This window comes from Archocentrus centrarchus, chromosome 12 (assembly GCF_007364275.1).
Source record: "Archocentrus centrarchus isolate MPI-CPG fArcCen1 chromosome 12, fArcCen1, whole genome shotgun sequence".
Taxonomy (NCBI): Eukaryota; Metazoa; Chordata; class Actinopteri; order Cichliformes; family Cichlidae; genus Archocentrus; species Archocentrus centrarchus.
This window is the reverse complement of record NC_044357.1, coordinates 10,498,921-10,568,663: the sequence shown is the minus strand read 5'-3', so window position 1 is coordinate 10,568,663 and position 69,743 is coordinate 10,498,921. Positions and strand designations below refer to the sequence as shown.

The following is a 69,743-nucleotide window of genomic DNA, read 5'->3' as shown; positions in this document are numbered from 1 at the left end:
TAATGCCTCTGAGCATTTGTTTGGACAGTTATTTTGAAGTCTGTATGTAAATAAATGGGGAGAAAAATGTAACTTTTATTTCAGTGGTCACTGTCACACAAATTATCGTCAAAATCCAATGCAACTAAACTAAACTAAAATGTCTCTCTCTCACCAATACTAAAAAAATTTCAAGGACTTTGAAGATGTACTTCAATAACCTTTATGTCATTCAAGGAGTAACTTTCAGAGTCTTAGCGGTGGCTGTGGTGGTAACTTGTACCTCTTTGCAATGAATCTAGCATCTGCAAATAGATTTAAACACTTCTCACAAATGCTGCCTTTCAATTCGATTTCAATTGTTTTGTGAGTGCATTTTGGGGACCTACTTCAAACTTTGAATGACCGTGTTCAGCAGCCTGGCATCTCATCGGCTTTCTTTTGTTTTAGGATAAATCATACGCCACCATGAGACTCAACAGGGAAATACCATTCTCAGCAGCAGCATTGATTAAAGTTTGTGCAGCAAACAGCATACTTCAGCTACCAGTTATACAGTTATAAAGAATGAATGTAAGAAGACATAACTGATACTAGCATTAGTACCTGATAGTTTAAGGCTCCACTCTCTTTCAGTTCTAAGATTTAATTTAGCACATACCAGGTCCTAAATTAGGTCAAACAACACACGACATATTGCACTGTCATTTTCTTATTTAACAAAAATTACGCCAAAACGCATAAACAGTGTGTGGAAAAACTGAGCATCCCTTACTGCTTCCATAGGAATGAAAAGCGTTAGTAGCAGCCAGTTACTGTTAATCAAATGCACTAGACTAATTGATCATTAGAAAGTGTGCGCCCCTCTATAAAAGCACAGCAGAAATTTTTAGTTTGCTAGTCTGGAGCATTCAGATGTGTTTTAATGCAATGACAGGGAGGAAAGACAGTTTATAAACAAACCTTATAGAGAACAACTGTTGATCATCAATCTGCAAAGGGTCATAAGGCCATTTACAAACTATTTCCAAACTGAGAAAGATTATTCACCGGTGGAAAAGACTGAAGACAGGTGCCAATCTTCCCAGCAGTGGACGTCCCAGCAAATTCACCCCAAGGTCAGACTCTGCAACGCTCAGAGAAACTGCAAAAAAACCCAAGAGCTACATCTCAGACTCTGCAGGCCTCAGTTAGCATTTCACTATAAAACTTCATGACAGTACAATTAGAAAAAGACTGAACAAGTTTGGCTTGTTTGGAAGGGTTGCCAGAAGAAACCCTCTTCTCTCTAATAAGCATGTGGCAGCACAGCTCAGGTGTGCAAAGTTTCAGCTGAACAAACCACCAGACTTCTGGAGAAATGTCCTTTGGAGTGGAGATGTTTGGCCATAATGAACTTTCTTATTCAAATGACTGCAGGTGTATAATCTAATACATGTACATTAAATGGGACACAGAAACGCAGAAACCTTTTTTCATGCCTTTTTCTATTTATAACAAAAACTGACACCACTTGATATGAATAATTTGGAAGACATGCAAGCCTTAATGGAAACACACTTCCCCTCATTTCAGATGGAGCCATTTGTTGATATTCTCTATTCCATACCCACATTTTTCTCTTTCCATAACCATGGGTTACCTTGGTCTTGACATCAGTAGCTGATCCTTTAGTTAATTAATAAGCAGAGAGGAGGCAAACAAGGAGGAAAATGACTGTAATTAGTTGCATTTCTTTAATGTTTTTCCTATGCGGGTTTTTCTTCTTTTGATACAGACAGGATGACTATCTCAGTGGAAACCATATGATCCATTTAAATGCAGTAGCTATGCAGAAAGAATATCCAGCATTTTTGTTGGTGTTCAGATAATTTCATTTTACCTGAGGTCAATCCCATCCAGCATAAAATAATTTACTTTGCCCAACACAGCATTTCTAATTCTGATGACAAAGAAGTTTCTTATTTTTCTCCCTTTAGTGCTTTATCTAAAAGTATTCCTCACCTAAAGAAAAATGACAAATTATTCATAAAACACATTAAATATGCCAAAATAAAAAAGACCCTTCTTCTTTATCCAGCGGGGGCCTTTAATCCAGATTGAAACCTGATGTATAAAAAGCACCCGCTGTGCCTCTACACACACACACACACACACACACACACACACACACACACACACACACACACACACACACTGTGGATTCTCCTCCTGTATCATTGAAGGGCCATCCTTGAAGCTTTGCTTAGAAAACTAAATGCAGGATGACACAGTCAGGAGAACACTCCTGTCACTGTACAGAAAATCCTTCTCTGTCACCTGTTTGACTGAACAGTAAACACTGCAGAACAACATATCTAATAAATAACCCACCACCCGTGATTTCCCTTTATTTACTCTGCTTTGATGTGACGCAGAATCGCAGGGATCAAACTTTCAAGCTGTTGCCCGTAGATAACAGGCATTAGGTTGAGGGGTGTGCTGTGCATTTGTGTGATCTTTTGCAGCTGTATATCATAAACTGTGTGTAAACAAAGCTTCTCAACCAGTGACAAAGTACTTGTGCATAACAAGTCTCGGGTGATGCATAACCTGACATAATGCTCAGGTTTTCTGTAAATGTTAGTAAAATGATTGTTGTTCCTTCATAGAGATGGCCAACACCATTCTTTCTCCTCATCTCTTCTCAGTGTCTTCATTCACTATAAGGAAGTGTATGTACAGTGTACGATAAGAGCTGTGTAAACAATGGAAACTTTAAGAATAAATCTGGACACCACTGAGATTATTATCCTCATCTGGTAGTCATCTTTTATTTTCTGTCTCATGAAACAGTTAAATCTTGCTCAGGGACTGTTTGTGTTTCCCTATATAAATTGCATCATGGGGTATTTTCAGCCCATTGTTTGGAAAACACAGCAAAATGTTAAAAACACTATACAGCTGGATAAGATAATGAATAGTGAAGGACTTCAGAGGTAAGTCTGTCTATGTGTGTGGAGTATGGACCATAACCCATGGGGGACAAAAGTCAGTCTTAATGAGACAAAATGTAATTTCTGGGGTCCTTGTTAAGGGTTAGGGGTAAGGTGTGAATTGAAGTTAGGTTAAGATTGGGGTTATGTGCAAGCAATAGTGCCTCAAAGAGCTTAGGGAGGGCTATTGTTTAGCAGAGAAGAGCTGCACGAAAGAATTGCATACAGTCTCAGAGATAATTGAGAGAGAACGAAAACGCAGCACATTCCTATTTTAACCTGCCAAGGGGTGTACAATCAGCATCAGGTTTTTTTATTAAATGGGGGCAAACACTTTGTATGGTAATTCTGAAAATTTCATAGAACATATGGGAGAGAGATCCTAAATTAAACATGGAACCAAATAAATGGAATCAGATGGTGGCAGATGTTGGACTGTCAGTAACTTTAGACACCATAAAAATCATCCACAGGTACTAATATATATCAGTTAAACTTTAAAAGATGGATTAGTGTAAAAAACATTCAATATGTACATTTTTGTATTGCTTATGGAGGAGTTTTATTGTTTCTCCTTTTTGGAAATAAGTAATTAATGACTTGCTGGGCAAGCTGCTACCAGAATCTCCCCAGCTGTGCTCAGGAGGAGACCGGTCTCTTCTACCATCAAATGTATCAAAACAAAAATGTGGACTTGCACTAGCAGGAACGGCTATGTTTGTGGAATAGTTAATAATTATCGCAGAAAGGTGGGACTTCCTGATGTACATAATGGTACAGTCACACTGGGGAAAACAGCAGCACAATCAAAATTATTTGAAATGGGTGCTTTGATATCAGTGACTGGGTCTGTGACCACTCACAGCTGTCTTCAGAGCAACTTTGGTGCACCAAGACAGTGATAAAATGGCAATAAGATGGCATCAGTCTGCTGTCACTTGAATAGGGTCAAGCTGTCAATTACATGCAATCTGTTTGTGATAATATGAAGATTAACCATGATGAATTGGCAAAAATCACTAATTGTTTCCATTTACATACACAGAAATTCACATTAACTACTCACACCCAGCCAGAACCTCATAGATTTAAACAGAAAGTCAGAAATTCCTAAACAAATAGTGACATAGTTGCTGCAGGGCAGTGATTTAACTGACATTGGAGCTCAGCAACCTTGTTTTTATATAGAAATATAACCATAATACAGCCAATTGGCAACCAGAGTCAAGCCCAGGTGAGCTCATCGGTGCAGACTTAGATTAATTGCAATGTGTTTGCAATCCTTCTGCATTTATAAATTAGACAATTATTTGCAAACCATTGCCAATCAATCTGAGGGTGATCGCAGCCCATCTGGAGACAGGTTTTTGACAGATTTCTAAATTCAAATGTCACCTGGATTTCTATAATATAATTGACAGTGTAATTAAAATAGGCTGGCAGCGAGTGAACATGAAGTGAATAATCAATAAACTTACTGACTGTAAGAGTTGTATTATTCAGAGTGCTTTCTGTTTGCTGTTTGCTATGAGATGAGAAACAATCAAGAGGACAAGTGACGGTAAAACCAACACCTTTTGTGAATACAAGAAATAGGACATGAAAACAACACGTGGACGTCAATTCAGACCAATTTGCATTATGTTCATATTTACATATTCTGATCAAGTAAGTCTTTGTTTTTTTATGGGCACAGTTGCAGAACATTTTTATTGTGCTTCAAATACAAGTGAAGTCGTTTGATTGCAAAAGGAAAAAAAAAAAACAGTAGAATTATGTAAAAAATTTGATCCAAAGTCTCTTTCTTTAGTCTCTGTGTTGAGTTTTGTGATTGAGAAAAGTTTGGCTCTGGAATGATGCAAAGATGTAGAGGAAGACTGTGGCATGCTTTTTTTTTCTATTGATATACATGATGGACATCAAAAGGAAAGTGAGCGAGCGTGGCCATCAGTCCTGCCTTATCATGACAGAGAAATCTTCCACTGTAGTCTCTTGTTCTGAAACTCATCAAAGCATAGATAGGAAGTAAGTAAATGTACTCAAGATACTTTTATTGTATGCCAAGATACAAATCCTAGGTGCTTCTCACCAAATGCCCCCCCCCACAGGTCTCTTTTAACACTACCAGTTGTAGATGCTGAGACAGTGACACATGTAACAGGCTTACAAGATGCAATTACAAGCAACATGTCAACAAAGTTTGGACAGAGTCCACTGTGAAATAATCTTAAAATTTGCAGACATGATCCTCCAAAAAGTCGAGGGCAAGATTTCACATCAACAAGAGTCAACTTAGCCGTGTGGTGCTCAATTTAGAAATAAGCCTCAGTCAGAGTACTGGTATGTGGCACCAATTAAGTATTTTCTGCAAGGAAGGAAAGTAAAACAGGAACATGTGATAGTGAATTTGCACTGTGGGAAGACTTACATTACCTGGAACATATTAAATAATCTCATTGTAGATACAGGTGAACAACAGGCTTAGCCCATGGCCTTCACCAATAAATCATAAAAAAGAGAAAGAAACAGATTTACACTCTAGATCACTTTAGGGAGATCCTTAAAAATCATGAGGGGAGACACATCAAGCTGTTGTTCTTTGGATCAGCTGCATGTATCTGCTGCTCAGATCTGATTGGCCAGATGTAATGCCATATGCAGAGAGGGCTGGGAGTTCACTGTAATTTTCTCCTTGAAGCCTCTTCCTGAAACTAATTTGGAAAAGCTTCTAAGCAGCTCAGAGCAATATATGCTGCTATCACGTTTTGGATTTTAGATGTCATGTGTCAAGTGCTGCTGCTCGACACACTTTGATTGATTACCCTACCGCCACTTTAATATGGTTCTAGCATCACAGACTGTGACTGAATAATAATGACCCTGATAAACAATTAAAATCTGCATTTGCAGCAAGAAGAGAACAAGAAAACTACAGATGTCAGCAATGACAGTAAAGGTTACCCCTGGTCTATCAGCACACTCTATGAACAGTTGACCTTTTCTTTCTGTTTCTACTCCATCTTTTAACAAAGTAAAATTTGGTCATCCATAATCACTCAACCAAGACTTATAAAATATGTAGCCTCCAATTTAACTCAGAAATGTTTGCTCACCGGAGCTGACCTATGGGTTTAAGCACAATATCGACAATCACACCTGCCAAGAGGACACACGGGAGCTGATCATCATTGTAGCAACACTTACTTCCTGTCAAGCCTGACTGATGGTCACTCTGCAGCAGAATTGCTCAAAACCATCACTAAATCCCCATCTGTCTCAGTCTACAGTTCTGAAAGGTGTTGGGTGAAATTGCAGACAAAAGCTGATCTCTGGAAAATAAACATTCAACACCTCCTCACCTCACACAGATCTCTCTTGATGCTCATGAATTGGGCTACAGCCACCATAATCCACTGACCTTGACTGCAATGCAGCAGGTAAATATACAGCTGATCACCTCGGTGCCACAGCACAGCATGACACAAGCCGGTATCTCAACACAACAGGTCTTTTCAGAGTGCTAAGCAGGGACCTGGGGAGAGACTGAGCCGAAGATAACATAATACAGCTGCTCAAGAGCCCATCCTTCCTGCTGAAGCACTGAATGTCGAGCCTTTCACACAGCGCAGGAAAGTGAATAAGGAGGAGACACAGGTCACAAACAGAAATGAAGTGATGCACAGAGCGGCACAGAAAGGATGGAGGGTGGGGGTGGGGTGTTCAAATGAGAGTCAGCATCTTTCAGCTGAACCAATTCTCTGACTGAAGCCAGTCCAGGAATTACAAAACCACATCTGTTCTGCAAAGATGCATTAAATGGACACACATCTAAGGATGGCCCTCTTATACCACACCAATGGCCAGAGTAAGGACCTTCTACTGGAGCCAGAAACACTGCTCTTTCACACAGCTTCTGAAATTCTAAAGGTAGGTTATATTTAGTGCCCAAGCTAACAGGACATACGCCAGTCAGACAAAATATTAAAACCACCGTTAGATGAAGTGAATAACATCAATCGGCTTGTTATAAAATGCAGTGTTCTGCTGGGGAATCTCAGGAACAGACATTCATGTGAATGCTAATTTAACATGCACCAATCCCCAAGGACACCAAGCCCAAGGCCTGGCCTCCAAACTCCCTAGATCCCAGTCCAATCAGGCATCTACGGGATGCATCGAAACAGGTCATGATCAATGCCCCCACAACCTTAAGGACCCAAAGGGCCCAAAGACCCTGGTGCCAGACACCACGGCATACTGCGGAGGTTCTGTGCCTCTGGCCCGACAGCTCAGAGCTGTTTCGGGGACACGAGGTAACATCAGCAGAATATAAGGCAGGTTGTTTTAATGTTGCGGCTATTTTAATATTAAGGGAAAAAATATGTATCTCCTGCTTAACCAGCATCCCTTAAAACTAAAAAGCTTCTCTCCCTGTGGAGTGTATCTTTTCCCCTGTGCAACAAAAACTGAGCAACAGGAAGACAAACATGAAACCAGCTGAAACTCCCCTGATGGCCAAAGCTCTTTTGAAGCTCCTCCTGACTGCCCTGAGGAAGTCCCACAAGCTGGAATTCTGCAGGATGAAGACAGACAATAAACCTCGGTCAAATCCGCCTTAGTAACCGCAAAGAATAAATTACACCAATGACTCATGATCAGAAAAGGGTTCACTACTTATTTTACTCATGTATAAATAGATTTACTGTATATTTTTCCTTCTCTGGTGAAGCATTTTGATTTTTGATTTTTTTTTGTTCACTGAAAACCTTTTTGCTGTGTAAATAGTGTCTAGTCAGTGACAGGTATGGCTAAGGAACTGTAAGTGTTTACTAACAGCGTGCTGACCTTGGTTTATGATGATGCATTTTGATGTAGACTTACATAAGTATGTTGTTGCTGAGGTCAAATAAAAAGATAGCAAGGAGAGGGTGAAACTGGATGTTGCATTGCTTAAACTGATGTTATCTTAACCTCACTAGTTCTGAAGTTCATTTAACTTAATTCAAAGACACAATTACCTTTGTATACTGTGGTGTTTAGAAAATTAACAAAGGATTCTTCTGCTGGGGATTAACAATAATCACAGCATATGTCATGGACCAACTACAAAAAAAAGCATGGACAAAAACAGGACTTTATAATTGTTGAAATCAATCATAGCAACTATAACACCTAAGAGCAGTTCTCAATCGTGAGCATAAGATGCCAGAGGCTTTGTTTTCCATGCAACTAATGATACTGGCAGCGTCGGGGGCGGGGGGGGGGGGGGGGGGGGGGGGGGGGGTGGTATGAGGTGAATAATGGTGTGATGGTCTATTTATTACAATACAATATTCTGCTGTGTCCTGGTATGTTGTCATTTGACACATAGCCTAGCACCCACCTTGCTTGCAGACCAAGAAACCCCCTCGGGCAACTTAATGTCCCAAAGGCAGTTGGCCAAAGGGAACAGTGTACCCAACTACACTGCAGACACTGGCCTCTGGAAGCACAGGACACCCCAAGAGGTCCTGTGTCCATCCATAATGATTTGTAGTTTTTGGCTTGTTTGTTTGTTTTCTGACATGAACAATATCAGGCAGGTGGTTTAAAAAAAAAAAAAAAAAATAAGCATCAACTACAGCAGTCCATGCGTATTCAAATAAGGGCTATTTTCCAATAATGAACGGAAAACTCGAACAAAATCTTCAGTAAGAAGATGGTGCTGTGTGTGTCTCGCTGTTACATGTGAGGAGTGTGTGCCTTTGTTATAATTCATACATTGCTATTTCTTCTGTGTGTGTGTGTGTGTGTGTGTGTGTGTGTGTGTGTGTGTGTGTGTGTGTGTGTGTGTGTGTGTGTGTGTGTGTGTGTGTGTGTGTGTGTGTGTGTGTGTGTTTAGACCTAGGGTAGGTGGACGGACTTTAGAAAAAATATTGGAGAAAAGGTAACTCACACTCAAAGAGAAGCACCTCCTAACTCCTCCCTGCTGTGGACTACAGTAAAGACTAACTTTACAGCTTTACATTTTTTGACAATCTATTCAAAGAAGCATTTTATTACTACCCAGATAAATGGGATGGTCGCACTAGGAGGAGGATCTGGCATAAAATTTGTGTCAAATCAAACATGTGGTGATACCTTGGGGGGAAAAGGGAGCAGCTGAAAATAATACCTACACACTTTTTTATTTACATTTATGGGCCCAGAGGAAGAATCCCACTGACTTTGGTGATCCCTTCACTTTTCCTCTGTCACCATGTTGGTGTCAGACATATTGAATCTTATCCTAAATCAAACAGTTTAATGTGCCATATAAGAAGTGTGGTTTTATGACACAGACACGCCAAACTTAAAGTGCTGCTTGATTTTTCTTTAAGGAAACTGCTTTTAAAAGTTTCATTTTCAGCCTGCTTATAGAATTTATTCAAATCAAACTAGAAGAACATTAAAATAAACAAAGTCACAACAATGTTGTCTCTTTTAAAATCGGCATTCAGATGAGGACACTCAGGGCAGAACCTGGTCCAGATGAGTTGACAGTAATTTATAATTACAGGTTTCTGTGCTCCATCCAATCATCACATATTTATCTGCAGTATACAGTCTGCCACCTCTGTGACAGCCCACATCTACTCAGTATTCTCTCTTTTAGAGCTTGAACAGCTGTCCTTGCTTTTGATATCAAAATATATGCATATCACATACTGCATATACTGAGAGAAATATTGAAATCTAAGATGCTGCTTTTTTCACCATTCATTCACATGGATACAGATTTTATTTTGTTGTAATTTAGGAAATGTTTTGCATTACTGCCATTTGAGATTATGGATTTTTTGCTATTTAGGTTTAAAAGACTAGTGTAAGATGTATTGTTTGAACCCATGAAGGGTCTGTGATGTTAAACATGTCAAATCATGACAAAGTCCTAAATTAATTTCAAGGCAAACCAGCTAATATGTTGACATTAAAAGCACAGAGGTTATGCAGCCTTGCGCTTTAGAATTGAATCCTTAAAATCTCAATATTCTTAATGAAACAATATGGATGCTGTAATCTCACATATAGGATGAAAAGGGTCTCACTTTATGTGGGACTGCAAATAATTTTTATCCCTAGTCAAACATATGCTGTATGCATTGCCCCACATGTTGGCTCTGCAGGCCACTTTTCTAAAGTCTGACTTTCACACAGTGGTTGTGAAAAAAGCAGGAAAGCTGTCATCATGAGTCATCTGCAGATTAATCTGTCACTGTCTTTTTCTGCCAATATTACATCCAAAATCACAAGCCGTGCAGATTTGCGATGGAAACTAACACAAGGTAAAGCTAATGCAGCTACAGAAAGGCTGTGGAAGCTCCATATAATTCAGTTATCCAAGAGAGTTTTTTAGAAGCTTATTTTTCATTTTTGCAACTGGAAGAATATGGCGTGAAGTGGCGTGGTACACATGAGTCTTTGAATCTTTGGATTTGAATCTTGAGGCTCACAAGAAATGTGTGGCTCAAAAAAGAGGGATGCAAAAGCAGCTGAAGATGCAATTAACAACGTTTACCAGTTATTGGCATGAAGATGATTTGCTCATCACTTCTTAAATGCCAAACCTGGAATATAATTAATATATTAATATATTGAGTGCAAGCTGGATATATCCAAATTTAAGATCTCCCATCTTTACCTTTCAGTTTAAAAAAAAAAGGCTTAAAATTTATCACCACTTATAGGGCAGTAAATATCATTCGCTGAACTTTGTATTTATTAAACTGACAAATAAGACATTACCCTATAGAGGTTAAAGCCCTGAACATAATTCTTACACACCGGCCATGAGCTGTCAACTTTACAACGAGGCCAACATTTCTATTGCCAATAAACATTTTAGGAGGGAAATAGCGGCCAATAAGGTGATCCATCATTTAGCATACTGTAATCACATTACCTCAGGAGACCAAAATACTTTCGAAACAGTGACCCAGAAATAATAAGTGCAAATAAATAGCACTTTACACAATTAGTATCAGAATAAACACAGCTCTCTTGTTTCTTGCTGCTACTTTAAGGAAACTCTGGAGATTTTTGAATGCAAAATCTTTCCATTCAGGCATGTTTTGGCTGTTTTATCTTTATGTTTAATAGTGTGCATGCCTGCTAATAGTGATACCTTTATAGAATGCTTTCTTTCTCATCTTTCTACAACCACAATAAAAGAACTGAAATATTTTCCTTACAATAATAGGACCACATCTCTCCTTTGTAAATAACAATGCTGTATCTTTCTCTCTTTCTCGCTGTGTGACGTGGATTGTAGATGCTGAAGATCTGATTAGGTTTAAATGGGGAAGACCAGTGTCATTGTTTTTATCTAATGTAGCTAACGCATGATAAAAATCAGACAGCGGTCTCTTCATTCCACAAAACCAACCTTTGAGGAGTAAATCTGTGACTGTAGACTGCATATGGGACAAAGCCTGAGAGACACAGGGCTGCAAATGTTTTACTTTACAGTAGGTAGGAAACAAAGCTTTAATCAGAAGATTTAAAAAACTTCTTTAAAAAGTGCTAACAAATGCAAATTCAATGTAAATGTAGGACACCTGGCATTTGTTGACACTGTAATTGCATTTCTACTTTTGCAGATGATGCTTTCTTTTTTTTTTCTTCATGAAGTGACAGAGAGATATGAAGCTGAATGTGATAAAGGAAAGATTTCTTTCTCATTCTAAACAAGAAAGGAGCAGTTGCCACAAGTGAAGGAGCTCAGGTGAAGTATTGTAGAGTTATGGTACAAAGGATTGTGAGATTGATGATCAGTTAGGGGGCACTGCTGCCAGGCTTTGTATGAGAACGAGGGGGTTAGGCGAGCGCCGAGCTGTAAATTTAATATATGTAATTTATTAGTCGGCCTTCATTCAAATCCTCACCTGTGTTCACAAGCTTTGAAAAGTGACAGAAAGACTGTGATTGCAGATACAAGCCATCGTAATGAGTTTTCTCCACCGGGTGACTGGCTCTCCTCAAAGAGATCTCAGTGATTCTGCAAAACCTTAGTGCCAACCCACTCCTGCTTTGCACTGTGAGGAGCTGCACACTAAGGTGGTTCAGGGAACAAATGAAAATGCCAAGTTCGCTTTGGAGGTGTCCTCGGGCATGACCAATGGGGAAGACACCCCAGAACGGACACTTAAGGTTTTGCATCCTCTCTCTGATATGGATAAGAAAAATGACAATCTGTGTTCACTTAAGAAGATACTTTTACATTTTCTTTTTCAAGTTCCCAATTTACTGCAACCCTAAGAGGGATGAGCAGATAGGAAAACAAATGGATGGAGAAAAAAAATCCTAATTTGAGTCTTTTTGATCAAGATGTGATGGCTGAAACTTTACTGCCACATTTTCTGAAACATTTCTGCAACCTTACTCTTGGACAAGTGTGACTTACTGTCATCTTCGCCTGTCTCTGAACGGCTTGTACTCTGAAATTGATTTCTTTCTGTCTGGAGATCAGAGCATGCCCTGTCCACACCTCTGCAATCCCTGCTCCTTTTCTTTATTGACAAACCAAGGGCAAAAAAAGGGGGAAAAAATAAGAAAGAAAGGAAAAAGGCTCATTTCTCTGTCCTTTTACGTGCCATCAATTCAAAAATAACATGAAAAAATAGCTGTGAAATTACTTTCCAGATTTACTGGAAGGAGTAATAAAGCAGAAGGAGAAGCACTGTCATTCCTGCTGGACACAGACTCTTGATAAAAGAAATATGACGAATGGTTTCTGCCACAGAGACAGGAGGGTTTTCTGTTAGTATCCTTCTCATGAGACACATTAATTATTCCTTATTCAATTCACAGCGCCCCACCCACCCAGCCAGCCCGTTTTGATTTTAGAACTGGGTCACCTCCAAAGATATGAAAGTAATTAAAAGGTACCCAAAGAAAAAAAATGCATATGGACTCTTATTTCACATCCATTTGTATTAATGTGCAGCTGGCTTCACATACATATAAAAATATCTTGCACTCATTTGCACTCAATTACCTGAAATTAATTTCTTAGGTTGAAAGCAACCACAGATGAACACTTTATCACAAGTGAGTTTTTGTCTGCACAAGAAAAACAAAATCAATCTTATTTCATTGTAAGATATGAAAAGGGACCACCATCCCAATTTGGTGACAACAGAAATCAGAGCGTTTTGCTGTGTGTAAAATTACTCTGCAGGAATTGGTTTTCCATTTTTTGCTGTTGGGAAATGATCAAAAGCTGTCAAGTAACCAAATAAGAGAAATGCAAATAATAAAAAATTGGTTTTGATGCTCATTCAAAAACTTGTCATGTTGAATATCTGCCATCAGCCATTTGGCAATCGTCTGAGGAGGACGGTTTAATTTTCATTAAAGAGCTGATGATTATTCTTCATAAACACCTGTCCAAGTGAGAAGAACAAATAACATATTCCATCAAAACTCATCTGTACCTGGTTTATTTTGAGCGTCTTGTTTGTGCATAGGCAGCCTGCCAATTCCTTATGAATCTCACAGCCCGTACGTGCGTGTAACCGTGAACGACGTGTTTGTGTGAGTGTCGGGAAGACAGTGTGTCGCACATGTGTCTAGCGCATGTCTGTTTGGTGAAAGGAAGAGGCAGACAGGTGAAAAGAGAGATGGAGAAAGAGCGAGACATGTCGCCTCACCCTCAGGACGTCTCCTCTTTCTGAGCAGCTGTTGTCTGAGAGCTGGAAGCAGCACTGCGGCGCCCTGTCAACTCCTTCTCCCACAGAAGCCCCCGTGCATGCAAAACAGGAGCAGCCTGCCCTCTCTCCTTGGCCACGCTTTTCCACCCCTTTTTGTCTCCATATATAACAGACACCTCCTTATTTTCTCCCCCCTCTTCTTCCCCTTAGGTTTTATTCAAATCAATTTCAAGCTATCAAACGTAGTGTGCTCGGTAATAGTTACAAGACACAGAAACACAGCAGACAGCAAGTGAGACAATTTTATGGGAAAGAACATTTCAAGGGCAGAGACTGATAAAGAAAATGTATTGTTTTTTTTTTTTCAAACCTGATTGATTGTGTGCTATGAGATGCATCAGCTCCCCTGCACAGGGAGAATAAATGAACATGTTCATTTATTCTCTTGGTAAACCACAAACATCCTATTTAACTCTTAGCTGTCAAAGGCCACTGATGAGTAGAGAATTAAGCTTTTTCTTTTAAACTTACGATTCATTGACAATAATAGACTATAACTAAGTCAACAAACTTAAAAAAAAAACTATAGAAATAGCTACTTGTGGACACCTAACTTCTAAACAGCCTGGGAGTTTCAAAAAGCCTATAGCTTAAATTTAAGTTTCAAATGTGAAGGAATCTGCATCACCAAAGTACATTATTAATAAAGTCTGTCCTGGGTTGGGGCAAGTTTGACAGTTGACCTTGTAGCGTTTTTCACACTCTCATTAAAAACAATGTTTAAACGGCTTCGTCAAAAAGCACTCATAAAACATGGAGTCACAGTGTTCTATCCTATAAATATAAGCTGCATATAATAATTAGAAATAATGATGAACCTTATGTCTACAACACCTTTCTAATTCACACTTGGGAAAACAGTGGTTGGAGACTGAGGCAGTGAGAAATACAGATTTAGACCAGTCTGAATAATTAATCCAGAATCACTTCCAATTTCACTGTCAGAAAACAAGTGGAAGACCAATGGAGCCTAGCAGGATAAAATATCAGAATATGGAAATTTTTGTCAAGTAGTTTGGTTGAGTGACTCTTGTCCGTATGATGCCCATTGAGTCACCATTAGCAGTGACTTCTTTTGTTCCTTGAATGGAGGACACAACAATTCAGGGCGAGGCAATGAAGCTTGACAGCTTTGGAAACAGCTGTAAGACAAGACAGGTTCAACTGACTGACACATTCCTGAAAACCAATGAGCAGCCTGTGATTAACAAAGCAGTCAACATATTTAATGTAGAGGGAATGACAAGATATGAAACCCTGTGAGAGAGAAAACCATCAAATTTATCCAAAGAGTAGACACTACATGACATAAATGAACTTAATGCAGAAATACACAATATGTATTTAAAATTAATGCTGAAATACAGTGATGAAAACAGAACACACTCACATACAGGATAGGTGGCGCCTCAGACTCAAGATTTCAGCCCATTGTTAGCAAAATGCTGCCACCATGCGGTGCATATTAGCACTGCATGTTTTAAATTCATAACTGTTTTTATATGTAACTTGTCATGATGTGTACACGAATAAGTTTCTATGAAAGTGGATATCTAATAAATTATTCAATCTCTCCAGAAACCAGATGTTTAAGTGCATTTTTCATCTGTACTGTAACATTTTCACAATGCAGTTCCACGAAACAAAACAATTTCTCATTCTTTAAAATTATTGCCCAAGCTCTTCAAGATCATATGAATTACTGAAAGATAGTGACTTGAATTGAACTGGAATTCCTTCCAGTTTCTCATGAAGGATGTAAAGACAAGACTCCCTACATGCCTGAGTATGTGTTCAAACATTTTCCACTGACTCACACAGGGCAGGAACTCATTGCAGATTGCTGAATGGTCTGTGGTTCGCAACATTCAAACATGACCACAGACAGGAAGATCTCACAGCAGCTGTTTTGCCAGATAGGAGTGGCCTGAAGTGCAATATTCTGGTGTAGCACGCTCTAAACAGTAACATTAACGGCCATGTTTCTTTCTGTGTCAGGTGTTGTTCAAATAAGCTATTAGAAGTGTTGGGGGAGTTATTCGGATCTGACAGTAGATGCAGATTATCAGGGCTTTTACTTTTTATCAAAATTAAATCATCCCATATGATGATCACCATTTACTTTGGAGTTCAAACTGAAACAAATAGATGTGTAAAGGTCTTTTCAAATCAATATGACTATGCAATTACAACAAATTGCGGTTAAACTAGTTTGGCAGTAGTTTGCTGGCAGATAAAAGATATTTATATCTGTGTTTCAAATAGTTCAGTTACTTTACAAAAAAATTACCATAAAAGGAAAACATGGAACCAGGCCTGGGGAGGGTGCTCGATGGAGAGTGCCTGGTGGCTGGGCCTTAGCCTGTGGGGCCACACCAGCTGCAGCCTGAAGTGGGTGCATGGGCCCACCACCCACAGGGGGCACCTTAGGGATGTGTCAGGTGGCAGCCAAGGGTGGAGACCCTGGCAGAGCGATCAAGGTTATCAGGGCTGGCGATTGTGATATGGAACATCACCACTCTGGTGAGAAAGGAGATACTAGCTAGATATAGTTGGACTCACCTCAACCCATGGCCTGGGCTCTGGAACGTCTATTGGAGCCGGGTTGGACTCCAGTCTGGAGTTGCCCTCAGTGAGAAGTGGCGGGCTGGGGTGGGTATCCTTGTATCCTCTTGGCTTGCTGTCTGTATTTTAGTGTTTTTAACCAGTGGATGAGAGGGTTGTTTCCCTGCTCCTTTGGGCCAGGAAACAAGTCCTGAATGTCATTTGTGCAAAGTCTGGGGCCGAGGGGGACGATTTGTTCAAAAACTCTAGGATACAGTTTTTAATGTTGTGAATATCAATTTGTAAAACTAAACTTGAATATATAAGGAGTCAGGAAGTCATGAATAAGGAGGATGGAAACCTGTGCAAGGAAGGAAAGATTCTTCAGATTAAGTAACGAGTCGTTTACCTGAGTGAGCATTCTGCCTTTGAGATGATTTTAGAAGGCGTGCCTTATTAAGTAACAGGCCGCTTACCTGAGCTGAATATTCTGCTTCTGAAGAAATCCCTGAAGTCGTACCTGCTTTAGTGACTGAAATTTTGCCCCGTGCTGAACATTTAGCTTAGAAGAAGATTCTTTGTTTATTTCTGTTGTGAGATCATGAGTTGCTCATTAAAGCCTTGTGAAACTGTGTTTGGCATTTCAAGCCCTTGGTTCCTTTTTGTGAACTGTGACAGACATTATGTGTTCAGAGAAGTTGCTATTTTAGAAGCTGAGCAATCCAGCCATACTCCTGCCTTGACTCTGACATTCCTCCCACCATCCCTTTGAATAGTTAAGAGGGGAATTCCTGTAGAAAAATCACCTGATTTTAAATTTTCTTAACTACTTCCCCAAGTCGGGAACTGGGGCTGCAGCTAATCCCAGCTGTCACAAGAGGAAAGGTGGGATACACCCTGGACAGGTCAGCAGTCTACAGCAGAGAAAACTATTTACTCCCTGTTCAAGTGAGCTATTTTAAACAATTTTCTAATAAACATAAAATATATTTCTTTCTAGAGTATCTCTAACACTATTCTCTGGGGCTTGAACAAAGGCAACTGGACTTCTTTAAGTTTGTTGAAAATGTCTCACCTCTCATCCAAAAGACTTCTTCAGTACTAAACCAAACGGTGGAGATTCCCAGGTATTAGAAGAAGTCCAGTCGCCTTTTTTCAAGCTCCAGGGACCACTATGACCTGGGTGACTGATAACCTACATGGAAATATTCCCTAACACAATATTTTACACTAAATTTTAGAACTATTTAAAAATTAGACTACGTGAGTATCCAGATTCTGAGGGTTGCACTGTTAACAACAGGTGGGTTCATACATGTAGGTCCACCTGTGGAACTGGCAGCCTTAAATGGCAGGTATACTGTATTCCATAGTGAGGTAAGCCTATCTGAATAGATTAAAAAATGACGCAGGCCACTTCAGCCGTCTTTACCCCATGTGAAGACTACTTGTGCATCTTCTTACTCTGCACTTCCTTGCAAACAAACAGGTCGCGGCGTCTGAATATAAAATCGGTCATTTAAGCTGCACCCTGTAGCTGCTAAGTGAGTGTCGTCATCGGGACGGTCGTTGCGGAAGTGGCGTTCGCTGTTTGCGGAGGATGAAACCTGCTCGGTGAGCACGCAGGGGACAAGAGCACTGAGATGAAAAGGATCTGCCGTAGAAACAAACAGGTGGATGTGGATTATCTGGAAGCATGAAATCTGTTTGAGTTCATTTGAGACCCCTCTGCGCTCCCTTTAAAATCGGGCTGGCCAGGAAAGATCTCTTTGGAGCCATGGGTGCATTACAGTCCTTACCTGGACAGGCAGAATATTGTGATCTGACGGCAAAGACGGGCTGTGAGTAGTCATCATCATCGGGCTGTTGTTTGCATCACTTTAAAAAGCTTTCATTTCAGACATGCAGCATCAGCCTGCGAAAAAAACAGGAACTCACTGCGACGGAAAGATAATTTTAATGAATCCTTGCTTAAAGCAGTCTTAAAGAGGAAATACGGCCATGTCAACATAATGATCAACATTTGGTTTAGTATTCAATTACGTGTTAGCCATCACTGTATATAAGATAAACTAGTCTTTGTGGTGCATTAGCGATGAATAATTTAAAGTGCAAGTGAATGGAAGTGAAACTTTACCCAGTTTGCAGCGAGAGGTGTAGTTAATAATAGATCAGACTCTATTGAAAGCGTTGTCAACAACCATTTAAAACAAACATCCGAAAGCTGAACCCACATGTTATACATTTCCATATGACCTTATGGTTTCACCTGTAGATTCTACTAAACAGTCTGAGAGACAAGAGAGGGCAAAGTGCTTTACATAAAATGTGAATATCCAAATTAGCTGCCTTTAAAGCTTCCAGTAATAAATAAAGATCAGGCAGCTAATCTTAGCCTGCAGTTTTCAAAGGTAATTTGTTCTAAACTTTCTGCTTCTCTATTTTCAGTTTCATTTGAACAGATCGGCGTTCTTCGTAAAAGGTTTAAACAGCTGAGCCACAATGAAGAAACTCTACGGTAAGCTGACATTTATTCTTTTAAAGTTGGGCGTGTTTCTGTTTGTTCTTTCATTTATTCATGAAAATCTGTTTTATGCCCTCAGGAGAGATCACTTCAATGAAATCCACGACCTAACATTCAATCCCATCCGTGCACAGATCATAGAGGCTTTCTTTGACAGGAGGTGCAGTAAGGGATCATTGCTTTTAATCATTTCACTCCTGTTTCTTTTCTAAATCAGAAACAGTTCTTAAATGTAAGAAATTAAATAAAATGATAGAAGAAGTTACAGGTACAAGTCATCAGTTCTTGTTCTTAAAAACATCTGATTTGCTTTTTTCTTCAGAAACTTTCATCAGGATGGCCAGGGGAAGGTTCGGGAGATTGGCTTTGAAGAGTTTGTGGTGGTCATGTCACATTTCAGGCCGCCGTCACTGCACATGACAGAAGAGCAGCGTGAAAAGATCAGGAAGGAGAAACTGAGATGTGCGTCTTAGAAGAAATCGCATGATCACGTGCTTGATTTTTATCTGACCATGACATAAAGTCAAACCTGTGTTTGTTTTTCTGCAGTTTTATTCAACATGCATGATACAGACAACAATGGGACGATAACGCTCGAGGAATACAGACATGTAAGATCAAACAAGAAAAAACAAAAAAGAAGTTTTTGAATGAAGTACAAACAGCATTTATTCGTAGTCTGGGGAAATGATCACAATGGTACATGCACAGTCATATTAGGTTTATTATTTATAAAGTTATCACTATTATCTGATCATTCTCAGCTGAGATTTGAAGCCATCTAAATATACCAAGTTGTAAAAGTAAATTATCACTTTGTTTCACATGTAAGTCTAGGAGTTGGGTATTAGTTATTGCTGCTGTTCACATCTGTTCAGGTGGTGGAGGAGCTGTTATCTCGGAGTGGGACACTGGAGAAGGAAACAGCCAAATCCATTGCTGACGCAGCCATGTTGGAGGTGGCCAGTATTTCAGTGGGTCACATGGTATGTCAGCTGTAGCACCTCAAGATAACATTAAGTTGTCTGGATAAAGTGAACAACTTCACTTTCTGACACACAGGAGCCTGATGAATTCTATGAGGGGATCACATTTGAGCACTTTCTCAAGGTTGGTACACATAATGCACACTTATAATATAATACAATATAATATACACTCATCAGTCACTTTGTTAGGTACACCTTGCTGGTATCTGGTTGGTTTGAACTTCCTTAATTCTTCGTACTGTAGCATAGCTTCAGCAAGGTGCTGGAAACATTCCTCGGAGATGGAGGCCATTTGTGTGCAGTGAACTCAAGGCCATGTTCAAGATACCAATTTGAGATGATGTCAGCTCTGTGACACGGTGTGTTATCCTGCTGGAGGAAGCCATCAGAAGATGGGTACACTGTGGACATAAAGGGATGGACATAGTCAGCAGCAATGCTTAGGCAGGCTGTGGTGTTTAAATGATGCTCAGTTGGTAGAAAGGGCCCAAAGTGTGCCAAGAAAACCTCACATTAGATCACCAGAAGTGTGACCTGTTGATACCCTACCATCCAAATGTGACAGCCAGAATTGAGACTCATCAAACCAGGCAACATTTTTCCAGTCTTCTTTAGTCCACTTTGGTGAGCCCATGAGAGCTGTAGCCTGAGTTTCCCATTTTAGCTGACAGGCACCTGGTGTGGTCTTCTGCAACTGTAGCACATGTGCTTCAAGGTTTAACCCGTTGTGCATTCAGGGGTGCTCTTACCTCTTACCTTGGCTGTAACCAGTGGTTATTTGAAATACTGTTACTGTCATATTAGCTCAAAGCATTCTGGCCATTCTCCTCTGACATCAACAAGGCCCTTTCACCCAGATAGCTGACACTCACTGGATATTTTCTCTTTTTTGGATGATTCACTGTAAATCCTCAAAGATGCCTGTGTGGGGAAAATCCCAGTAGATCAGCAGTTTCTGAAATACTTAAATCACCTTTCTTCCAAATTCTGATGTTTGGATTTGAACTTCAGCAGGTCATATTGACCATGTCTAAATGCACCGAGTTGCTACCATAGATATTACCAGTTGAACAGATATTACTATTATTAGCAGCTGACCAGGTGTACCTTAATAAAGTGTCTGATGCGTGTTTCTGTTAACTACTTTCTTGATCAGTTTGAAGCTGGTACAAACCGATGAAGGTTTGAATGTAAAACTGTGTTTTGCAGTTGCTGAATGGGTTTGATATTGAATCAAGAATGACCATTCGCTTTTGAACACGAACACCACAACCTTGTGTGAGTGAGGTTGGTATGCTAAAATATGCAGTGCAAAATTGCGTTTTCAATGTAGTGTTTCTCTGTTTTTTAAGGTTTATTGCTTGCACTGAATATATGCCTTATCTATGTTTGAATAACTATGCAAATCCAAAGACAATATGTATGGTTTGGATGGAAGTAATTTATTAGACTGTTAGCAATACTTGATATATTTACTCTGCACTTCTAATAGTTGGATGAAGCAATATTAATCAAATATCCAGCGCTGACTAACCAACATTATGACTCTATGCATGGAAGTATGGATGCTTGGTGAACATTTAAAAATGTTATTGCCATAAATCAATGAGTCTCAATAATCAGGGATATAAAGGTGTGTCTTTAAATGTATCTGGATGTGTCTCTATTAAGACAATTAAGTTAAACAGCCTTTTATTTATGTCACAAACACATCTCTTCCTGATGCATGCTCTGTACATTGTATTTGAACAATAAACGACCCCATAAAACTGTCATTACTTCAGTTCATGATTTAGATGCTTGATAAAAGGAAATGGGAGTGCTGTTCTGCATGAATAAATGCCTCAAGGCAGAATCAGAGTACTGAACGTCTAAGGAGAACGGGTGTCATACAAGTCATGATAGAAATGTTGTTTCAGTCAACCCCCACCCACCCCCTTTTCTAATCTCAGTTCTGCTTCATTATGCAAAGATGATTACTACCTTTTATGGTTAGCTGGCGTGGGAAACAGTTTGGTTACATTTAATGTTGGAAGCAAAAGGAGATCACAGGATTTCTCAGAAAAGTCAACATACCCTGAAAAAGGATGACTCATGGAAATCTTCATTAGCTGCTGTGTCTGTGGTATAGAAGTTCCTTGCAATATATACATATATATTCAACTTCTCTTTAATGATGAAAAGACATCACAATACAAGGTGAGTCAGAGAACAGAGAAGCTGTGTTTGGTATGATGTTTATGAGCTGACAGTGCATCATCTTAGTGTGAGACAGCGATGTTTTATGTTTGACCACAGACCCTCCTTGTTCTTACACATCATTTTACGGGTTCACTCTTTTTTTTTTTTTAAATCAGAAGTTAAAATCAATAGATGGAATCTTATGTTAGCAATACTAGAAAGCAAAAATGTTGACAACTTGAGAAAGTGTGAAGATAAGTAGGAAGTCTGAAGTTTCCTGCCGAGTGGTTACAGTATGAACCACATGTAATACTCAAAATAGGGATACTTTGATTGTGGCTAGCAAATATCCTTTTTTTTTTCTCCCCATGTTTCTCTAGTTCTTATAACAGTCAAAATGCTTAAAATATGAAAAGAAAAGTAAATCCTGAAACAAACTGGTTTGTTAACATGAATGAGTATTAGCCTTATAAATGTTTATTTTTTGCAGTGGTGCTTCATAACCATGAATTTATGAATTCGGCCCTTGGTGCATACTGCCATCTACAGGTCAAAATATGTAAAAGCATATAAAATGATCATGACCTTGCACCTGCTTCTTTAATGTGCACCTGCAACTTTAATGTATCTTCACCTACAGCAGATCCATCAGATATCTGATCTGTCACAAAAGCACATGCCACAACTGCAACTTTTTAACTTTACAAAGCTGCAGTTGTGGTTTATATTTATATTTGTCACTACTATTTGATGATGTCTAATTTAAGAGTAATAGCCTTTCACTGCTTCATTTGAAATTATTGATGTTATAGCTATAAATTGATTACAGGTAGGTAGTTAGTGGTTGCTGCAGTTGCAAAACAGTCCCTGCATTCGATCTCCAACCGTGTCTCATTCTGGTGAGCATGTCCTGTGTGACACTAAAATAACACAGACTACTGATTTCCATCCAGTAGGCAAAATAGTGAGTTAATCAGGGGGATTCAAGAGATATTTTGGTGACAATTTGACTACAATGTAGACTGAAGAACGACTGTTGCCCTGAGGTACCCTCTTTGTTTGTGCCTTAAATAAGACAGAGTTATAAGAGGGAACTTGATTCATGACCCAGAGTGAATCCCCCTTCTACTTCCAGTTTCCCAACAGCTTGTGACCTGAGGAAAGTTTAACTTAGAATTACTTCACTCCAGTAAATATCCTTATTGTCAGTGTGTATAGAGGTCACATATGTCTCTGCAGAACCTGTTCATTATCTGGTTAAAAAGGCTGCATATATAAGCAGTTTCCTTTGTAGCTGCTTCTATTTAAGGCATGCAAGTATGCAAACCATACACTATTACTGAATATTTGTTATCTGACCACACACACCCACACCTTGTGACTGGCCAGACAGCCCGCCAGTTGCATGAAATCTTTCCTATCTGATGCAGCCTGTTGAACACATGCGTCATTCAGAGTTGATATCACACAGTCAGCGTCTCAGCAGCTTCCTGATTTTCTTTTAACCCCTTTGGATGGACTGATTCTGTGCGGATCACAAGTTATAGTGTTTTTTTGTTGTTGTTGTTTTAATGTCATCTAAACTTGTCACAAAGAAAGAAGTGTTATTAATGTAGAAACATGTCTGTATCAAAGCCGATTTTAGCCAATGAGCAGGCACCAGTGATGCATTAAAATCCATGTACTTTTTTCAGATGGTCTCTGACAATGATGCAAAACACAAAGCTGACAACATGGTTCAGATGCAGGCTTTTTTTAATAGTTGTGTCTATGGCAAATAAGCATCGGCAACACAGGACATTTCACAAATTAAATATATATTACATGGACAGAAAAGTTCTTTAACAGCATGAATCGTACCAGAAACCAATGAAAATAAATATTAAATACTATAAATAGGCTTGCATTGATGTACCAGTCACCTTCATACTCACTTTTGTTTTTTAAGTCTCTCAGGAAACTGTCTGTGTGTGGCCAGCTTCTGGTCATCGTCAGATTGCATTCATTCATATCCTCTTTCTGCACACTTTGCTTTTTAGATTCCTTAGTTCTTTGGAAACATTTGACATGAACTCCTTGTAGGTCTTCAGGACCACACATCCATACACCTTCTGCTGGAAGACATTCTGAGCCGGAGGTAGTGTTGTTGGCCCCCCCGCTGGCTCTGGTACGGGCAGGTTTGGGAAGAGTCTCTGATAAAATTTGTTTATGAGACCAGCCAGGCTCTTACTGCGAATGCTGAGTCTGGTGAGATCTTTGAGCAGAGGGCTCTGAGGTGACTGTAAGTCTATTTGCTGCTCGTACACACGTTTAAAATGTGGGAAGAAGGCTTGGAGATGTGTGTAGATGCTTGCTATCTTCTCTGGGGGCTCCAGCCCGGAGATGTTGGGATCAGGAATGTTGTTCACTGACACCTTGCAGAAGAGCTCTGACATTTCCCCTTGAGTGGCTTTCTGCAAAAATGAAAATATAGCACAATGAGAAAACAATTAGGTGATATAGCTTTTAAGTATACAAGTCAGTATACCATGAGGATAGTCAAACAGAGCAGCTACTCACATATGTCTTGATTAGGTCACCAGATTCCTTGTGTACAAGTCTGGTGAGCTTCAAAGTCTGCTGCAGGTCATCCCCACAGTGCTGATTCTTGCTTGCTGCCACATTTTTTGTTGAATCAACAGTCATAAGCAGCAGGAGAGAGAGTAACGCTGAGGAGAAAGGAACTGGTCAGTCATGGTTATCCTTCATCACATCAGTGGGTTTGAGGGGAACTTTGTATAAAAACCACAAGTGGTCATTTTTTTTTTTTTTTTAACATGATTTGTAAAAAGGCTTCTTTTTCTTTTTCTTTTTTCTTTTTTTTACAGCAAATACACAGCAAGTAAAGACTAACACACTGTTGTTTCAGTTATTTTATGAAACAGAATGCTGAGAAACCAACAAACATTATTTCCGTGACTGATGCAGAAAACGGCAAACTGCACTTAGTTTCACAATAGCTGCAAGTCATTAAAAATAACCACATCCCCCTGCACAATGTCAAGAAAAGGTGCAAAAGTGCTTTCCATTTTAATTAAAAAAAGAAGACAAAAGAGTAAAACTTACTTGCTACTGATTCCATGAACTGCTGAAAATGCATATTCTTTACATGACCATTCATTCTCCTCTTGGTATCACAAGCAAATTGTGCGGACTTGTCATAATCACACTCCTTTAAAACTTTTTTAGACAGAAACCACACATTGTCACAGGAGGAAGTGACGTGCACTTATGAGGCAACCAAATTTCCCAGAATTTCCTCCTCTTGTTCACATGTGCATTTTTTTTTTCTCTTGCGCCCATATCAATCAAAGTGGTTGACGTCCTGACATGCCCATCAAGAGAGCAGGCATGTAGGGGCATTGTCTGATCATTAGGACATGTGTGGACATAGGTTGTAGCATGACTATTTAAAATAGCACTTCCTTTTCCATGCATGGAAACTAAACACACATTTATATATTTAAATCACTTGAGAAGCAGTAATCTGCTAAATTAGAAAACAGTGTCAGACAAATTCAAATCATACCAGGAGTGAGGTCTACCTACACTCTGACTCAGTTAACCAAATTGGTTTCTACCACTCTCTAAATAGCAATGGTGAGAAAATTGTGTGCGCAGAGAGGTAAATGTGACCTCATCACAGCGTGCGCAAAGTTGTGTGCTGATGATGTGTATGCATTTTATAAATCAGCAAAGAAACCCTTTAAAGTTTCTTGTTTGCAGGAAGAATCTAATATTATTTAGGATCTACTGGTCTGTGCATAGCTTTCAGTGGCTTCACTTGGTTAAATACGACCTAAACAAATTCAAAAACAAAACCACACGACAACAGCCATGAGCGTCCTGCTGCTGCCTGGCAAAGTTCACTCTGACAATACCAGCAAATTCAAAGGTAAGTGAGTAAATGCCATGTATAGACCACAGTGTGTGTGGCTTACAGGGGGAATTCTTTTGAAAGCTGTATCATATTGTTATTTTTCTACCTTCTTTCAAATTTGGTAAATAGTTCTCCTGAATTTCATCTCTTAACCCTAAATCCCCTCCTGAGACCACGTGTCTTTTTTGCAGCAATATTTTCAAGCGGATATTTGCACAGGAAGTCTTCAGGGTCACAGGAAATACATTTCTCAATCACAAATTTTCTGAGTGCGTAAAGGGCTGGGTCTGCTTAGCTAAAGCAGGCATTCTGCTATTGTCATTACACCACATGTTTATGCTTCTGACAGGCTGGGCTGACGTTACCACAGGATGAGTTCACTATGACATGTTATCGCGGTGCATCCTCCAGTGATTTATGAGTAAACATTAGCTGGTCTGCAGCATGGAAAAATATGAAAATAACACAAACTGGGGTTTTTACATGTTGTCTAAGCTTACTGTCATCTCCGCAACACTTCTGCTTAGAGACACCCTTTGACGTTTTTAGCCAGCTGTCTGCATCACTAGGGTTAAGGTCAGGTCAGGCTGCAGGTCAGGCTGCAAGTCAGGCTGCACAACAGAAAAGTTACATTTTGCTATGAGTAGAAACAACAGTTTAACTTTTCACTGAAAGTGAAAAAGCTTATTATGAGCTGGCATCATCTCCTTGTTTACTGATGATTATCACATCTTGGTTTCAATACCTGAGATGTAATGTTTTTGAACCACTCACTACTTGAGAAAAACAAGGGGGAACTCAATGCACCACAGCCCTGTCAGCACCACTTCAGGTAAAGTCTAACCACTCTTCTGCCACCCTCGGGGGTTTCCAGTTACCCCAGGGGATAAAAGTGGGGTTGTGGTGAGGCTGGCAACTGCATAGCATGCCACAGATGCAGTTCAAGGAAACAAAATTCAGATTCCTGCTAGCATATAAAGTAGAGGCATGCTAAAAAAAAACAAACAAAAAAAAAAAAAATAGCCCACACTCAGCACCTAAATCAGGCTTTCCCTGAAACGTGAGGAACCTGGATGCTCTGCAGTGCAACTTCACTCTCACTTCTTGTTCCAAATTCAGGTTTCTGTTCACACATTTGTTCATTTGTGAACAAATGTGTGTATATATGTTAGCAGCCTACAGTAAATTATGAAAAACATCATCTGATTTGATGTAGGTCACTGAAGCCATTTTGCACTAAGAAAAGCAAAGGTGAGAAGCCTCACGCCACATGATAGAGCATTACAAGGAAAGCAAACCACAAATAACAAGAAATGCACTCTGGCATAAGATGGAGGATGATGATTGAGACTCCTTATTTTCAACAGAATCTCTTTTATTTTGTCTTTGAACTGCACAGGAAATGGTGAATAAAGTTCTTTAGGAAAGTCCCCTTTATTCTAACTAAATACATCTTTCTAGTAACATAAAAGTCACACAAATTGTAATTGTTCTGAAGCTCTCAGGCAAACTTATTCAAGCACCCCAACAGCACTTTTTTTTAAAGGAACCACTGTGTCCACAAGGCTTCAGTTACACGTGACCAAGACAAAAGGCCTTACTGCATATGAGAAATGCTGTCATCAAATTTCAGAAAGTTCATGAAAATGTCAAAGACTGCAAAATTTAGTGGAGCCACCCGACTTTGGAAAACAAATTTAGAATTTAAGTGTAAAACAAGAGCATTTAAGTTCTATTGCCATCCAAAACTGAATGCCATTGTGTCGTACCTCAGGGTGCGTCTTCTACCTCTCAGCTCTGTGAGGAACATAACCAAACATTAGTACAAGTTGTGGCTCTGACGTGAAAAGAAAAAAAAAAGGGTAAAGAAATACCTGTCAAATGTAACGGGGTTGCATTCAAGACCACCGCATTAAACAATGTTTCAAAAACTGTCCCATGATAAAATAGCATTTATTTTTCCATACATGTACTTAAATTTTTAAGAGGGTTTCACTGCATGGGGCACCCTTAATATGTCATAAGTATTTGAAAAAACTTAGTAGTGTTTTGACTCAGAGGGAGATTCAAAATGCTTTACATTTTGTAAAAGTCAATTGTCTCTCCAAGACAAAACCTACAAGGCTAAATGTGGTATTAGAAATTAAGCACCAAACAATTACCCTTCCATTCGGTAGAAATGGAATAATTGTGCAACCTGTTCAATGACCATAACAAACATGGTGAAAAATATGTAAATCTTATCATTAGACAGTAATGAGGAGAATGCAATCTGGACCCACATGTTGTTATTTGCTTTTGTGGAGTCACTGACACTATTGTAAGAAGTCTGTGGTTCCATTCACCTGCATCTATACAATCTCAAAGTCTAGTGATTTGACTTAGCAATATATTGAGCTATTGTATGACCATTTCTCTATATTATAAAACAAAAATGAAGCAAAATCTTTATCATTAGGCTCTGTTATCAGCAACAGACCAGTGTCTCTGTATATTCTAGCTATGTTCTCATGTACAAATGTTCATATCAAAAATTATACAGCACAATTCTCACCATTTTCCTTTACAAGAACTTTGATTAGTGAACATTAAATGATTAACAAGTTTAGATGAACTCAAAAGAAAAATGGTGCCGGCCTCAGTAGGTAAAATATAGATATAACAAACACAACTAAAATCTGCTTCAGGCACAACTTAAATAAAGGCATTTGTGAAAATTATCATATCAAATATGGCGCTTATGTCCAGTATCCATAGGCCTAAAAAAAAAAAAAAAAAAAAAAATGCTATGACCACTTTTTATTTACAAACAGCTAAAATCTCTGACAGATTCATGCTTCACTTCACAACCTGAATTTGTCCTTAAAGTGCATGCAATAATAAGCAGTTTTACCAAGTGGGATCTTGAGTTGTGATAAGATAAATGGATTGATCAAAGTTATGCCAATTGAGTCTACATATCAAATAAAAAGAAAAGATCAGAACTGCCTAGAAAAGTGAGGGTCCACAGTATACTGTATGCATAAGCACAAAATGGAAGTATGACTGAAAAAAAAACAAACAAACAAAAAACCCTGACTATCCAGTGACCCCATACAGTAATATTCACATTCAGAGAATAAAATAAAAAGAACAGAATGAAACTAATAAAAAACAAACAAAAAACCCCAAAACAAAGCAGCTTAACACCACGGGGGAATCCGTAGCTCACATTCCACAATGTCCCTCCATGTAACACACATTAAGCCTCGTATGAACAAGATGGGATTCTACTTAAACATATCAAAGTGCCCATTTTACTAAAATTTCCTGATTTATTCAATTCCAAAAGGAGAAAATGGCATGGAGGAAAGAGTCTCTTATTTTGAACACATAGGCTTTTGAGTTACACTGACTAGGTTTGACTTTTATTGACACGTTGTTGTAGATTCTTTTGTTTTGCTTCCCCCCCACCCATTAAGTTTCACAAAAGAGGCTCTCATTGCACGCAACACCCCAATTCAAAGATGCAATATCTAAGAGCGATGAAAAGTAATCCAGTAATCCAGTTTTGTCACCGTGGGTGGGACAAATGGTCAAGTGGACATGAAAAGGGCACGGATATGTTGTCCTTTAAAGATAAATCCACTTTCATCTGGTGTCTTCTTTGGGGAAGTCTATAGATCCCAGGCTTCCAAAGCCAAGGCTTCTGCTTTCTGTGTCAAAAGCATTAATTTCTCTGTCCTGACGTTCCAGCAAGTGCTTAATCCGTTCAGTACGTTCCTTCTGAAGTGCAGCCAGTTCCTCTTCAATCTGCAATTAAAATACAGCATGGTGAACATTTTATTGGAATTCAGTTCATTTTAATCTGTTAGCGTTGTCGTTAGGGATACAGCAGTCGACGGCCAGGGACCCGATTCGTACGATTTTCATCGTTCTCGGCCCTGACGTTTACCAACCTCAAGCATGTCAAATTTGTTTCATGCATGCCCAACACGTGCACAGCAGCACAGGTGAATACTAACACTCACAGCTGTTAAAAAGTCATTAGCATGGAAGTTCTTTACTGTGAATGAAAACACAAAGTTTGCCAAAGTTAAACTGCAGGGGGACACCATGACAAAATTTCTAGTAACAAATCTAATCACCTTCACCCAACTGAACATGGACATTTTAAAGAAGCTAACAAAGGTAAAGTAGCTAAAGCTATCCAGTGCTCATAACTGGCCACAATCCCCCTGCCTCAGTATGAGCAAAGGAATGAGGAAAGCAATTATGAGGAAAATTATGGAGACGAGTGACACAGTGAAGCGAGTCGATGTCCTAGTATCTGGTTAAGTTATAAACATATTGGAAAATAATGTAAGTAACTGACATTTGTTTTGTTACATAAATCTGTTGCTTTTGGGGGGATTGAAACTAAAAAACAATGATCCTAATTATCAGCTAAGAGTTACATCTGCCAAGGTGGTTATGTTTTAGGTTAGGATTGCATGTCATTCTGTCTCTAAATATGACAGCTCGAAAAGTTTAGGAATGAATTCTGATAAAACTTTGTTGGGGTGCAGAGTGGGGTCATGTTAACAATCCATTAAAATTTCTCTACCAATGTGTTCAAGGTAAACTTTGTAATTTATTGATTGAAAATTGACCAAAAGCCTTATAACTTAGAAACTATGATTCTTACAAGTGTGGTATGTGTTGTCAACATATAGAAAGTACCATATAAAAATTTAAAATATATCACATTTGACTTCTGAACTCTCCTACAAAGTCAGATATATTGATAATATAGATTATACAATTGATTGATCTGAAGGTCAAAGTGATAATAATGCTATACAGAGTTATTTAAAATGGTTTGATTGTTTGTACTGACAACTAAAAGGCATATAAGGAATGATATATGGGGATTCCAAATATCACATTACTGGTTAAAGGATCCAAATGCTGACAGCCAAGGGAGAACGGTTTAAATTAAAAGTGAGCCTGTTTTTTTGTGGCCGTTTACAAAGTCTATGAAATTTAACACAAAGTTCAAAAGGTAAGTAATCAAAGCTACAGCTTAAAACAGAGGGAGAAACACACAGAGCAGGACAACAGACACTGAGACAATAAAGGTAAGGACAAGTAAGGACACATGGAGGCAATCAGTGAAATGGGAACAGGTGGTTAACAAGACACAGCTGTAGACAATTAAGGCAAAAGGAGGGAAGAAAAATTAAACACAGGAAATAAGATACAAAAACTACCAAAGTAAAACAGGAAGTGAAAAACTAATTACACGGGGAAACACATGGGGGAAGAATGTTGAGTCAGGACACATTGAGGGAATTACGTGAAAGGAACAAGAAAATCAAAATGTAGATAATAAGCAAACTAGAATTTAAAGGTCCAAAACAAAAACCCTGGGTCCAAGACTCAGGACAATGACAGGAGTGTAGCCCTGTACAATTCAGAATTCATTCTTCTGCTTCTATCAGCAGTCATACCATCAATAAATAGTGACCCAGTTCCACTGGCAGCCATACGTGCACATGCAATAACATTGTCTCCACCATTGTTTGACAGATAATGTTGTGCGCTTCAGATTGTGAGCTGTTTCTCTTCTCCATACTTTTCTCTTCCCAGCTCTCTGGTACAAGGTCATCTTGGTTTCATCTGTCCAAATAATTTTACTACGCAAGCTTTTTGAGATGTTTTCTGCAAAGTCTAATTTGAAGATGTTTTTTTTTTTTTAACCATGGAAATAGTTCTGTCATCATGTACTTTAGTTTTCTTCTGTGGTCTTTCAGGCCTTTTGGTGTTGCTGAGCTGGCCAGTGTATTCCTTCTTTATAAGAATGTACAGATTGTTGATTTGGACACACCTAAAGTTTTTGCTCTCTCTGTAATGTGTTTATTTTTGTTTTATCAGCCTAATGTTGGACGCCTTTCCTTCCATTGGTATCGCTTTGGGCCTCACACTTAAAATGACAGAGAAAAGCTACTTTCTAAAACACAAATTCAACATGCTGAAACAACTTTGGATATGAAATCTATTTAATGTGTCCTAGAATAATAAGGGAACAAGTCTCATCTGCCCATGAAACTGCTTGTCGGTCAATTTTCCAAATACTTTTCAACCTCTGAAAATGGGTGTATAAAAATTGCTGTAATTCCTAAACAGTTAATGCAAAATTATTTCGATTAACTGTCTGAATTAAAGCTGGAAGTCTGCACATTCAGAGTAACTGGGGGAAACACAGAGACAGTCACACCTATGCCCTGTTAAGAAACCCCAATTAACCTGATATGGGGAGAAAATGCTAACTCCACACAGAAGGGCTCCCGCTGGCTGGTAGGTTCATGCCAGGAACCCTCTTGTTGTGAGGTGGGAGTGTTTGCCACTGAGCCTCAACATGATGTTCATTTTGTAAATTATGATCTGAGTTGGTATAAAATAGGTGATAAGGAGGGAATACATTAGAGCATGCATAGTCGCTGCAGTATGAGTGCACAGTGTCCTCCGTTTCTTCCACTGCTCACTTGTGACATCTGTTTTTAAAAAACCAAGATGGCAACAGACAAAATGCCAAACTTCAGGTTGCAAAACTGAGTCCACAAGCAATCTTTTTTAATACAGTCTATAGCATTTCTCAAATATCAGACAAATAAAAACCAGACAATTTCCTCCTTCACCTGAGGAGGCATGAATGTGGGAACCAAATTTCAATATCAGCATCATTAGAAGAAGACTCAGGGAGATCAACAAAACAACCACCAAAGTACATTACAAGATGCCATTAAAGTACTTGTTAAGATTCTTCAGTTTGAACCAAAAGTGGTGAACTGACCAGAACACAGATTGATGCTGTCTTAATTAGAGCCATGCCATACCATGCCTTTCCTCTATTATCAACCGAACAATAAACATATTTGCCAGGTCTTATGCCAGTTCAGGTCAAGAGTGAGTTTCATCAATAGAAGACTCATGCACATTGCTGCTTCATGCTACCCCTGCCCCAACTTTGGTGGGACCCCAACTGTCAACCATAACCTGAATGTGTCCATGGTGCATTTATCTATAAACAAAACTGTTGCTGTTATACTGCTGTCAGCTGATAAATTGTCTCTGGACAGGGATCCATCTGCCTACCTATTTGGCATCATTTCCATAAAATATGGTACCATGCTGGATTTATTTTAGAATGGCTTTGATGTTAAACCTACCTTCTGTTCAAGGTGCGCTCTCCGTATGGAGACCTTCTGCTCAAGTTTCTGCTGCTCTCGCTCATGTTGGGCCTCCATCTGTGACTTGGTTTTTTTCTGGTAGGCATCCAGGAGTTCCATTTCTTGCTTCAGCTGCTGCTTCAGAGCTTGGCACTCCATTTCCTGCTCCGCTTCTAGTCGCATCTAGAGTTAGCAGCAAACATTAGCAAGTATGGCTGTTAAAATTTTAGCTTCTTTTATCAGCAACAGGCCAACACATTTAAACACATTAAGATATCACCATTAAACATGTTGTTGTTCTTGTGCATCATTGTAGCTATTTATAACAACATGCTTCTTACCGCTTGTGAAGCCATCATCTCATTGATGCTCTTTTCATACTGCTCAGCCAGTATGGCCAACTTGCGTGTCTGCTCCTCTTTCAAGCCCTTCAGGATGGTCTTATGGTCGCCTTTGGGAGACACCTCCAGCTGATGGTTCCTAAGAGCCTTGTACTGCTTGTTCTGCACCTTACAAGTGTCCTGAAACTGTTTCTTGATCTGCATCTCCAGCGTCTACACAAGGTTAAATTATTAAATGTTAGGTACGTGTAAGTAAAATTACAAGCAAAAGAACCATCTGGATATGACTGGTTCAATTTGTTGTTCTTAATTCAACTGATTGATTTGGCTTGTGGATTCAAAACCTGAGGATTTAACTGAGACTACTTTGAGAGGGTAGATAAATAAAGTTGCATGAATAAATAAATAATTTGTTTGCAGTGCCCTTGAACATTTATTTCCATGCATGAGCTTCTGAGTATGATGCTATTAGATGAAGAGAGACAAGATTTAAACTTGTGAAGGCTGTAACATGTTTTGGAGGAAGCAGTTCTCATGGCAACATGATGAATGTTTTTCTACAGGTTACTATTGGGCTAAATGTTTCAGGCATATCGAATGTCATGAATTCATTGTACAGGCCCTGCAGAGCTTCAGTTTAAATCCATGACTTCATCGGGTCATTATGAACAAGCTTGTAGGATATCAACTTACTACCGCATATAATACAGTGGCAAAGACTATGTATCAGGTACCTTGAGGTTTCTGGGCTGCTGTCGCTGCTCCAGAGTGTGTTTTCTGTGCAGTTCCCTTTGCCGCCGGTTGTTGTACTCCTCCTGGTTTTCAAGCTCTGTCTGGTGCTGCAGCCGCATGAGTTCTATGCGCAGCTTCTGGAGCATCTGCAGCTGCCTACGCTCCAAGTCCTGGGTGGACTCGTCCTGCCGGATCATCAGGGCGTGTTCCATCTCCTTCTGGGTCCTCTTCTTGTTCAGCTCCTGGGACATTAAAACGGACTGTTCTGAATGACAGTATGAGTTTGAAGTTTGAAGATATCCCTTTATGACTAGTATCATATAAGCAATGATAGTCATTAGTGTAAATAACTATACAATATACAACAGATTATTAATAGTGAAAGTAACTGCTGGTTGCTTCCTTCATGCCACAAGAGGGTCTTGTGTCCAAATATCTTCTGAAAACAGGAATAGCCAGCTCCAGAAATTGTGATGCTTTTCCTAGCCTTGGTGGCACATTCTTTTCCTTCTTTCTGGTCCTCCCTTTTGGGGTCCCCACTGTGGATCATCCTCCTCCATCTCATCCTATCTCTACTATCCGCCCCTGTCACACCAACCCCCTGCATGTCCTCCTTCACAACATCCATGAATCTTCTCTGTGGTCTTCCTCTTTTCCCATCTGGCAGTTCCATCTTCAACATCCTTTGTCAACATCCCAATAATATCCACTATCACTCCTCTGCACATGTCCAAACCATCTCAGCCTTTAACCCTTTAGCTTTTTCTCCAAAATGCTCAGCTTGAGCTGTCCCTCTTATGTATTCATTTCTAATCCTGTCCATTCTGGTCTCTCCCAGTGAAAATCTTAACATTTTCAACTCCACCACCTCCAGCTCTGCCTCCTGTCTTTTTGTTATTGCCACTGTCTCCAAACCATACATCATAGCAGGTCTCACTAGCATCTTATAAACCTTCTCTTTCACTCTTGCTGCTCTCCTTCTGTCACAAATCACCCCTGACACTCGTCTCCACCCTGCCTGCACTCTCTTCTTCACCTCTCTTATGCAATGTCTGCTGCTTTGGATGGCTGACCCCAGGTATTTAAACTCATCTACCTCCACTACCTCTGCTCCCTGCAACTTCACTGTTATATCTCTCTCCATCTCATTCACAGTCTTGGTGGCACATTATGTTACATAACATCAAGATATTGCATTACCTCTCTCAGTTGCTCCTGTTCAAACTCATGCTTCCTGAGCAGACTCCGGCGTTTCAGCGCCCTGCAGCTCCGGTCATACACCAGCCTCTGCTGGGCCAGCAGGTGAGCTTCCTCCTCAGCCTGAGAGCGCTGCATTGTTTCTTTGTGCCTCGACAGACGCTCCTGCTTTTCCTCCTTGGGTATACATGGGTCATTGTCCATCTCCTGTAATGCAACACAAACTGTGTGTATGAAGTTTGTCTGATGTGAAGACTTTCTCATAGATTACGTGCTTCATGTGCAAGAGATTCAGTGTATAACTTCATATACTTATTTGTTGATGATATTTACTTCCTTGATCTTGTCTTTGCAAAGCCTGTATTCCTTTTTCTGGTTTTCTAAGAAAGAAGTCAGCTCTTTCTTTTGCTGAGCAACAATCTGTTGCTGGATCCTCCTCTCTTCTGCTGTAACTGACTTCATCTGTGAAAAGACATTCAAATAATCAAATTATCACCTTTTATTGAATGCCTTCCTTACAGACGCAGGCGTAGTTCAAAGTGAGTTACATCACTCTTTAGTTTTCATCTCATTCATAAATAACACCTGCTGCTGAGGCTGTACCTCTTTGTCTGTTTGAGCAGCATGGCGTTTGGCCAGCCTTTCCAGCTCAATGTAAGTGTTGTTCGCATGTGTCTCCAATTCCTTCTGCAGCCGGAGCCTATGCTCATCCATCTCGGCCTTTAGCCTGTTCTCCAGGGCGATCAGCTGCTTCTGGTGCTGTCGCCGCATGCGCTTATACCCAGACATCTGCACCCGCAGCTCAAAATCCTGCTCATGCTCCTCGATCTACCTGATGCCCTACATGGAAGAATACGTGAAGCAGGAAGTAAAAGAAATCAAGCAGCCAGAAGAAACCATGTACTGTAGAAAGAAAGACAAAATCTGCAAACTAAACAGTACTCGGAAGCCAGATCAGTACACATCCAGAACAACCTAAGAACTAAACAAGGATTTTTTTTTTTGTCTAACCATCCAAAATCTGTATGATGCCACTATTCAGGAATCAGCACAACAATATAAGATGAATGAGAGAAAATTCACCTTTTACAATCTATGAGAAGAACAAAATAAGCAAACGAACAAACAAAAAACTAAATATCATTGGTAAAAGATTTACATGGATAACATATAAATGCAATACACACACATCAAAGCAGAGGCAGAGAGGGAAGCTGAGGATGGAAAAAAAAATGACATCCATTAACAGGATCTGGTTGCCATGACTACAGATGTACAGCTGAGAACACAGACATCCCTTCCCTCCCTCCTCATCCCCGCGCCGCCAAGCACGCACACATACACTAGCGCACGCGCACGCGCAAACACACACGTATTTTTTTTTTTTGTTTGTTTTATGCAAACGGTGGAGAGAGGGAGCTGCGTACCAAAGATGCTGATTTGATGGGGGCAATGTGTTAACAGATCTTGCAGTCGAGAGACCGGCTCTTGTGAGAAGTAGGCCGCAGCTCTGGCCTGGTGTCCCTGTGCACAGCCTCATCCCTCACGCAAGCATGGTCCTGCAGGGAGGGAGGAAAAGGGGGAGATAGTGGGGCTGGGTACTTCCCAGGCCCTCCGCGCTCGCTGTTTCTGCTAGAGCTGCTATTACTGCCGAATCTCCCTGAATGCAGCACAAATCCAGCGTTAAATGCATCCTTCCCCTGCTTGTTCCCCCGCTACTGGCTGCAAGTCCTTGCTAAGAGAGAAAAGGGCATTGCCAAACAATTGCAGGCAGCACCGAGAAGGCAGCCGCTGGATGTATTCGCTTTTTTTTTTTTTCCTGGCGTCCCCCTCTTCCAAAGAGGAGGAACCAAATGGCTCCGGTGGATACGGGTGAATTATGCAATGCCTACCATTGATGATAATTGGAGAAAGATACCGCACGGATATACGTTACAGCCACTCTTCTTTTCCGTTTCAAAATGCAAGAGATGTTTGGGAGGAAAGATAGTTTCCCTGTGTTCCTGTGGTCGCATGTAGTGCCATATTTGAAATGATATGAATCAGATAAGGCACATCCAAACATGGTTTTCCCTCGAATATGTCGCTTGACGATCCGTTTGTATTCCACTCGAATTTCTGTCCTACATTTACAGCGCACTTGGTCATGGTAGGTGGTTCTGGTGCCTTCTATTCATCTCTTTCCTCTATCCCTCTTCTACACTCCCCCTTCCTTTAAAGAGACACCACAATACTACTGGCACATCTCAACGCTGGTGAAGTAATTTCACACAGGAAGAGATCTTCAAACAAACCTGTATATGCAGGCGTTTGTAAAGGACAAGCTGTATTTTTTTTGTTTTTTTTTTTACTTTTATCGATTATTATCACCAGAGCCTCTTTTTGAAATCTTAAAATGAAACCATTAAAATTATTAAATGACATTTTGAATGAAAATCTCTATTTTTATTTCATTGGAGGTAAACACAGGGGATTTGACCTACATTGCTGCAACTGTTCTGTAGCTGTCTGTGAACAATACTTGTGTTTTGCAGTAGGAACACTAACAAAGAAAACTGATGGATGGCACAGTTCCTGCCATTACTCCATGTGGCTGCTGGAGGGAGACAGAGGACATGGATTTGGGGGTCTCTCTCCATGGTGCTGAATCTCAGTCAAACTCTAAAAACTGCAGTACCTCTAGTGGCCACTGGAGGCTGCACCAGAAACAAGTCAATCCCCATAGAGTCCCATGTTAAAGTATTCAACTTCATAGCATTTAACGGCATGTTTGCCACCTAGTACAGAAAACAGTTTTGATCTCTGGGGATAGTTTTCCCTTCATAACAACTCTGAGTGGGGTAAGTGGAGCAATTTAATGAATTATCTGTCTAATATTAGGGCTTACTATGTGGTACCGATCACCCAAGAAATTTGTGCCTTTTTATTAGTATATGCATTGTGTCCACAGTTTATGAATGCAGCTTGCCAACCAAGCTAGCTAGTGTTGGGGATTATTTTTACTCAATGAATAAAAGGACAAATGTTTAAACATAAACTGCAGTAAGATAATTAATAAATAGTGGATCAACCGAAAAGCAAACAATTAAATAATAAATTAGATAGAGAGACTAACTTCTCTGTCTCAGTTCATCTTATCTTGGAGGTTCGGCCACAGTACGCACAATTAAAACATAACCAATGTCACCATGTTCTGTTATTAATCTGGACAAGATTGCTCTGTATGACTAAACATCAGGCAGAATAGAATAGAATGCCTTTATTGTCATTATGCAGGATGTACAATGAGATTGGAGAAGTACAAAAAAAATGCACCAAAAGGAAGAGCAGTGAGTTGCTGCGTCTGTGCGTGCCGCCATTTTGGATCAAGAAGATGTGTTTTATGGCTTTATTGCTGATGAGAAGAATCTGGGTCATGAAAAACCAGCTTGGACAAGACCCAGTGACGAAGGCCAAACTCACAGCACCCAGAATCTGTTTAGATAATGGCAGTATAAATTGTTATGGCTAGCTTGGAGACATGCACTTCTGGGGAGGGAGCACAGGCAGCTGCTGAGAGGCCTGTCTCTCCCTCAACCAGATTTGCCCACATGTACATGTGATTTTTCTGATTCTTTAATATATTAAATGTCTTACTTTTTAAATTAATGCACTTTGTTAGCATGTTAGTATTAAGTGATAACTCCCATGAGCTACCCTCACCTCCAAATACGGTCATATTGGAGTTGACAGATAGGCAAGTCAAGAACCAAAGTCAAGTATTCAAAACAATGGTTAACAAAATAATGGGTGGCATCACAGTGGCTATACAAATCTCTATTAAACACACCCCTAGCACTACATGCACTTATATCTATGTCTTTCTTGTGTTGCAGTCTTTTAATGTGTATTGAAAACTCTTTGTTTGAAGGTGCAGCAGCTGAATTTAAAGTCCACCTGGTTTCATTTTTGCCAGTGACTGTGAGGTTGGTGAGATACTGTAACAGAAGTTGAAGTTCAGTGCATACACATCAGTGATGAGGCTGCAGCAGGGAACGCCCTGACTAAGTGGGGTGCACAGAGACTCTGCTGGATGTGTTAATGCATTTTAACTCTTTGTTGATTAAAACTAATCATATTTTCTGGGCTAATTTGGGGATATTTTAATCCTTTCTTTTTTTTTTAGTCAGACTCCCCATTAATCAAGATGAATGTGGTTTGGAAAGATAAAAGGGAATGGGTAAAAGAGGAGGATTTTTTTTTCTTCCATTTTTAGAAAACTTTTACTCCAGTTAAATTTAAGGTGATGGATTTCCACCCTGCTGGTTTAAATCTTTATTACTGATAAACCAGAGCCACAAAAACAAAATAAGAATTAATAAAAGATTCTGAAAATTTTCTCTAGTTTGAACTGGCGTTTCACTCTGGTTGCAAATATTAGAGAAGGACTTTGGGAGACAGATAAAGCAGTTCTGTGCACAATTTTGTATGTTGTGTATGCATGTTTTACAGTCTTTTCTATTTGTAAAAAAGCACGTGGACTACCATTCACCTGTTTACTTGTGACACGTCATTTGTCACTCTCTACTGATCAAATCAAGCTCATAAAAATAGTCAGATTCTCCTGTAATTTTACTGTCTTCAGTTTTTTCAAAGATTTGTTATGTAATATTCTGCTTCAACAATAGATGTCACTGTTGACTTCAGCGTAGGACACTTTCAATCCTCTGCATTTGATGACACTGTCACTGTGTGTTGTGGAAGTCTTACTCATGCAGGAAAAACAGTCAGGACACTCAAATGTTTTATGCAAAAACATTTATTGTAGCAAGCTCAGCTTCACCAAGAGCAAAGGATACGTGTTGCCAGGATCTATTATTGGCTAGTTCTGAAGGCTGTGACTGGCCGGGGCATATTTAAACTCATTCCATGCAGCTACAGTGTGCACGTGTCTACTTAGAAATTTTTGTTGTTTAGACCAATAAAGACCAGATAGGGTCCTGTCTATCCTTCTACAATACAATCAAGGTGACGCCCCTACAGATTGCTTGACAGATCAAAGACTTATGGTTCAGTTACAGCAATAGCAAGCATTGTATGGGCCAGATGTGGCCCAAATGTCACAGCCCAGTGATATATGAGATAGATCTGAGCCTGAATCATCCTAAGTCAGTGTGGCCCTAAGTTAAATGTGTCCCATAGAAAACTGAAGAAGAAAAGAAAAGAAAGAAATTTCCTTTACACGTTGCATTTTTCCATTTAGTGTATGTAAAGAGCATTATTTTATTTATTCATGTATATAATTTATTTTGCACATTCCTATTTATTTTATATATTATAAATCTTTTTAAAAAAAAAAAACTAATAATTAGAGGCAATAAGCCTCTAATCTGGAAGGTGTACATAAACTGAACAGGTGGCCTTTGAGATGAGCTGTTGATAAATGTCTATATGAAGAAGAAAAGAAACTAAATTTACATGTGGTTCTCATGAGGAGGAAAAATGTAACTCTAAGTAGAACTTCAGTGCCCTCTTGTGGACCAGCTGACAAGCATTTTCAGTTTGCATTGAGAAGCAGATCAGTGGATGTACAATTATTACAAACCAACCTGATTCCTGTTAATCCTGTAATCTGCTAATTTTTTCATTTGTTAAGGATGATATGATATCAGGACAGTTTATAGTGCTGCTTAGTTAAAACACCAGTGTATAAAGTTTTAATTCAAACTCATGTTTGTTTGATACCAATGAATGTGAGCCTGATCTGAAACACTAAAGTGGTGCTTTACTGCACTGAGCAGTATCAAATTGTTTCTCATGGCAGGAAAACAACCTGGTTTTTCTTCTCTTTATGTCAGTGCTGCAAAGGTTGCTACACATAATATGAGCTAAATCAAGTTCTGCTCCCTGGTTTCACTTTTCCTCCTCCTGCTTTTGTCTGATCTGAACTGGTATGACGATCTCATTGCCCGGGATGCTGCTTGATGTCCCGGGGACGGGGGCGTCTACAGACAGGACTCCATCCGCAGACAGTGATGAACTGATCTGCTGCAAGTCAACCCCTTGTGGCAACCTTGATGAAGTGAAGAGAAAGTTTTGAAAGACTAATTTAATAGATTACAGTCATTGAAGTCTGTTATTGCTGCAGAATCATCTGTGTTTGTGTTGATATTCTCGCCTTCTATCAGCTTTACTGTGCAAAAGTCCAGAGTCACCCCTCATTTCTTTATATGTTGCTTCCAAGGAGCCCGAATTTCTTGTAAAGTTTTAAAGTGGTCTTGAACAACAGTTTTCACCAGCTTTTTTTGTTGTTTATTTGTTAAGCCATTTAACACTGACTGACTCTGAATCATTAGAGTATACTGTAAAAAGGCACCTAACTCAATGGATAAACCAATGTTGAGTCTACACATACCAGGCAACTTAACAAAGAACCAATTTTAAATTGTATCTTAAGGCACTTTGTTACTATAGCAGCCAGTTGCAAAAACACATCATTTGCTCCAATTTCTGTAGTTGAATCTATGAAAAATTCCAAAGAGTATGATGGACATAAAATTGTATTTTTGCACAAACAAGGTGATTCCCAAAGAGTTATTAGGTGAATACTTGGCATACCTCAGCACTGTGTGCAGTGGGTCCTTAATACATGATAAGTGGAGAACACAATAAGAAGCGGCAGATCTAAAACACTATCTACATCAGATGAACAGTATCTGAAACAGGACCTGAGAGATACATCTGACCCTTCAGATGATCCATCTACTGTTTGCTGAAGCCTCATCAGAAATGATCTCAGTGGAAGGGTGGATGTAAAGAAGCCAAGAAGCCATACTTAAGCAAGGCAAATGGGGAGAAAAGGCTGAGGTATGCCAAATTACACAAGAAGGGGACTGAAAAGTGTCTACAGCCATCTGTAAAACACGTGGCGGCTCTGTCATGGTTTGGTCCTGCATTTCAGCCAGTGGTTTTGGAGATCTTGTCAAAATTGACGGAATTATGCACACAGAAATGTACCATCAGATTTTGATCCATCATGCAATATCATCTGGAAAGCATCTGACTGGCTTCATTTTTCAGCAGAGCCTAGAGCCCAGACCTCAATATTATTGAAGCAGTGTGGGATCATCTTGATAGAGAACGGGAAAAAAAGGCAGCCAACATCCAAAGAAGAGCTTTGAATGTCCTTCAAGAAGCCTGGAGAACTATTTCTGAAGACTACTTAAAGAAATTACAAGAAAGGTGGGTCCACCAATTATTGACTTTCAAGCTCATTAGAATTGTAAAAACTCTGTTTTTGCCTTATAGACTGTATTTCCATGTATGTTTGCACATTAGAAATGATGGGCCATTTCATTTTTTATGCAAAACTTCAAAATTCATGATGTTCTCAGTTAACCTACTTGTATTTACGAGTGAAGCACCTTGAAACCAATCCATGCTCATCCTGCCTTTCTTCGTGGGTTCCTTGAAATGAAAATCAAACAAACAAAAGTACTTCAAGAGCTTTCAGGATGTTTTTCATCACATCATAAATCTAGCTTATGGTCAATCAAAGAAATGTACACTACCTGATATTTGTAAGTAACCCTCCTTGGTTGTGATTGTGATCTCTTCAGGTGAGAAGTGATTAATATCCAGATTAATCTTCCAGCAATTTGGGCCTGTTTGGATTTCTGATACTCCACTTATCAGTTGTTTCAGACCCTTCTGGTCTGTAGGCCGCATACTGGTGAATGGAGGCAGAAGTGGGCTTTGTGTGTAGCCTGGCCAGGAGAAAGATGCCAGTCTCTTCTTTGCCCAGTCTAGCCAGTCCAGATCACTAGGCTCCAGGAAAGGAGGGAGGCCAAAATCCTGCGCAAAGATACGGCTCGGTTGTGTCCAGTTTGGGAAAGGATCCCAGGCCACATCTCGGCGGAAAATGGGACGGGATAACATTTTATTTTCTTCACCCATATCCTGGAAAATCAGCTCAGTAGAAAGGAACAGGACTGCAAAGAGTATAACGCCACTGTGACAAACAAGTCTAGTCTGACGACCGGAATCCAAACAACAGAGCAGCTGTATTTTGATTGCCCGAGAGAAAGTGTGCAGGAGGTTTGAGGAAAGGAGTTCTTTGGCATCTGCATGCTCCAGTCTCACACTTTAAATACCCGGGTGGGTCATTTTAACACTTGCGTGGCAGTAATAGGGATCTAAGAGATGCGAATGATTTATGAGATGAGCTGGGGAGTTACTCCTCTGTTGCCCAGGACATGGAGGGAATAATGCTAATCATCTGTATTTATATCTCTGGAGTGTCTGTGGCAAGTTGTTGGTGAATGACTCTGGAAGCATGGTAATTCAGCAGAGGCCTCTGCAGTCTTGTCACATACTGGTGCTCTTTGTCCACAGAAATCACAGCCTTGGGTTGTGTGAGGGAACAGCATGTACATTCAGAGCAACGCAGTAAACAACAGTGTTACATTCACTTTCTGAACCCAAGGTTGAGTAAAAAAGACGAGACCAAATAAAAAACAATGACGCGATAAACGTGTGGGACAAACGGTTGTTTACCACCAAACTAAAGACTTGTTTATAACCAGGACAATGTGACGGACTGAGAGACTGACGCAGTGGCGTGGTTGTGAGGAATTTCACATGCGCAGATAAATCTGGGCAACAAGGGAGATATGTTAAGCAAATAATGAACCAAACTTCAGATTAATAAATCAATGAGGCATCAGAGATAGAACTTATTTATTAATGGGGAAATATTTTCATCTGCACTAATTAAGGGAATTATTTGAGGGTAAGAAGTCAAATATTAAGGAAAGCATGGCAGAAGTACTGTGTCAGCTCTAGGAGTAAATAATATCATGAGTAATGACACTGTAATTATCTCATTATTTCAATGTCAAAGACATTGATGGCAGACAATGTTTGTGGATCATCTGAGAAGAAATACAGAAAACTATTATTTCTATATCGGTATGAATAAAATAAACTGGACTAATCACCATAACAGATAGGCCTAAACCTGAGCGTCAAGCTGTATTTAGTTTCTGTTACCTCATTATATATCTTTTTCACCATGCCGGTGTGTATTCAAATGTGCAGCACTGTACAGAGACAAAAGGCTGGTCAGAAACGTACAGCAACAATGAAAAACTGTGGGTAACTTGATGCAAGCACAAGATTCACCTTCTCAGTTTGCTTCAGAAGAATTTACACAATAACCAGCTATGTAACAACATTTAATAACATTTTAGAAGTACACAAGCAATGAAGTGAAGAAACTTGTTTTTTTTTCTCTAAATATTCAGTATCTTCAGGAGTCCAAAAATGTATATTCTTAATGAGTGTTTGGAGTGTTCTTTCAGTTTATCTATTAAACTGAGGGTGCTGCATTTTACTGGATGAGGGCAACCACAATTTTTACACATAGCATCCATATGACTTCCTGAAGACAACATGAACTCACAAACCTAAAAGAAACGCATCACAATTAAAACTTTCAACCTAAAGGGAGCTTAAATAAGTCATATGTCGTTATTAAAAGTGCAAAGATCTGTGCTCAGAGGGGCAGCAGGGGGCAGGGGAAACAAGGCAGGCAACTTGTTGTTTGTGGGGGGCAACTCAGTCACAATGAAGAGGAGTTATCTTTCTGGGAGTGAAAACAAGAGGTAGATGAGAAAAAAGCATGAGTGGAGCAGTTAAATATAATGCTACTGTAAATGACCACTTGTTGCTAATCTAGCCTTAAATGTGGAGAGAGACACTTCATTGATGTAACTTCCATTAACATCACATTACTTGCTTTGTTTAATGTTTAATATTAGTTAACTTGGCTATGAGAGCAGCGTGGTGTGTCCAGCTCCACCGACCATGATGAATGGAGGGCACACAGCCAGGATTCAGAATCAGAAGTGCCAAAATAAACATGGTCTCTGCCATTCCCTTCATTTTATAGCTCTGTCATTGGTGGTGGTGTCAGATTATTTATAACATAATGGTGATGAACACTGGTTGGAGGGGTCCTCTGTGAATTTTTGTCAAGCTTCATTAAGTTAATTTTGTGCATTTTCAGCAAGTTTTCTGTCTGTAATATTAACATTTGCTAATTCCATGAGGAGGAATGAAAATACAAATTAAGACCTGGATTATAACAGTGTGGTTTTAAGTGTTTGAGCACTTAAACCCACACTGTTAAAACTGTCTGAGCATTCAGTAGATGGATGATTATGTAAAATATTACAGCAGGGTCTGGTTAAAAGGTTTCATTTGTCTCCATTCCTGTTGAATGTTCATCTTTTCTGAAATCAAACAAGATACAAAATAAATGTAAATACAATGGAGAAAGAAAATTGACTTGCAGGATACTATAATATACTGCTGACAAAATAAGTCTATGTGATCTATATTTATTAATGCATTTAATCTGAAAATCTCATACTGTACCTTTTCCCTTTTCTGGAGTAGAGCACGATTGCTGTTATGATCACAGCCAGAGTCACAGCTCCAATGACTGAACCGACCACAATTCCTGTGACATTACCTGAAGGGACATATTTAAAAAAGGTTTTCCACTGAGTCAAACCCAGTATAAAAAATAAATGGGAATAAAATGGGTTTGAGTTCACTGTTAACTGCATAAGATTCAGACAGGAATCAAATGAAGACGTGCAACAAAGCTCTCCAACCAGATTCAGAGTTTGATTTAGTTTTAAGAAAATATGGCTTTTATTTTAAGAAAGGTTTTAAGCCTTTTACAAGATGTGAATAAAAATTTCACACTTCCTGAGACTTTGAGTGTTCCTGAGGTTTCTGAAGGATGATTTTCAGTGTAAATGCACAACCATGGTGCATACTAGTAGGCCGTTGTGGGTTTTTTTGTTTGTTTGTTTTTTGTGTTTGTTTGTTTTGTTTTTTGGGGGTTTTTTTTGGGGGGGGGGCACTGCAGCACAGTCTTCATATACCGCCATAAACTAGGCCAGTTTGCCTTACTGTGACTTCACTTGCTTCCCAATAATGAAGACAGTTGATGGATTACTGTTTTGACACCTGGGTGGAAATCCAGCACACATCACAGATGCAGACGTTCAAGGAGACCTCTTGGGGAGATCTACAAATAGCAGCTGCACTGATGATTGGCCTCGTAAGGTTCTATTTACAGGCCACAGGGTTCCTTTAGTTCAGACCAAAACATCTCAGCAACTACTCATTGGATTACTATTACACACATTTGCAGGAGCCTGATGAGGAATCCTACTGACTGTACCCTGACCTTTTATATCAGAACATCAGCAGGTCAAATGCTTCATTTATCAAGAGAAACATCTACAGCCTCTCAAGAAATCTTAATGGCTTTGGTAAGCCCTTGACTTTCTCGTGCCACTTAAAGTTTGTAGATAAGAAAGCAATCTCTTAACAGTGATTGTGAAGTGAAATCTATTTGTTGTTGCCAGAGTTGTTGCTGATTCTCAAATTTCCCTTTTCATCTACAGCATCAAAGGCTTCTAACAAAGTGCTATCTGATGAGGAGAATCACCCTGCAGGCGGATGGCCGATATTTTTGGTTACTCCAGAGCTAAAGAGGGTAACTTGCAGATATTTAGTTTTTGTGACAAGAAAAATTCAAACAAGTATCAAAAGGTTTAAATGATTCAGACAAGCATGCTCATCCTCAAAGACAGACACATTTGCCACCAATGATCTGCTGATTTGTGAAGACCAAAATGCTAATGTTTATTGATTTTGCCATTCATTAATGTCATGATGTGTCCATACTAGAAGCCACGCAGGTTGTCTCCTCTCCAGACCACTGGCCATTGGCCTGGCATGTTCGCTGTGCTGGTCCTTTGAGAGTGTATCTGTCATTGCAGGAAAACCGAACCACTGCTCCTTGTAAATAGGTGGTTCCTTCCTTTGTCCCATTATTAGGTGGTGGAAGCCACCCACAGGATACAACTGCAGAATATGACAATGTGACACCAAGTGGTACATTATAATCAATGGAAATTTTTCAGATACTTTTTTAAGCTTTTTACCTGGCTTTAGATCCTCTACAAGAGAAACGTGACTCTGGAAAGACACTCTGGTAGCATTTCCCATTCCTGGACTGCGGCCTACCAGGATATCATACCTACAGTACAGACACAAAGACCAAAAAATAAAAACTGAGCATCAGAAGATGACATTTCAAAACTTTTAGTGCATATATGATGACGTTACAAGACAAGTTGGGCTATCTTTAGCGTAACACTACTTGGTATTGTTGCTTGGTTGGGTTTGATAATTCAACAAAGCAAGAGCTGGTTAATTCCCATGTATTCCTACTTACAGTGTGACAGACAGTAAATGTTTCGTTTTCAAACCCACTAGAAGATAACCTGAATGACATCAGTGTGACATCATCGTGGTATTGTTAGTTCTGTGTAAAATTAGAAGACTTCCTTGTTAATTAATACCACTGACTTTATTCCCCTTAAAATCTAACAATTCACAACACATTTTGAAGCAGATGCGCTTCATGAAAATATCCCATTTACATACAGGTTATTAATTATTATTATAATAATGTAAAGCAAATCAAGGTTTTCACTCATACCTACAGAATGGAGAGCCTTCTCCAGAACATATCTTTGCTACTTGATTGGTCAGTGGATCATCTGGACTCTCAGGAGCAAAAAACACTGGAATAAAACTGGGGTCATGTCTGGGGGCATGGTAATATGTGTCCAACAGGTAATCTGAATCATATGTGAACAAGGCAGACTCATTGGCTACTGCCCCTGGAAGATAAAAACAGATCTATACTTTAATTTGACACCACGCATTTTGAAGAAACACATGCTCTTAGCACTAAAAAGAAAATGACATAGACAGGAGCCCTAACAGAGAGCATCATCACAAGAAATTGATGGATTTAATTAATGTGACAACCTTTGGGGGTGAAAAACTCAACACTGAGCCCAAAATTGCAGTTCCTTGAATGGCCACTTGAGGTTGGCTCCTAAAATGAGTCCATCACCCTCTTGTCTAAATAACAATGGTTATGTCTAACTACAAAAAAAAATCCCCCAATCCTTCAAAATGGGACATCACAATCTAATGCCTGCTGTTACTTCTTGAAGTATGGGTGCTGTTACTTCTTGAAGTATGGGTGCTGTTACTTCTTGAAGTATGGGTGACCATTTCACACAGTAAAGTAGTGATGTACAGGTTTAGTGATTTCTTACAGCTGGCTCCGAAGTCAAACAGTTCCTCTGGATTGCTAGAGTTCTGCACAAGCTGCCCGTTGCTGAGAACAAGGTCATCTTCGACATTGCCGTTCATCTTTCCCAAAAGTCCAAGAGTGGAGTTTTTAAATTCCTCTGGCAGAAGCACAGTGGTTGTCATGGTTCCTTCTCTCAGTCGGACCTCCGCCCCGGCTCCAGAGGGAAACATCACAGTCACATTTGTAGAGGTAGGAGAAAACACAAATGCACCTACGAGAGATTTGAGTGGGAGAGAGGCAGACAAGAGCAATAGATCAAAAGACACAGTTTGTGCCATATTTCAAATGTTTTTTAATTTCAGCAGCTTTTTTTTTTTTTTGTACATTTCTGCAGTGTTGGAAGAAGTACTTGGCATTTACTTATGTAAAAGATAAGATTGGGTTAAAAAGTAAATACAGCACTTAATGTAAATTCGGCTGTTATCCCCTTTAAGGTTAGCCCCCTTGAGCTCCCCTTTTTTTTATGACTTGCTACATTTGGATCACTCCAGCAAAAAAGGCAACCTTTCTAAGTGAATCTCACAGTGAGAGAAAGGTCACAGGAGAGCTAAATGACAGGTAGTGAGTAAATATTGTGTTGGTGTTGCCTTTTCAGTGCACTGCGAGCCAGTGCACATTTGCATAATAGCCTAATGGCTTGCCCCACAGTTGAGGGCAATTGGGCAGAATGTTGCTCCTCACATGGGAAGTTACAGAAGAGCTCAACATTGATGGGGGGGCAGTTTTACTGAGCACAAACTTGTACATGTTGAAAAAAAATGATAAGCAGGCTCCTGGTCAGGCCCTTGACCTGACGTACCTTCTTAATGATTGGACACTGTGGGGCTCTTACACTGAAAATTGTCTAATGTCTGGGTCATGCAGTAGCTGGACACCCAGCTCCCTTTCCCAGTGAGAGACAGTCTTCCACACAGAAGCTGATGTTTGTTCTCCGTGCAGGTTTGAGGTCTATGACAACACTGCAACTGAGCTGCTGGTACTGGACTTTTAGTAGGTGATCTAAATGTAGCAGGAGAACTGCTACACAATGAGATAAACTTGAAGTGGATAACAACCAAATATGAGCTTTTTTGTAAGTGCTGCCTGAACCTTCTGATCACTCCTTGTAAAATCTGAGAATTCAAAATGTTACAGAAGAACGAATAAAACTGGGTTTTTTTAGCAAAAGGATTTTGAAGAGTAAATCTACTGATCAATAGAAAGCACAATGTCACGAATAAGAGGGCACAAATTTATACTCACCAACAAAATGAACAGAGTGAACACAGTTTACTTAATGCCTCCAGTAAAACCAGTTTACTTGATCTTAAGCAGTAAGAAAAATCAGTCTCTCACCTTGCAAGTCCATCCAGGTCTGCTCAGTAAAGGAGAGGGATTTTTGATTATGCAGCACTTCGAGGCCATTGTGACCGCTGATCAACCGTACCTCAATAATGTCAGAGGATGCTTCTCTCATAGCAACAGATGACAACTTGGTTGCCTTAATTGTTCCTGATAGCGGAATAATTAGGAACAATTAGCTGTTGTAATAGTTTTCCTTCTTCAGTGACAGTGCTGTGGAACATTGTTCACAGTGATAGTCTATAAAGTTTACTGACTCACCATTCACAGGCTCTGTTCTGCCTTGGACTGTCAGCTGTTTTTCCACTGAGGTCACCAATGTGTATTCCCCTTTGCCGTTGAAGGAGTAGCTAACACCATCGAATGTTATGAAGTGGGGGTCTCCAAAGACCACAGCTGACATTAAAAATGAAGACATTAAAAAAACAATCTTGTGAAACACACTGCAGTACCAAGGCTAGCCCACCTGATTCAGGTGACTTGTAGTGCCTGCAGTCACTGGAGGGCCGATGTTTGAAGTAGTAGTTGCAGTTGTCAGACCAGAGGCAGCAGTAGTAGAAGCTCAGGACGTCATAGACCCAGTGAGACAGCCCGGGGACTCGAGGAGGTTTCTTGTAGGGAGGTGAACCCCAGTCGTGCGCTCGGTCTGGAGTACTACCCCCAATCGAGTCTGCTGTCAAGACCTGAGCGCCGGTGCTGTCGTAACAACACTGCTGTCCTGCTCCATACTTGGGACTGGGGATAAATTTCCCAAACAGTGTCAGTTAAAGCAGTGAAATCTGCTGAAGCCCAAAACATAAACACCCATTTAAACAGAAATCGACAGCCATACTAGTTTGTAGTATAAAGACGGCACTAATATGATGATATTCAGCATGCATGACACTGTATTTAACAGGTATTTACCAAGTTAAACAGTGTGTAGGAGATTTTTGCCATGTTGCATCAATAAGGTAACCTTAAAAATAAGCTATTGTACAATGAGGGACAACAGCAGAACTGTGCACGTGTTAATAAATAAAAGTTTCAGTGTAAAGACTGAGTCAAAAATATTATGGTCTTAAGGTGATGTGAAAAAAACCCATGCCACTGACAGTGTCTCACCAGAATGTTATATGTGTATGTTATATTAATATTACACTTACATAAATACATTAATATTACAAGACAAGCTATTTCTCATTGCGGACTGATCATTAAATTACCTGAAACTTTGAAGCTTTTAAACTATTAACTGTTCAAAAGCCGAGCGGAGTTCCTTCACACTGAGTCATTAAACAGCACGTGCCTTTACTTCACGGGTTTTGGCTCTGGCACAAGTCCAACCACATGCTCATGCGCCTACCAGATAGCATCATCCTTGACTGGCCAATAAAACCTACTGATCCCAAGCACACTTATCACCATTTTCATCAAGCCTGGATGGGCCACCTGGGCTGTAAAATCCATTTAAGTTTAGGTAATGCAAGACTTAACATTTGTAATATAACATTACTAAAACTCACCTTGAATTTGTCTTTAAAGCTGCACCTAAACTTTGGCAGCTGGGAAATAATTATTTTTGCTAAAGTTGCTAAAGTAGCTATTGAGGTCCTCTCTGTCAGTGAGGAAGAATAAAAGATGGTCCCGTTTTTCTTGAATCTGACAGCTGGCACAGTCTCACATCCACGTGCTCACTTGCTAACTTTTGTCTTTGCAGAATCTAGATTTGTTTGGCTATTTAGAAGAAAAAACTGCTATGAGATTACATAGAACCAGGCACTTTTGCATTTTGCAGTCCTGATTCATTGTTTTCACATAGAAACTACCACAAATATTTCCAGGTAATAAGCCACAGCATCAAACATTTAATGATTAAATTATTACCTTCAAACAATGGACTTCTGGGGCTTGATTTTATTTCACCATTATAATATGATAATAGTGTCTTAATACTTAAAAAAAAAAATCAACCTATATGATATTATTTATATGACCTCGCTACCACATCAATGCCAATATATTTAAAAATTGTAATTCCAAATACTGCAGAGAAATTCCCCTTTGATTGCTCCCAGATTATCATATCATTACCAAAACTATTACTAAGTTGATTTGCCTCACAGGCATTGTTATATTTGTTTCCACATTATTACCCCTAATCATTACCCCACTGTATAAATTTTAGTCTAATAATGCAAGAATGAGCATACAAAAAAGAGTTATGATTTCTCATTTTATTTTAACTCAGACATTTTTAATAAAACAAAAAGACCTAAATAAATCATACCCTGTAAAAATATAGGCTGCATGGGATAATATTGATATGTGCACCAGTCTAAATGGAGGACTCACCTGGCTTGTATAGCCCTCACACAGTGAACACTCCCAGGATGGTAGGTGCACACACTCCCTTTCTCTATATCACACCCGTAGTCAGTCTGAGGAGAAAGATAAAATATCTGTGATCTTGCAGCCAAATGTGCGTTTCACATGTTCACTGTAACTTTTAAAATATAGCCCTTGTTAGGCTCAATGTTGCGCAAATGAAGGTGTTCAATTTGCAAACAACTGTCAACTGTGCAATCTGAAACAATAAATCAGCTTTTAGTTTGAAAATAGCAAGTGTTATTATTTAGGGAGGACTTTACACACAAGCTTAGTGATGGTAGAGCTGTTGTAACCCTCTCCAGAACCTGAATTATCCTGTGAACAATAAAACCACACAGTTTTTATCTGTGTTATGTAACATCCTAATTTATAAGGCAATAACAGCTGAAAGCTTTCAGCTTGAATGTTCTCATAAATCCTATAATTAGGAGAAATCTTTTTGACTTTGAACTGATAAGCAGGGACCATTTATAAAACATGGCAGTCACTGACAATCACCATAGACACAAAGTAATTACGCATGTTTATCTTACACACACACACACACACACACACACACACAAAGAAAGATTGCTGGTTAACTCAGTCCAGTTAATCTCAAATGTTCTCAGTACAGATTGTTTTTTTTGTTGTTGTTTTTTGGGGTTTTAGCACGTAAAATAAACGTGCTTTTTTCCAAGTCATCAACCCTTAACATAAAGGTGCAAGCTGTGTAGCTCTCTGCTCCAGATTCATCTTATATCCAACTTCTGTCTCTTGTCATCCACTGAGTAGCTGTGCCAGATTAGTTTGTTGTAACGGTGTCTTTGCAGTTTTCTTTTGTCAATGACCTTTGTCATGTTTGTCTTTTATTGTCTGTAATTATTCCATTCTTCCTTATGCCAGCTGTTTGCATTTATGTTGACGAGGCAGGGAATAAGTACATTTTAGTGAGTGAATGTTTCCTGCATCGCTGTTACAAATGTGTGCTGTCAAGTCTTTATTTTCTGCTCTTCACACTTACATGAAACCTGCCTGTGTCTGCTCTTGCTTGAGCCAGCGTGCACGGGCAGTCTATGATCTCACTGAGGAAGTTGGGCAGCTGATTTTCCAGCTTGTCCCATGCTAAACATTTCTCCAGGGCCCAGCCTGCTGAGTTCTTCCTGAAACTCTCCTCCAGATGCCATGCCAGAGCGTGATCCTCAGTCCACACAGCTTCCACATTCCTGAGCATAACCAGTACCGCTGTTAACAACTTTTTTGTATTCATTAATTGTATAACTGGATTACCTGTCATATAGAAATTCAAATTTTAGACCTAAATAATGTTTTCAATGCTCCAGTGTGCAGGATTCAGGGAGTATAATCACATAAACACAATGATTTGTGTATTCATTACTTTAGAAGGATCAGAGAGAGTGGATTCTCTTTTGGGAAGTTCACATTTTGAACCCATGTTGAGCCCAGAATGGACAAATCACAGACTGAAGGCTTTTGCATGGAAGGAGAGGGTGAAGCAAAGATTATTCATTTGCTTACAATCTATAACCTCTCCCTGTGTGCCATTAAATCCCACACACTGAAACTTTAAATACTAATAAATTTGGATCTTTGGAAGATGAAAATCTTTAATCACTTAATCACTAATAAACAGTCATCAATTTACCACAGGGAGTGTTTGTACATACCACATGCCGTCAGGGTGGTTGCTGGGGCTGACACGCACAGAACCAAGCTCCCAACTTGAAAAACCGTTCTCTGCTGGTTTGGGCAAAAAGCTAAAGGAGCCATTGTTGGGCTGATCCTTTGCAAGTGAGTATAAATACTGCCACTCTCCCTGCCAGTATTCTGAATAGGGCTCTCCTACAGAGAAAGATTTTTGATTAAATTCACCGACTTCTCCAGTCAACAAAGTCATGTGAGCTAGTAGGTGTATATGTAAATCTTTACTAACCTGTCTCTCTGTATCCCCAAAGCTCTATATTGACCCTTTCTGCTCTTACTAAAGAGGTATTCCATGTCATTTTAAGAGTGCCTCCAACATTGGGTGTGCCATAGTACTGCCATTTTGTTGAGTTGTCCAGAATCGCCTTGAACTTGGAATCCAGCTTACCAGTATGAACTGCCACAGCACATGTGAATCAAATAAATTATAGTTAATGTCATTTCAACAGGAAAAACATGATGTGCTCTAGTGACACTTAGTTATTATACCGGAAAGCCAGGCTCCAGTTCTAGTGAATGTAGTGCCGTTATCAGAGGAGATCTGCAAAGGAATCCATCCTGTTTCATATAAGAGAGGGGAGATACAGTGGCCTGCACCGTTGACATCCACATATCCCACTGTATTAGTGTTGTCGTTGAATCTGCCATTATAAAAGAATGATTAGCAGAGTTCTGTAGTTGAACTGTATAATGTTATCAAACAATTGTGTTTAACTTAACCACAGTCGATCAAACGTATAACCAGAGCAGGTATAGGAACAGAACAATGTCTTACCTGCATACAATCTGTGAAGTCATACTGAAACTTGCATCAAGTATGATAAAATCTGCGCCACCAAAATAAGACCCAGAATATGGAAAGATATCCACACAGAACTCTTTATAGTCTGCACAACAGTTCCTCAGAGATGTGCATGTTGTGTGGCATGAACACAAGTCCAATTTTTTCCCACAGTTTCTTTCACATGTTTGTCCTGTCCAAAATACATGCCAACATTTTAAAACAGGCTCATCTATGATGAATTGAAGTGCTGATTTGGCATGTCATTGAATGATATGATAGATTCACAAAATATTTTAAGCAGCTTTATGTTTTTTATTGCATTTGTATAATATAAAGTCCACAGCCTTTATTCAGATAATTGTCAATGCAAATTTACTACACAAAAAAATCACAAATACAAACTAGAAATCTTACATTTCTTGATCAGGTTGATGTATATCATATTGGGGACTTACCTAATGTCCTGCAGATACATGAAAGCAGAAGGATTAATAAAATCACTGTGAACCTTCCCATCATGACAGAGTCAAACTGTCAGCCAAGATTTCTGCTACACACTCCTGGCTGCAACTGCACTTTCTTCCCACATATATATACGCTCAGCATTTTCCTAAACCTTGAACCTTTGATTATCTGCATGTACAAACATCTGCTTAATCATCAACTCTTTGATAACATTCTCAGCCGAATCTTCACGTGTGTGCCTTCAGCTACCTCTTGCTTCACACTAATCAGTTTGAAAGATTTATTATCTTGTTAATGAATTTTAGATTGTATATTCCATATCGTAATGATATTTAAATAATGATACAGCGCACCTGCGCATGTGGACATAAAAAGAACACATTATAAAGAAAATATACAGCCCGGTACCTGTTACAGTTTTTCTGGGGGCTCGCCTGGGATCACAACCTATGCTTGAATGGAACTGTACATGCACAATATCTAAGTCAGTGGTTCTGACTGTGGGGCGGGCCTCTCTGGTGGCCACTGCAAGTTGGTGTGAAACTGAGCTAAATAAATACAACTGATGTAGTGAAAATCACCCCATAAAGATACTGTACTGCAGCCTCAAAACACTTGATCCTCTTAACAATTATTTCTTCAGCTTAGAAGCAGTCTCCAATCAGTGATTGGGAGGATTAAAAATAGAAAATAAAAAGGCTGCATGAGAGTTTTATGCTACGTCAAACATGCTGGTGTGCCAGTAATGGCATGCCAGAATATTGAACCACAGTTCAGCCAGTCAGTTTCAAGCACAGTACTGTGGCTGTAGACTTCTGTAGGATCATTAGTCTTCCAGTAGGGGGAGCTGCTACCTTTGGCGTTGTCACAGTGGCACGCATTAGTGGCCTCCTAGATTAGTTTCTCCAATCTGTCTGATGGTATTATGTGATAACATAGCAAAGAAAAATGAGCTAGAGTGGCTTCAAACTTATCTAGAATATACTGACTGACATGGTAAGTTAGTAAGCTGTAAATATACTTTCAGAACTGCAGTATATGTTGTGAAAGTAAAATGCTGTGATCACCCTTCTTCTCCTTGATATGAAAAAGTGCTGCATAAGCATATCTGCACAAGTGACCGGAGTTTCCAGAGAGCTGCTCCTGCTATACTAAACCATAATCTTACCATATTTCCATAACAAGCATGTTTTAATATAAAGGTACAACATGGCTGAGGGATTATAACTGTTACAGTCATGGCTTTACACACATACTGTTATCATGAGTGATTCTATTAATATTTTGTATATATATTACAATTTGCATACAGGAATCGGTGCTGTTTCTTTACAAAGAGATCATTTCAAGTCTAAATATCATGAACCAGCACAGTTGCTGACATTGCTCTACTGTAAGCATGATTTTGCACTTTCTACAGCTAAGGTATTGGCAACACTTGTTTAATAATAGCATATACTCCATTGCATAATATTGTTATAAAGATGCAAAAATAAAACTCAGCTGACTTAAAAGTGGAAACAGGAGGAAGAATCACGGAGCAAGCATGGCTGTTGTTTCAGAACTTGCAGCTCTGAGCCTTAATTAAGGAGCACCATTATCCCACATTGCTGGCATATTCATCTTGACTTGGTTTTCGTTGATTCCTAAAAGCACAAAGAGCTCAATCAGTTGCTCATGTCTTCAGTAATAACTTTACATCGTCTGAATTCCAGACTCACCACCATCAAATGGCCGTTCTTTGCCCTGTAGACGATCGACTCCTGACCGCTTTTGAAGTCGACAAACCCCTCTCTGCCAGGCTGAATGTCAAATCGCACACTGCGTTTTGTAAAAAAAATAATTCCATATAAAAATGAGATTATTTGTCAGTTTTACCATTTTTCATAACAAATTCAAATGTTGCTACATGAGATCCAGATTCTGTACCTGCCCTGCACCACTTGGATGCAGTTCTGCTTGTTAGCAATAACACTCAGCTTAGTCAGTGCTTCAAATAGGTAGTCACACTGCAGAACCAGATCCCCCTGAAAGGACAAATCAGTGCTCTGTTAGGCATCATGATTTCCATGGTTGAGCAGCTCCTCTAGGTGTAATGTGTAGGTAGCCCAGTACTTTTGTCCATATAGTGGATATTTGTCCATCAATCCATTTTCTTCTACTTATCCAATTTAAGGTTGTGGGGCGGGGGGGGCTGGAACCTATCTAGGCTCCCATAGGACAAGAGGCAGGGTACACCCTGGACAGGTCACCAGCGCTAACACAGAGAGACAGACAACCATTCACACCTATGGGCAATTTAGAGTCACCTACCCCCAACCTAACCCCACTAACTGCATGTCTTTGGACTGTGGGAGGAAGCTGGAGTACCTGGATAAAACCCACGCAGACACGGAGTGAACATGCAAACTCCATGGTGAATTTGAATCCAGGACCTTCTTGCTGTGAGGCAACAGTGCTAATCACTGCACCACTATGCCATATATATTTGTGATGTCCATTTTCCTTGTAGCATGGAGTGATTTTAAAATGTTGCAACAAATGTGCTGGCATGCAGCACCTCACCCTGAACCTCATTTTTCCACATTCAGTCAGGAACTCCTTTTATTTCCTGTTATCTTTCTACTGTTAGCTGGAAACTAAAAGAATAACTTCTTCTAATACTTGTTTTCTCTATAGATTTCTCAAAATTAATTGGATATTATTATTATTATTATTATTATTATTATTATTATCAATAGGATTGCAGGGCAGGACAGTGGAGTATTGGTTAGCACTGTTGCCTCACAGCAAAAAGGTCGAATCCACCATGTGCCCGGGGCTAACTGTGTGAAGTTTGCAAGTTCTCCCCATGTTTGCAAGGGTTTTCTCCGGGCCCTTTGATTTCCTCCCACAGTCCAAAGACTTGGGGTTAGGTTAATTGGTGACTCTAAATTGCCCAAAGTATGAATGGTTGTCTGTGTTAGTGCCAAGCTGGTAACCTGTACAGGGTGCACCCTGGCTCTGCCCCCATGACCCTTAAATTGGATAAGCGGAAGAAAATGGATGATTTGTGGTGTCCCTTTCCTCTAAGAGGACAAATGGATCTAAACCACACCAGCATAATGCCCCTCACTACATCTTCCACATCCCCTCACATTCGGGCTCAACAGTTGTCACCCATCTGTACATAATACCTGAATACTAGAATACTGGAAGTTTGCAGATAGCTGTGAACAATGGTCCGCAGGTACATGTACCTTTTGCTTGATGTCATCACATGTGACATGAAGGATCAGGAAGGTGTCACTGAGGTTGCTGACTGACACACCTTAAAAAAAAGTTACCCTTGAATATATACACACACATAACAGCACAACAGTGATTTTAAGTGTATATTTAGATACTACACATAACAATGCTACTTTATCTAACTGCCTCACTCGTTACCTTTCAGAGAGCTATAATCTATTTGCTGCTTGATCTTAGCCTCTTCCACAAGGTAGGCGGCTTCCTGGGTGAAGATGAGCTGCCGGGGTCGAGGCCTGAACCCGTTCCTGTCATACTTCACCACTGGCACGCTGTACTGCGGAGGACCAACGCAAAGATCAGAGAAGATTAAAAAACAAAGACAGTGTAGCCAAGTGCACATTAATATTGTAATTTACCTTGATTTTCTCATGCTGAATCATTTGAAACACTTTGATGTTTATATCTTCTGCACCTTAATAAATAATAAGCAAGATTAAGAATCAGTGAGAACAGCAATCACAGCAGAACAAACATTTAGCAAATGGGTAAGGGTTTGCAGAAACAACAATACTGGCAGGAAAACAAGGGCATATGTTCATCAAACTATACAACAAATTAGTGTTGTGTTTTCTGTTCTGCATATAAAAATCACAAGAACTACTGTAATCTGATCTATGTATGTAAGTACACTTAATCTCAAGAAAAATAGTATTGTGGTCTTACAGATCCTGGTGTCTGCAAATGGGCTGCACACACTGAAGGGGTAGTTTTCTTTTTTCCCTTTGAACAAGGTGCTGGTCTGTGCTTTTAACAGCAGCTGCAAAGAAGATATTAAAACAAAAAGTATTTTAAGATCAACCTTGGAAATCTGTTGTACAAACTGCCTCCAGAAATAACACAAAAGACATTCAAACACATTATGCCACAACATCTAAAGAAAATGAAGAGCAGATAAGAAAAGAAGTCATTGGCATCCATCAGTCTGGAAAGTGTTCAAAGCCATTTGTAAGGCTTTGGGACTCCAGAGAACCATGGTGAGAGCCATTATGCACAAATGGAGAAAACTTGGAACAGTGGTGAACCTTCCCAGGAGTGGCACCCATACCAAAATTTCTCCAAGAATGCATCAGCAACTCATCCAGGAGGTACCAAAAGAGCCCAGAACAACATCTAAAGAACTGCTGGCCTCACTTGCCTTTGTTAAGGTCAGAGTTCATGATTCAGCTATAGGAAAGAGACTGGGCAAAAATGGTATCGATGGCAGAATTCCAAGGAGAAAACCACTGCTGACCAAAAAGAACACAAAGGCTCATCTCACATTTGCCAGAAAACATCTTGATGATCCCCAAGACCTTTGGGAAAATATTCCGTGGAGTGATGAGACAAAAGTTGAACAGTTTGAGTCCTGTTACATGTGCATAAATCTTAACACGGCATTTCATAAAAAGAACATCACACCAAGACTCAAACATGGTGGTAGTAGTGTGATGTCTGAGGCTGCTTTGCTTCTTCAGGACCTGAACAACTTGAGGTAACTGATGGAACCATGAATTTTGCTCTCTACCAGAAGATCCTGAAGGAAAATGTCCGGTCATCAGTTCATACCCCAAAGCTCAAGGACACTTGGGTTATGCAGCAGGACAATGATCCAAAACACACGAGCAAGTCCACCTCTGAATGGCTCAAAAAACTAAAAAATTAAGTTTTTGGAGTGGCCTAGCCCAAATCGGAACATAAATTTGATTGAGATTCTTTGGCATGACCTTAAACAGGCCGTTCATGCTTGAAAACCCTCCAATGTGGCTGAATTAAAACAATTTTGGAAGAAGACAAGTGGGCCAAAATTCCTCCACAGTGATGTGAAAGACTCATTGCCAGTTATCACAAATGCTTGTTTGCAGTTCTTGCTGCCAAGGGTGGCACAACCGGTCATTAGGTTAAGGTTAACTTTTTCAAAAAGGACCACATAGGTTTGGACAGCTTTTTTCACTAAATCAATAAAATCATTTTTTAAAAAACTACATTTTGTATTTACTCTGGTTAGACAAAGGTCTAACATGTAGATGTGACAAATATGCAAAAAATAAGAAATCATGAATGCGGCAAATACTTTTTCACAACACTGCATACAAAGGCACTGGTGCAGTTTAGGCTGTCTCTCCACTTATGACGGATTGTACCTGTGCTTTCCTTTCTGGGGTGATTCCTTGGACATACTTCCTCACCATGTGGCGAACGTAGATCCTCTTCAAGAGCTGAGAAACCTGCAGAAAGTATAGGAGTGTTGAATGGGTTCTATGATATGATATTACAAAAAATGCAGCCTTCTGAAACTATGAAACTATCATTCAAGCGTCACTCACCTCCTGCAATATAGGAGGAGGAGTGAGCCAAGAGTCTTTTTCCAAGAGCGTTTTGGGAAGGTTCTCCTTAAGCCGGGTGAGGTAGCTGTGCCTCACATAAGTCAGGTAGTCGCTGTTGTCAATGCAGGCTGGCTGATATCTATTCATGAAACCTTTAATGAACCTAGTACAAATCAAATAGATCGGTAATCCCACCAGAGTTCGTGAAAGTTTCCAAATGGCTCTCTTACAGCAATTATCACCATCCCATTAACCTATCAAACACATCTCACTGTGTTAACTTACTTTTTGATGACCTTGACAGCCCATGCCCTCCTCTCACGTTCCTTCCTAGCCAGCAGACCTCTCCAGCAGTTTTCAATCTTTGTGGCTATTTTGATAAGACAAGGCATTACTTGTTTAATATGGTTTAAGTTTGAATTGAAAGACAGTTATGGGCCATGAACAAATATATTATAAACAAATGTCTTGCCCTGTCACTCACCAGCCTCTCTCTGTTTCAGGTAGTTTCCTTTCACCTTGTAGCCTTTGTACTTTGCCTGAATCCTTGTTGCTGCAGTAAAGACAGTCAAGAAGGTCATGCTCAAAAGGTTCTTGATGCTTACTGTAGAAATTAAAATGCATTTTGAGAGCCGTATCTCACCTAGCTTGTGTTTGCAGACTTGAAAGGCATCTTCTGTTGCAAACAGAGTTCTAGGGTGGCGGATAAAAATTTTTGTCCTTGAGATAAGGAGACAAAAAGTGAGATTTAATAATTTTATTTTTACCGAGTTACTCAGCACCCATTGTAAACATGATTCACACCCATTCTGCCTACCTGCCCATCTTGTACTCATCAGGTTTATAGCCCAGGTGTTTGATCAGGCACCTCACACCTTCTGCTGCAGTGCCTTTCCAGTTGGGCCAAGTGTCAGGACACAGAGGCTTATACCTGAGCACAGTTGAAGACCAGCAAAAAAACAAAAGAATGCTGAATATTGTTTTGTTTTTGTTTTGTTTTATGATAAGATTAACTTCATTAAATAACAGTTAGAGCAGTGGCAATTTGCTACCTCTGGAGAAAGATCTCATATTTGCGACGATAAGCAAACCCAGCACGCCTAACCCTCAGGTGCTCCATCAGTCCCAGGTATTTGATCTGATGCCTTACTAACACATCATCAAAGTGTCCTGCAGGAGACACCACAAGATCAGGGGGTCAAAGCAGTATGATTTAGCAGCATGTGCATGTTAAATGTAAGCTGAGCAGGATGATTCTTTATAAACATACCAGAGTTTGGGGACTCACCTGGCTGCTTGGCTTCATTGGGTTTAATACAGCGGACGTACCAGGGTTCTTTGGTCATTAGGATCTCAGTCAGACCCACTAGGCTATTCTTAAACTGAGTCACCACCTGAGGAGTCACAGGAAAGTGGCAGATTTCTGAGTACTCATAGCATTAAATTATGGCACTAGGGAGATACTGAGCTTCATTATGTTGTATTGCTCTTACAGTTTCAGGTCTCTTCTTGCTATCCGGTTCAGTAGAAGGAAAACAGTGTTTGATGATGGCATTCTTAGACTGCCGCATAACCTAAAGAGAACAGGACAACTGTAAGCATCTAAAACATCAGTCATATGTGTAAAATTATAATTTCTGTTCCATCTTGGTTTATTTAATAGAAGTGGAGAATATTAGAAGTCACATCTTTGGAATGAATCAAAAAAAATTTGTGCTCAAGGAATCATCATCCACCGATTCGCCATCTTCCCTGGGATTCACTATTAAACAGTTAAATTACCTCTTTCCCATTTCGATACAAGAGATCATTGTTTTTGTCCAAGAATCCTGAAAGTTTAAAGATCAAAAATAAGCTTCAAGAGTGAAATTATCTGCTCTGTAGTACCATAATATAGTGGTTAATTTTTAACTAAGTATGCCATCAGTTTTTAAGATAAGATAAGATAAGATAAGATAGTGTTTATTCGTCACATGCACAGTTATATACAGTACAATGCACAGTGAAATGTATTTTGTACCTGCAACCATATATACATTTATTACATTTCTCTATTGTGCTACATTTTAGCATTTGTCTGCTGTTACACTGACTAATTTAGTGACATTGTAACAGAAAAAAGACATTATCAATATTTTATCTCTTACCAACAGCACAGTATGTAACTTCCCCAGCGTAGTGGAGGAGGCGAAAGTCTCCTCTTTGCAGAGTTTTCCTCGTCTTTTGGTCAGCAAGTTTATGTCTGCAGGAAGGGGGCGTTAGTGTTGATTTTCGTATGATTATAGTTTGATTGTTTCATGACCACATTAATTTGCAACATGTCATCTGTAAAGACTGACGTGACAAAATGAGGGTGACCACCAATCTTGTCCTCCATCTTTTCCAGGAAGGTGAGATCCGTGGCCTCTCCAGGCCGTAAACATTCCTCATCCTATGAGAGAACATCAAGAATTAACAGCATGTTTTAGTTCAATGTGTCTGTATTTGATGTGATGTCTTTTTTTTTTTTTTTTTTTTACCAGTAAAGAGATGATTCCTCTAAATTTCTCCTCCACGAGATCACAGATGATCTTATTGTTGAAATATGGCACTGGTTCCCACTGTGTATATAAAAAAAAAGAAAATGATGAGTTTCTTTTTATACATCAGTTGTTTTTGAAGTTGCATATCTGAAGCAGACTGACTGAATAATATTATTACTTCAATTCCCTCCATCTCGTACTCCTCCTGCTCTGATTTCAGGGTCAGCTCGATAAAAAGCTGCTGCAGCTTCTCATTGCAGTAGTTGATGCAAAATTGTTCAAAGCTATTAAAAAAAGAAGTGCAGGTGCTGTCAATATCGCAGTTTTCATTTGACATTATTGCTACTGAAGAATCAGCTCTTACACAATTCTCACCTGTTTACACTGAAAACCTCAAACCCGTAGATGTCCAGCAGACCAATCACTGTCTTCCTGGAGGAGTCCTTCATATAAAAAAGTAGACATTAACAGGATAGGTTTTTAACATTTAGATTAGGTATAATGTAGCCAGGCACCATTTAGAGAAAATCAGTCCAAAGCCAAAAGACTATTGAATGTTCAAATTAGGTGTTTGCAGGCTTAAAACAAATCAAATGACTGCCACAAGACTGCTACCCAAACTTGTTAGCCCAAATCTCCCCCTCTTACTGTGAGGACAATAAGGTGGGTTGCTTTGTTGCTCACCATGTTAGCTAACGATTCATTGATCTTGTTGACCAGCCAGCTGAAAGTGCGGCCGTAGATGGCTTTGGCAAGGGCATCTCTGGCATAAACTGCATGGTCCACAGAGAAGGGACTGAACACCTTTAGGATCAGAATAATGTTGATTACTACTTGCAAATTACCATTATAAACAACATAAAATTGATTTATGACTTAATGTGTAAAATTACCTCCTCTGATTTGGCTTCAATCTTCCTGTGGGTTAAGCCCTGTTGTAGCACCTGGTTGGGAATCCCCAGCAACTGCCACCACAAAGGAAAAACAAAAAACAGACACATGGCATCAAATTTCTTTGCGATTTTGTTGGAAAGTTGCGAGAAGAGGGGCAAAAAGTTTATACTACCTGCAGTTTGGTTGGATTTTACCTTTGACACCCATTGCATCTCCTGGTTGTTGTTAAGAGTGGCGTATCCTCGAGCATCTGCCTCAAACTTGATATTTCCCATGTGGAGCACACTGGCAATTATTCCAAAGAGGTTCTGTATTAAATCCAGACATAAATGGCATGAATTAATCACCAGTACAAATACTGTGCAAAGATTTACTGTGCAGCCTCACCTCAATGTCACTTTCGCTTAAGTCTATGACAGACAGGGCTTTCCGCACTGTCTTCCAATCACTTTTATCATTGATAGAGCTGACTTTGGCACAATTCCCCTGAAGAAATTAATTAAAAATATTTTTAAAGATTTTTTTTTAATGAGTAACATAAATGTAGTGTTTTTTTCCCCATCTCACCTGCACCAAGTAGCGGTAGTGCTTGCAGTTTCTCTCTAGACCAAGCCAGCGGAGCAGATCTTCTTCTCCTCCTTCCACCAGCTGGTAGAATATGTGGAAGTTTCTTTCACCGTGGTTCTGGTGGACCACGCGGGACTTCTCCAGCAGGTAACTGAGGATGTGACCACCAACTGCACCACCCTGAAAGACAGAGGTAATTCTTAACCTCAAGTGAATGCCTCAGGTGAAACCTGAAGTCATTGCATTTGCATTGCTATGTGATTAAGATTTGTTAGTCTGCCTGGTGGTCGAATTGGATATCCATGTATTTTCCAAAGCGGCTCGAGTTGTCATTCTTCAAGGTTTTGGCATTTCCGAAAGCCTGAAAATTGAAAACAACAGATGCAAGAAAATTTGCAATTAAAACAAACAAACAATCTTACACAGTGGAAGCTTTAGCATGCATGTCCGGGACACTGACCTCAAGCACTGGATTGGAAAGAAGCAGTCTGTCGCGGACATTGTTGAGGACTTTGGTGCTTGGACAACTGACAGCATAGAACTGAAGGATTTTCTTGGAGGCCTCTGTTTTTCCAGCCCCGCTCTCCCCTGAGATGAGGATGAAGTGGTTGTTGAACTCAGACATCATGGTGCGGAAGGCATTGTCTGCCAGCGCATAACTGAAAGTACAGTGATGGATTAGAGACCAGACCAAAATCCAGTAACTGAGGCTGATTAGTCATACTGCAGCTTACAGTAACTTATTACAATGTATCCAATTGTGAGGAAGATAAATATTGCTAACACATTTTATGGCACGTATCCAATTATTGTCATGATGTTTAAATTCTATCAACCAAATGCCAATTTTGTGGAGTCTACAACTAAAGTCATGGGATTACTAATTTCCCCTTCCAGTCAACTGTTGGGTATTGGGGGGGCTATTTTTATACAACATACTCATTTAAATTATCTTAAGCTGTCCTTTCTTTATGGGGGAGTAGCGGCTGAGCTGCCAGTTCAGGTGGTTCAGGGATCTGACCAGGATGTCTCCTGGGTGCCTCCAAGGTGAGATAATTCAGGCATGGGAAATATCTCCTCTACCTAGAGGTAGGAGGGCCCAGGGCAGACCCAGGACACACTGGAGAGATTATATCTCTTGGCTGGCTTGGGAATGCCCCAGGGTCCTCCTGGAACAGCTGGAGGAGGTGGCCAGGAAGAGTCAGCCTTACTCAGCCTTAAACTCCACCCTGTCCTCCAAACATGGTCATGGCTGGCTTGAAAAAAAGTCAAGCTGTTAAAGGCCAAAATCCCAAGTTTGAGGGTTCAAAATGCTACTGTACATTGTTTATATACAATCTATACAAAAGACAAACCAAAAACAGCTCTTACATGTGAGGCGGCAGCTCAAAGAAGTTAACTCCCATGTAAGTATCCATTTGCTTCTTGCTGTAGATGTCTATTTCTTTATATGGGTTGACTGAAACCAGGAGAGTCCCAATGTAGGTCTGCAGAAAAAGACAAGGAAAATAACTTATGGTCTGCAATTCTTGCAGATTTGATAATACAGATCGTTTTTCTTGAACATTACATGACATTATGAGAAGGCTCCCAGCAATGTGGTGTCCATGTATTTTACCACTGATAAGTAATGTTCTTCTTTAGAAAAAGAAATAAGTTTAGTTAATCACTTGTCATGACCCAGTGGGCAGCACTGACCTTTAGAGTGCTCACTCTGCAAATGAAAAGAAGTAAAGCTGCTGATTCAGCAACACGCAGAGCCCGATTCAGCAGAAGGCAACGCAACATTAGGACATAGTGGGGTTGAAGGTTGAGGGCATGATGCTTAATTAGAGTAAGAGAAAGAGCCAGGCCAACCAAAATGACACCACACAGGAAAGACTCACGTAAATTAGATTCTCATGGAACCGTTTCCTCAGGTTATCCAGGAAGGCGGTCTCGCTCGTGTAGGTGTCCAGGAGAACAAAATCCTGGATGCCACCGCGATCCCGGGCTGTCAGGGAGGCCTCCATGTTTCTCAGGATACGGTTACACCGCTCCTCCAGGCTCTAGGCCAAAGAAGGAACACATTAGTGACCTTAGATGCACACGGGTATCACGCTTATTTTAGTTTAGTTTAATCTGAGCAAGCACTGCAAAATAATCTACAAAAAAACACCTTTCCATTCTTTCAGTGTAGTATCAGTAGATTCTGAAAAAGTTTATTACTTAATAAACCGTTTATTTACAAAACAGTTGCTAAACAACCTGTGAAGTCTTAGAAAAAATCAGTGCAATTTCAACAAAATGCCGTCGTTTTTAGTCATTCAGTCGGTCTGCTGTCATTGAAAGAAATGCTATTGTCTTAAATTAGGGAACCATATGAGGTTTCTTGGCTTCTACTTCATGGTGGTACAACAGGTAGTTAATGTCTTTATCAGCAAGAAGGCTGTAAGACTGATAAAGATGCAGACCTCTGGCTGATTAGATTAATGTGATCAATTCTTGACTTACAACTCAATCTTTCCTTGTGAGAAATCATTAAATGTCCTCACTGCCCTCCTTGTCTGCAACTGTCACACTTTGCAGCTCCCTCCATCTGGCCTGACTGGACACATGCTAGACCAGTTCTGGCCCACAAGCCATATATTTGAAACAGCTGAAGTCAAGCAACATAACAAAGGCTGCGCTACACATAATGTGTTATTATTAGCCCCTTTGTTAAGATGGGACAGATGGGTCACATGACCCACCCTTTTCCTTTGTGCCCCTTTAGTCTTCAAAAATGATCCTGTTTTTGTTGAGGTTTTCATCGCTGAAGAACACATACACACACTCACACACACACATACTTACAATCTTGTCAGCCTAGGATATATGGTAAATTTCCCAATTGGCAAGTCATTTCCTGAATGTTTGTCCCTATACTGTATCTGTGACTTCCAGTCAGAGCTGTTTTTGGCCTTGGCTACATCCTCTGTGCTCATGACAAATCTAAATTCAGCCCGCACTATCTAATCTGCTTCTGATTTTTTTTGTTTTTTGTTTTTTTTTAAAGCCATCAGTCTTGTTCATGACAGAGACAGTCCACCCAACCGAAATGGTAAGCTAATACTAATGCTAAATACCTCTTTAAACAAGAAGCACTCAAAGAGAGAAAACTTCCACCAAGGTAGCTCACTTTCTGGGCAGTGTTTACTTTTAAGGGAATAGTATTGTATTTTGTATATATTCATTTTGTTTTCTTGCAGTAAAACTCAGATAAGGGCAGCATGACAGATGTTTACTTTGATTGCACAAACATTATGTAGGGGTATGTCATGGATAGTAGGTACTGATTTGTAAATAACTGAATATGAATAACTTGAGCTTATATAATATTATACTGAAGTATATTTCTAAGGAGGCAACTCATTTTCTCTCTCTTGACAATACATACATATAACACATTTTGGGGTCAATTTGAAAGACAGGCAAATGTGAAATATTTGGATGCAAACTATAATGTGATATTTAGAATCTCCATTTACCAGTTATCATTTTCTGAATGTTGCCAATACAAATGGTAAGGGGGTGGGGGGGCGGAGTTTTAAAGAAAAAATATTTTATAAAAATTTGACTTTATTTTACTTTGAAGAAGAGGTCAGAGGTAATGTGATATTTAGAATCCCCGTATCATTCCCTTTATGCCTATATGTTGCCAAACAAACAGTGTGGCTCAGATCAATCTATTGACCTTGAAGGAGAGGTCAGAGGTCAAATGTGACATAATATTTAAAATCTCTTTTTGGTACTTTCTATATATTTACAACACCCACCACACTTGTAAAAATCATTGTTTCTAGGTTATAAGGCTTTTGGTCATTTTTCAACCAATAAATCATTGAGTCAACCTAGAAGACCTTGGTGGATGTGCTCGTTAACATGACCCCACTCTGCACTTTCAAGCCTACATACAGAATGACACCCATGGACGGACGCAAACACTACCAAACAAATAACGTCCTTGGTGGGGGTAAAAACATCACAAAATAAAGGGAAAATGTGACTGGTTAAAAACTGGCACAAATATAAACTTCATCAAGTCCATAGTTTTAAAAAAAAGTCCATAGGTAGCAACATTTATTTCATTATGCATAAATACAAGATATGTTCTGCTACTTAATTCACAACTAATTTTATGTCAGGTAAAACGATCAGCAATGCAATGCACTTTAATTATGGTCTTCCTATGACAGAGTCATCCAGTACTACACTTCAGCAGTTTGGCTCTCATCACTGCCAAGTTGACCTGTTACCAAGTCAAAGTAACTGACACCGACAGCTCAATCTCCAGTGAAACAAGCTGCTGATCTACTGACCCAGCAGAAATTCACAGCAAAGTAATCACAATAAATCTTTTCCTCAAATCAGTGTGCAATTATTTGATCATTAAAACAGAAGAAAAACTGTATAAACTCACCTGCCACTAAGGTCCTTAGTGTGCGTGCCTGCAGTTACCTTTTCTGAACTGAACTGAACATCTGGGTTTTATTGAAGGGAACACAGGAAACTCTGATAGATTACAGTCTCTGCTTCCTTCAATAGGAAGCCATCAATAATGTAGTGAGTGTGCAACAAAGGAAGTAAATGTCATTCTAAATATGTATCTCTGTGTGGAGGCACATGTGTAGGTAGATGCAACATGGGTTACAAATTAAAGGAAAGACTGAAACCCTTGACCCCTACAGTCGCTCTGTTATGCTGTGAGGGGCATTTTGATGACATGGTTTGGATACACTTGTGCTCTTGGAGGTATAATTGCCTTCATCTTATGGTGAAACATTTTTAGTCTCTTTCAAGTTAAAATCCATCCATCCATCCCCATCAATCCATCCATCCATCCAGCCAGCCAGCCATCCATTTAGGCTTGTGGGGGTGCCGGAGCCTATCCCAACTGTCATAGGGTGAAAAGGCTGGACAGATGGTCAGTCTATCAAAGGGCT

General features: G+C 39.7%; 6 protein-coding genes across 7 annotated transcripts; 1 reads left to right on the top strand and 5 right to left on the bottom strand.

Moving 5' to 3' along the window:
- Nucleotides 1–17,720: 17,720 nt before the first annotated feature.
- tescb (tescalcin b) lies at nt 17,721–21,492 on the top strand. Its single transcript, XM_030742918.1, has 8 exons — nt 17,721–18,069; nt 18,677–18,746; nt 18,832–18,912; nt 19,075–19,214; nt 19,302–19,363; nt 19,631–19,738; nt 19,815–19,862; nt 20,951–21,492. The coding sequence occupies exons 1-8, from the start codon at nt 18,006–18,008 to the stop codon at nt 20,996–20,998; spliced, it is 621 nt and encodes a 206-aa protein (XP_030598778.1). The 5' UTR covers nt 17,721–18,005; the 3' UTR covers nt 20,999–21,492.
- Nucleotides 21,493–23,694: 2,202 nt separating this feature from the next.
- On the bottom strand, nt 23,695–25,093 carry m17 (IL-6 subfamily cytokine M17). Its single transcript, XM_030743126.1, has 3 exons — nt 25,028–25,093; nt 24,482–24,630; nt 23,695–24,375 (listed from the first exon to the last, which is right to left on the bottom strand). Exons 1-3 carry the CDS (start codon nt 25,080–25,082, stop codon nt 23,929–23,931), a joined length of 651 nt encoding a protein of 216 aa, XP_030598986.1. The 5' UTR covers nt 25,083–25,093; the 3' UTR covers nt 23,695–23,928.
- Nucleotides 25,094–27,219: 2,126 nt separating this feature from the next.
- Nucleotides 27,220–37,450, bottom strand: taok3b (TAO kinase 3b). Its single transcript, XM_030743403.1, has 8 exons — nt 36,729–37,450; nt 35,905–36,141; nt 35,635–35,763; nt 35,305–35,508; nt 34,107–34,346; nt 33,373–33,585; nt 33,032–33,214; nt 27,220–29,633 (listed from the first exon to the last, which is right to left on the bottom strand). The coding sequence occupies exons 2-8, from the start codon at nt 36,088–36,090 to the stop codon at nt 29,472–29,474; spliced, it is 1,317 nt and encodes a 438-aa protein (XP_030599263.1). The 5' UTR covers nt 36,091–36,141; nt 36,729–37,450; the 3' UTR covers nt 27,220–29,471.
- Nucleotides 37,451–40,036: 2,586 nt separating this feature from the next.
- On the bottom strand, nt 40,037–43,500 carry LOC115789300 (heat shock protein beta-1-like). The gene is made up of 3 exons (XM_030742658.1): nt 42,852–43,500; nt 42,684–42,747; nt 40,037–41,353 (listed from the first exon to the last, which is right to left on the bottom strand). Exons 1-3 carry the CDS (start codon nt 43,234–43,236, stop codon nt 41,194–41,196), a joined length of 609 nt encoding a protein of 202 aa, XP_030598518.1. The 5' UTR covers nt 43,237–43,500; the 3' UTR covers nt 40,037–41,193.
- A 669-nt stretch (nt 43,501–44,169) lies between these two features.
- Nucleotides 44,170–55,601, bottom strand: LOC115789176 (sushi domain-containing protein 2-like). Of its 2 annotated transcripts, XM_030742451.1 has the most exons (17): nt 55,193–55,601; nt 54,729–54,927; nt 54,443–54,594; nt 54,183–54,350; nt 53,917–54,091; nt 53,253–53,454; nt 52,214–52,299; nt 50,346–50,614; nt 50,141–50,275; nt 49,874–50,029; nt 48,501–48,749; nt 47,870–48,053; nt 47,310–47,404; nt 47,050–47,229; nt 45,721–45,817; nt 45,518–45,575; nt 44,170–44,922 (listed from the first exon to the last, which is right to left on the bottom strand). In XM_030742451.1, exons 1-16 carry the CDS (start codon nt 55,254–55,256, stop codon nt 45,530–45,532), a joined length of 2,457 nt encoding a protein of 818 aa, XP_030598311.1. In that variant the 5' UTR covers nt 55,257–55,601; the 3' UTR covers nt 44,170–44,922; nt 45,518–45,529. The 2 variants fall into 2 exon arrangements, with proteins under 2 accessions (XP_030598311.1, XP_030598310.1); XM_030742450.1 differs by having other exon boundaries at nt 44,170–45,575.
- myo1hb (myosin IHb) lies at nt 54,477–69,254 on the bottom strand. Its single transcript, XM_030742449.1, has 33 exons — nt 69,221–69,254; nt 66,666–66,827; nt 66,151–66,266; nt 65,240–65,438; nt 65,060–65,140; nt 64,780–64,959; nt 64,600–64,698; nt 64,407–64,520; nt 64,212–64,283; nt 64,003–64,122; nt 63,694–63,761; nt 63,497–63,602; nt 63,316–63,396; nt 63,136–63,227; nt 62,944–63,038; nt 62,579–62,625; nt 62,290–62,370; nt 62,085–62,190; nt 61,849–61,966; nt 61,614–61,727; nt 61,440–61,516; nt 61,281–61,349; nt 61,082–61,166; nt 60,797–60,959; nt 60,614–60,697; nt 59,157–59,250; nt 58,850–58,905; nt 58,632–58,767; nt 58,442–58,512; nt 57,132–57,229; nt 56,924–57,023; nt 55,611–56,848; nt 54,477–54,594 (listed from the first exon to the last, which is right to left on the bottom strand). The coding sequence occupies exons 2-32, from the start codon at nt 66,789–66,791 to the stop codon at nt 56,822–56,824; spliced, it is 3,075 nt and encodes a 1,024-aa protein (XP_030598309.1). The 5' UTR covers nt 66,792–66,827; nt 69,221–69,254; the 3' UTR covers nt 54,477–54,594; nt 55,611–56,821.
- Between the last annotated feature and the right edge of the window lie 489 nt (nt 69,255–69,743).

Bases quoted from the DNA above. Each gene is read 5' to 3' on its own strand.
- tescb (XM_030742918.1), top strand. From the start codon at position 18,006: ATGGGTGCATTACAGTCCTTACCTGGACAGGCAGAATATTGTGATCTG. The intron at 18,913-19,074 runs GTGCAGTAAGGG...TTTTTTCTTCAG, and splicing joins GAGGCTTTCTTTGACAGGAG to AAACTTTCATCAGGATGGCC. The intron at 19,364-19,630 runs GTAAGATCAAAC...ACATCTGTTCAG, and splicing joins CGCTCGAGGAATACAGACAT to GTGGTGGAGGAGCTGTTATC.
- m17 (XM_030743126.1), bottom strand. From the start codon at position 25,082: ATGAATGGTCATGTAAAGAATATGCATTTTCAGCAGTTCATGGAATCA. The intron at 24,631-25,027 runs GTAAGTTTTACT...CTTTCTCCTCAG, and splicing joins GTTCATGGAATCAGTAGCAA to CGTTACTCTCTCTCCTGCTG. The intron at 24,376-24,481 runs GTGAGTAGCTGC...TCATTTTTGCAG, and splicing joins GTGACCTAATCAAGACATAT to AAAGCCACTCAAGGGGAAAT.
- taok3b (XM_030743403.1), bottom strand. From the start codon at position 36,090: ATGTCTGGGTATAAGCGCATGCGGCGACAGCACCAGAAGCAGCTGATC. The intron at 35,764-35,904 runs GTACAGCCTCAG...GTCTTTTCACAG, and splicing joins CTGCTCAAACAGACAAAGAG to ATGAAGTCAGTTACAGCAGA. The intron at 35,509-35,634 runs GTAAATATCATC...GTTGCATTACAG, and splicing joins GCAAAGACAAGATCAAGGAA to GAGATGGACAATGACCCATG.
- LOC115789300 (XM_030742658.1), bottom strand. From the start codon at position 43,236: ATGGGTGAAGAAAATAAAATGTTATCCCGTCCCATTTTCCGCCGAGAT. The intron at 42,748-42,851 runs GTAGTGTACATT...TTTCATTTCAAG, and splicing joins GGGTTACTTACAAATATCAG to GAACCCACGAAGAAAGGCAG. The intron at 41,354-42,683 runs GTAGGTTAACTG...CACTTCATCAAG, and splicing joins TGCTTCACTCGTAAATACAA to GTTGCCACAAGGGGTTGACT.
- LOC115789176 (XM_030742450.1), bottom strand. From the start codon at position 55,256: ATGATGGGAAGGTTCACAGTGATTTTATTAATCCTTCTGCTTTCATGT. The intron at 47,405-47,869 runs GTATGAGTGAAA...TCTGTACTGTAG, and splicing joins GAAGGCTCTCCATTCTGTAG to GTATGATATCCTGGTAGGCC. The intron at 45,818-47,049 runs GTATGGACACAT...ATGTCCCTTCAG, and splicing joins GACAACCTGCGTGGCTTCTA to GTAATGTCACAGGAATTGTG.
- myo1hb (XM_030742449.1), bottom strand. From the start codon at position 66,791: ATGGAGGCCTCCCTGACAGCCCGGGATCGCGGTGGCATCCAGGATTTT. The intron at 64,960-65,059 runs GCAGACTAACAA...TCTGTCTTTCAG, and splicing joins ATATCCAATTCGACCACCAG to GGTGGTGCAGTTGGTGGTCA. The intron at 56,849-56,923 runs GTGAGTCTGGAA...TTGTGCTTTTAG, and splicing joins AGAACGGCCATTTGATGGTG to GAATCAACGAAAACCAAGTC.